The 61007-nt window shown below is 42.4% G+C and overlaps 1 protein-coding gene and 1 long non-coding RNA gene across 7 annotated transcripts; one reads left to right on the top strand and one right to left on the bottom strand.

Moving 5' to 3' along the window:
• Positions 1-661: 661 nt before the first annotated feature.
• PFKP (phosphofructokinase, platelet) lies at positions 662-59056 on the bottom strand. Of its 6 annotated transcripts, XM_083466733.1 has the most exons (24): positions 58888-59045; positions 53569-54000; positions 42477-42550; positions 35993-36070; positions 33382-33571; positions 31664-31829; positions 30375-30419; positions 30178-30286; positions 28883-28978; positions 26255-26347; positions 25199-25324; positions 24330-24394; positions 23176-23245; positions 19905-20051; positions 17681-17751; positions 16955-17042; positions 15875-16027; positions 10460-10612; positions 7256-7420; positions 6857-6918; positions 5199-5310; positions 3755-3854; positions 2068-2173; positions 662-1240 (listed from the first exon to the last, which is right to left on the bottom strand). In XM_083466733.1, exons 1-24 carry the CDS (start codon positions 58895-58897, stop codon positions 1102-1104), a joined length of 2850 nt encoding a protein of 949 aa, XP_083322859.1. In that variant the 5' UTR covers positions 58898-59045; the 3' UTR covers positions 662-1101. The 6 variants fall into 6 exon arrangements, 4 of the variants coding, with proteins under 4 accessions (XP_083322859.1, XP_083322856.1, XP_083322857.1 ...); XR_014517426.1 differs by lacking the exon at positions 10460-10612 and having other exon boundaries at positions 2068-2510; positions 58888-59056; XR_014517427.1 differs by lacking the exon at positions 15875-16027 and having other exon boundaries at positions 2068-2510.
• LOC310689594 lies at positions 7427-9248 on the top strand. Its single transcript, XR_014517539.1, has 2 exons — positions 7427-7991; positions 8428-9248. It is a non-coding gene; the product is annotated as an uncharacterized lncRNA (long non-coding RNA).
• Positions 59057-61007: the final 1951 nt, after the last annotated feature.

The raw sequence follows: 61007 nt of genomic DNA, 5'->3' as shown, positions 1-61007 counted from the left end.
TTAAATACAGGGTTGCTCCTACCATCTTAATATATATGCAACTCAAGCAGGTGGTGATTTTACGCATGAGGATGCATTCCAGCTGTCTTATTACTTGGCCCCAGCCTACTTGGGTACCATGTGGCTGCTCTGCTAACTCCACCCCTGGTTGAGGGCTCTAAGCATGGGGAGAAGTCACTTGTCTTCCAGAGCAGATCTAACAAGCTTTCTTTACATCTGCTTTGGAATTCAAGCCACTGCAGGGGTTGTGGGAAACATTAGTTTCGAAGCTGGGGTCTCTTTGCAATTACAGCAGAGAAAAAGCATAATCTTGTATTTGCTACTTTTACTCTTGCTCCTTAGATACACAAGCAGCTGGACTGAAGTTGGTTGCACTACATAAAAAAACTTGCTACACAAGCAAGAAATTGCCTTGTATTTGTAGGCCTTGAAATCCAATGCTATTTTCCTTTTAAGAGCACGTTCAGCTAGTGCAGGTTAGCCAACGTGGCACTTTCCAGATGTTGTCACACTACAGCTCCTATCACCTCTGACCATTGGTCACATTAGCTAGGACTGGTAAAGTTGTACCAATAACATGGGCTAGCCCTGAGATGCTCTAGCCAGTGGGTAGGATGAAGCAAGCTCGTCCCAGGTTGTACAGAACAAATGACTCCAGAGCTTACTTTTAATATAGTATTTTATTCTGTTGGGGGACATATATAAGTTTCCTTTTTAGTTTGACACAAAACTAAGCCTCTGTAACATACTCTTTAAGTGTAAACACTATCTGGTAAAAGTGCAAGAGATGAATAGCATCACACGGAGTGCATAGAACCGTTTTTGCACAGGTTATTGGTAAGGAACACATTGGTAAGTTGGGGTTTTTTTGTTCTTAAGTTAGGCTCTAGGGTGTTTTGTGTGGTGTCTTTTTAAGAAGCCTAGGACAATACCAGGTAGAGAGTGTCTGTGATGGCGGCTTTTTGTTTTTCCACATAAAGTGCTGGTACAATAACTTAGATGTTACAAAACGAAGCTGCAACAAGTATTCTAAAGCATCGTTGACACACAATGGAGAGCTATTGCAACCTTTTAACAGTAGGACACCTTGGACCCGTCGGCTCACGCTTCTGCCTGTTTTGGTCTGAGCACATGCTCCAACTGGCCCGAATCTGACACATCGTAGCTGGTCTTGTATTTGGCCAGAATTTTCATCAGAGGCCGTAACTTCAGCCACCACTGTTCGCGGGGAATTCGGTGCCTGTTTAGCAAGAAAGAGGGGAAATGCTTTTAGAACTCATTTAAGCTTATAGGCAGGCTTTAAGAACACCAACTGAGGATGCTGATCAACTTGAATCAAGACACAGGAACTTTGCAATAGGGTCTTGTCACTCTGCTCATATAAATAGATGGTTTATATGGAGAGTTAGTGCTAGTGACATGCTGTCATGTCAACTTGTGCCCAGCAGATAAAGTAGCTGCCTAGTTGCACAAGCGATGCAATAGGACAGCCATTAGATCATGGAAACACACTCCCCTTCCTCCATTAAAACAAGGATTCTAATTTGCTGGTTTTAAACGGCTCAGGCTGAGGTCTTTGCAGATGCCACTAAATAATACCGCAGAAGCAAAATGTTACATGCAAAGTTTATGCTCTTCCGCTGGGGCATGTTGCTTCTCTTAAAATCCAAGCTTCAGACTTGGCACCTAGCTTGGCTGGGCAAAAGGCCCAGTAGAGATGATGCAGGGATTAAGAGAATTTTGAAAAATTCAGCAGCTGCCATGCTACCCAATAGCTGGGCACCACCCACAACAGCAACAGTACATTGGAAGCATTTGCTATTAAAAGATTAAAAAGGGGGTGAAAGAAGATTGTGTCTGGTTCAGCACTGCCAGGTCCTTGTAAAAGAGAAATTCTCCTTTCAATAATCCCAGGAGGTTTTTTTGTTTGTTTGTTTGTTTTGGGGGGGAGGCACTTCAAGTCTGAAGTTGAACTAGAGTCTACCGTTTGTCCCCAAAGAGATACCAATTCTTAATGCTAATCTTCGTGTGGACACCGCTGTTTTCCCCCGCACTGTCTTTACTTACACAAAGTCTGTTTCATCCTTCAGTTGAACCACAGGCTGGAAAATAAGGTTCCTCCGGCGCATTCCCAGGAGGCAAACACTGTCCTCAGTGTTGGCAAATACCCTTCCTTTGAAAAAAAAGCCATACATTTTCTTGTTTTAGCTATACAAAGAGTAACATACGGAAATAGTGTAGGGGGGGGGAATGAAATGTTAAAGAATTCCACATAGGGTTTTTAATTGAATTTGGTTAACTGAAATATTACAGTGAAGAACAACAAATAGGGACTGAAACTGTTAGAGGGCATGGTTTTCAAATCGGTAATTAGAGTGAAAGAGAATGGATGAATAACTGGTGTTGTCACTGGCCATGGTTAATTTTTGTTAGAAATTGTTCATCATTACAGTAGGAACTGTTCCTCAAACCTGATAAAATTGCAAAAGAATGAAGTGTGTTACCTTCATCTGTGATCCGTGCAGCAACCAAGAAAACAAAACAAGAAAGGAAGAATATATGTAACTCACGCGGTGCATTCCTATGTTTTTACAAATTATTGTCAGGAACTTTTAAGTCTTGGGGGGTTGGGGTTGGAATTCTGATATTACTCACACATATTAGCACAGTTTGAGGAGTCGGTCATAATCAAAAAAAGTAGAGCTGGGATAGCCAACATGGTGCCTTTCAGATGTTTTGAATTATAATGCCCATCAGTTTAAGCAGCCAGAAATGATGTAAGCTGTAGTCTAAAACACTGGACGGCACCAAGGTGACTACCCTGAAGTAAAATATCAATCAACATGACCAAATCATGGCAAGATTTGGTAATTTGCCTAATATTCTAAGAAATCTGAAGCCTTATCCTACGCAGGTTTACTCAAACAATGTACCATTAGAATTTGGTGGATCTTACCCCCTGAGTAAGCTTGTCTAGACTTAGTTTTGCTCAGAAAATTAGAAGTCAGTTAAGTGAAAGGATTCCTTAGTAACTGACGGGTTTTTACTTAGTTCTGTTGCAACCACTTGAACGTGGCTTGATATATAGAATACCATGAGGTGTACCTAACATGCATGGATACTTTAGCCCCTGTAAATAAAGAATTGTGGATTAAGTTTTCTGAATTATCAGCCTCAAATATTCTTGAGAATGCAAACAACCTTGTTCCTAAACATGCCTTTTCAAAAGAAGAAAGGGAGCTGGCCTACTTGGTTAAGAAATATTAACAGCCGCTTGTAAATGTTTGCTATATTACATTTTAATATATTTATACTGTCTTTCTACCCTGCAGTGGGCCTGCAAAGCAGTTTACAAGCAGTATAAACTATGAAATCTTTTTGAAGTCAAGAAAAAAATGTAAGCAAGCAGGATTAGATACTTTCCCCTGTAAAACTACATCAAAACACAGCCTGCTTTTGAAAGGCCAACAGTGATTCAAGACTCTAGTCTTCAAACTGGAAGAGCACTGTACAAATGAGGTGCCATTACTGGAAATAGACAATTCACTGGTCCCTGGCTTCAATATTTCCAGCAAGCTAAGGAAAAATAAAACAGGGCAGCTAAGCCTTTTTTCATAGATGTGATAAAATACGAGAGAAGAAACAGCTGTGCCTCACAGACTCAGTATCACATGTTTGGCACCTATTGATGTTAGCAGCTGACACATTAAACTAATTAATTTTTATTTTTTTAATGTCATCAGCATTTCCTTACCTCTTCGATAGCATTCTTTGAGTTTCTTGGAGAGCCAAAGTACAGCTTTCGCTGAAATTTTTGTCCCAAAGTTTCTGTCAAATGGTGAAGGAGCGCCACCCTGTGAAATTCAACACGTATGTTAACAGTGAGTTGAAGTTTTAGGACTCTGTTCAGAGTTACAAAACAATTAGGAGACTTCCTGCCTCACACTTAGGTGGAAATTGAGACATGGCCCATAGTCATGGACAGCAACTAGGGATCCAGGTTGCAAGATTACCTGCGCCTGCAGTGAACTTGGTCTCCACTGAACAAAGGCAGCATTATAAACAAATGACTGCTTCTACATACAGTTCTTTCTGCAGCATCAGATAGTTATAATTTAAGTCGTACTGACATACAGAGCTGCGAGACCTCAATTCAATGGCTGTGGTCCCAGTGCTAATATCTTCATGCCTCGGTGTTACCAATGAATTAGTATTAAAACTGGTTAAATGCTATTAAACTTAGAAGTAGAGAATTGTAGAGTTGGAAGGGACCACAAAGGTCAATTCAGTCCAACCCCCTTGCAAGGCAGGCAACTTGCACCCACCATGGGGCTCGAACCAACGACTGAGATTAAGAGTCTCCTGCTCTGTCAATGGAGCTATTTGCCAATCAGCATCTTAAAAAGCAGAGACATCACCTTGCCAACAAAGGTCCGTATAGTTAAAGCTATGGTTTTCCCAGTAGTGATGTATGGAAGTGAGAGCTGGACCATAAAGAAGGCTGATCACCAAAGAATTGATGCTTTTGAATTATGGTGCTGGAGGAGACTCTTGAGAGTCCCATGGACTGCAAGAAGATCAAACCTCTCCATTCTGAAGGAAATCAGCCCTGAGTGCTCACTGGATGGACAGATCCTGAAGCTGAGGCTCCAGTACTTTGGCCACCTCATGGGAAGAGAAGACTCCCTGGAAAAGACCCTGATGTTGGGAAAGATGGAGGGCACAAGGAGAAGAGGGCGACAGAGGATGAGATGGTTGGACAGTGTTCTTGAAGCTACCAGCATGAGTTTGACCAAACTGCGGGAGGCAGTGGAAGACAGGAGTGCCTGGCATGCTCTGGTCCATGGGGTCACAAAGAGTCGGACATGACTAAACGACAAAACAACAACAACAACTCTGCCAATGGAGCTATTTGTTATATAATACTACCTGCAACACTGAAGTAGGCAAAAAGGCCCCTTTCAAGCTATGTAGATATATGTGCATCTATGGCATCTATTTGCATCTATGGCAGATTTTGTCCCAGGTGATGGATGCAGAAATTAAGCACTGGAAGCCATGTGCCCTGCAGCATTTGTCCTGGGAGGTTTCCAGTCCAGGAGGAAACATGAAACCAGCTCCTGCACTCACAACTGCAGCACTAGAAGAACATTGTAAGCCTCCTGCTTCATCCTGGAGAATCTGTAAGGTATGCCTACCTGCTGCATGTGACCCAGTACGTTCTTTCTGCAGTCAAAGACTCCTTTCCCTTCTTCAGAATAGAGCTGGTAAATGAAGTCAGTTGTGTAATTCTCGCTACTATTTTCATTCCTGTACAACACAAGCATAAGTGTGGTTGGCTTATATTTATTGAGTTACACGTATATCCTACCTTTCTTTCATTATGGAACCCAAGTCTTCCACCCAGGCACGGACCAGACCCAAATATCTTGAGCTTTTTTTAAAAGAACAAAACCAAGCAAAACAAAATCCAGAGGGAATTTCATGCCCCTAAACTTGACTCTCAAACAAGTAACAATAATAGTGGTGCAAATACGACTGAAGGGAATTGTCAGTACAAATCCCTACAGCTTATCGCCTTCAAAATTAAAAAAATTAAAAAAAGCTGTCCAGCTGCAATGTGGGGACAGGGAGAGAGACAATGACTGAGCATATGTAACTGTCCTTTAATGAGGCGTATTACAGTGTTGGCGTATGGCACTGACACCTGAGCTGGCTTGGTTCTAATTGTAGTCCCAGACTGGCCTTTTCTTAGTTTGTGTGGCTGCTGGAAGCTGCCTGCCATTCCAGAAGTTTCTTGTTATGTCCTGGAGTGAAATCTCAAATGGCAAGGACTTTGCCACTGCCCATGGTGAGCTATTGCACTGCCACTGCCAACCACCACAAGCTCACCAGGGTATGGGGGGGGTGAACTGACTTGGTAGCCAACATAACTTTTCAAAGGTGCCTCTTTTGGAAGTGAAGCTGGCTCTGTCTATACTAGGCTAAACTCTCTCTCTCTCTCTCTCTCTCTCTCTCTCTCTCTCTCTCTCTCTATAGATTTTTTTTGTTTGCAAAAGTATGTGCAATGTCTCTTTTTTCAAGCTACATTTTCTACAGGTCAGTATCATTTGTTGAGACATTACTGTTACATTGGGAAGAAAAGGGGGGAAGAGGTAGAGGGGCCATGGTGGGTAGGGGTGGGGTCGGGTGGTAATGTTTCTGTTTTACTTAAAGTATGTGTGGGGTTTTGTGTCAGCGTCGTTTGTGCAGGTTCTCTTTGCTATTTGCTTGTGTTCCTTTGGTGGTGAGAGAAATTGGGGTTGGCCTAGTGTGTGGTTGCTTGTTTGTGATTGGCTGTGGTGATCTTTGTTTACATGTGTGAGGAGGCGGGTAGGTGTTTTTAAATCAGGTTAGCCATATTGATTCGTATGCTGTTGGTATGCTGATTCTTGTTGTTGTCTTGTTGGGCTGTGTATGTGATAAAAGGGAGCCATACCGGTGTGAAGGCGTCTTCTTCCATTTGTCCCCATGTCAGTTTTAGTTTATTGGTTAATTTTTCTAGTAAGGCTGTTTCCCATACTATTTGGTACCATTGGTCCATGCTTACTCCTATACTAGGCTAGACTATTGGTCCAACTATCCCAGTCTGGTCTCCTATAACTGGCAAGAGCTCTCCCAAGAGTTCAGGCAGAGGTCTCTGCTGTTCCTTTCATCTGAGATCCTGCACTCTGGGGTTGAACCTGCACTCTGTCAGTGAACTACAGCACTTTCCAGTGGTGACATTTGCCATTCTTCTCCTCTCCCCATCCGAAGTACCACCCCAACAACAAATTAACTTCCTTTTACAGTGCACTTTAGTGAGCAGTCAGCTTACCTCAGCACCAAACCACGTTGAATGCTGGTTTTCATCTTTTCAGTCAAATGTTCCACGTTGGCCTAAAAAGAATGCATCATTTATGACTGTGAGTCAAGTGATGTAAATTTGCTTTGTGCACAAAGGTTTGCTTTGCTAACCTTTGCTTTGTGCACATCCTTAAAGTGGCCTGCCAGACAGAAATCCCATTACTTTATATCACTCCTAATGCAACTCTAGTCAAGAGAGAAGAGTTCTCATATGCAGCATTGAGCCATCAGCCAGTGATAAATCTGTTGATATACCTGCTCCACAGACATTGAATTTACATATTATTACTTATTGAGTTCAGTCCACATTCTGCCCTTCCTCCCAATGGAGCCCGAGGTAGCCAATAGGTAAAATATAGGATCTGCATACCTGGAGCTCTCGAATATCAAATTTCTCTTCAAAGATGTATGCAGCATCAGCTCCTGCAGCAAGAGCACCCATATTTGCCAAGTAGCCGCAATAGCCGCCCATAGTTTCAATGATGAACACACGTCGCTTTGTCCCACTTGCCGACAGTTTGATTCGGTCGCATGTCTAGCAAAGAATGGTCTATTAGTGACTTTCAAACCAAAGCGCTCACCATCCTTTAAGGATGATATTTTAGTATCATTCGGAGCACAACTGCTTTGTTTTTATGATGCACCATGAGAACTAAAAATAATTAGTTCAAAAACATTTCTCTGAGATTTCTACAAGTCATCTGCAATGCTTCACCCAATATTAGGTGAAACTTGGCATAAAAAAACCAGTAGTTTTTTTCAGAAAATCTTACAAATGCCGTTTTTCTGGAGCAAAAAATCCATGACTCCTCTTGATTCTTAGCTTTCAACATAAGCTATGACTGAGATCAAGTCTTTTCCCTCTAATGACAAGGGCTTGAGCTGCAATCCTAACCCCACATTCTTGGAAGTAAGTTCCACTGACTTTAACAGGACTTACTTCTGAGTAAGCATGGCTAACATTGTGCTTCCAGATCCAAAGTTGCTCTTCAGTACATATAAGAGAGACGACAATTTCCAACTGCTCTCCCCTTCATCTGCAGCCCCCTCCCCAAAATACAATATTTCCCCCAACCTTCCAGATCCGATTTTGGGGGTAAATGTAGGCAGTGGCGTAGCGTGGGGGGTGCCAGGGGTGCCAGCCGCACCGGGCGCAACATCTGGGAGGGGCGCGCTCGCTGCCTCCGGAGTCGCCGAACAGCCTCGGGCGCAGGCTGTAGCGGAGCCGCATGTCTCGCGGAACCGCCGAGCTGTGCGCGCGTCCGGGCTGAAGGCGCCCGGCAGGCAGCGGCTCTCAGCCCTCGCCGCGGAGGACGCGCCAGGCAGCCCCTCTTCACAGCCCCGCCTCCGCCGGTGCTGCTGCAGCTGCTGGGCAGTTGCATTTTCCTCGCCTCTCTGCCCCCCTCCTCCTCCGGGCAAGCGGCGTCGTTTGGGCGGCAGCGGGGGGGGGGCGCAAATTACTTGCCTTGCCCCGGGTTAGGGGGCGCAAATTACTTGCGTTGCCCCGGGTGCTGACAACTCACGCTACGCCGCTGAATGTAGGAAAGGAAAGCAGGAAAGGTCCATTCTAGAAACACTGTTCCATTCATGGAAATAAAGTGTATATAACTTGCAAGGAAACAGACGTTATATACTTTATAATATATGGATCCAGATAGAACTGTTACTTACACTTTACTACCTTCTAAAGCAATCAGTTGGGTAACTTAATAGCCTGACATGTGATATATATTGTCATAATATTAACTAACAGTTTCTTCAACTGCCTGTTTCATAGGACCATGTGTCTTGGGCAGGGAAGGGAGAGAATTGAAGGTGGTACATCTAGCATACCCAGTGCTCTGAAAGATACTTGCAGCAAGGTGGAAATGCTCTTGGGCACCTCCATACTTCTTATGTTTCAAGAACAAAACATTTCCCTCCAAGTAAATAAAAGAGACTGAGCTATACCAGCTTCAGGGCTGGCTTGAAAGAGTTGGAGGAGTGGCAAAGTGTTGGGTCCTTCAGATCGAACCGCCCTGAGACTTCTGGGCATGGGGCAGTACAGTGATACCTTGGTTTACAACCACAATCTGTTCTGGAGGTCCAGCTGTAAAACAAAACAGGTTGTAACACAAGGCGCGCTTTCGCCAATGGGGCCTCCCCCCCAAAATGGGTTGCAATCCCCCAAAAATGGGTTGTAATAATAATAAAAAAGGGACACACACTTCAGGGTTTGATGTGGTTGCAATCCAAAATGGTTGCAAACCAAGGTACCACTGTATATAAATTCAATAAATCATCATCATCATCCAGCCTTCACTTGGTCAACCTCAGCACACATATCCTTCTCACCCCTATCACCATCTGGAGCTGTGACACTGCAGGCAATGGGAATCCAACATCAGAACTGCCCTCTATGAAGTCAGTGTTTTCTCTTCCACCTGGAGAAGATCTCATGGTTTTGATTGTTCCTAGAATGCAACCGCCCCCCCCCCAACTTGGCAGCACAGGGCCCATTTATTTAGAACATCAAAAGCACCTGTCTTTGTGCTGGCTCATCTTTACTCTTCCATAAGGAGGGAGTTTGATGCACATCTGGCAGCCCTAGCCTCTAGGATCAGTGCTCTTCAACCTTGTTAACTCACCCACATCTGGAAACCCAACTCCCATCATCTTTGGCCTGTGGATGATGGGAGTCGTGATCCACCAAAGGTTAAAGAACACTGCTTTCAGCTGTAGGAGACTGTGCCTTTCTAACATCTCTGTTTTGATCTTACAACACTCTTCTGAATTCCTGCAGGATAGCAACCACAAAGGAAGTATCTTTAATAACAACAACAGTAGCTTTTTCCAGGGGTACTCAAGCACCTGCCCTGTGGAATGTCCTCCCATCAGATGTCAAAAAAATAAACAACTATCTGATGTTTAGAAGACACCTGAAGGGGAAGTTTTTAATGACTGATGTTTTAATGTATTTTTACTCTTTTGTTGGAAGCTGCCCAGCGTGGCTGGGGAAACCCAGCCAAATAGGTGGGGTAAAAATAATAATGTAATAATTATTATTTATTATATGCAGTACCTGCACCTTTTTTCTCTCCAAATGTTACAAGTGTGGCACTTATTGTAACAACTTCATGGTGAGTACCAGCACCTCCCCCCCCCAAAAAAAATCACTGATGATGATGCTATTATTATTATTATTATTATTATTATTATTATTATTATTTGTTGCAATTAAATGCTCGTGCCACCTTTCTGCTCCAAAAATGCAGAGTTAAAGCAACTAAAATTTAGGGAGCTAAAATGATTGATGGTTGGGAGCATAACTTGGCATTTTGACTTCCTCCTGTGCAATCTTATAGCACATCCTACTTGTTCCTGTCCACCAGCACCTGCATTTTATGGGCTGATCTTGTTGAAGAGATCTGGTGCATGAGATCCTGGCTAAATTTCAGGAGTTTTGATGCAGTGACCTTCAGAATTTGAAACCACAATTTTGATTCAGCCCCAATAACCTAGTGGCATAAAAACAAAGGGAAACGTTTCTTCTCTTCTGTCTTGCAGACATGGGTTTAAGTATTTTCCATCTTACCTCTACAATGGCGTTCAGGGAAGTGTCAGCACCGATACTGAGGTCAGTGCCGGGCACATTGTTGCTAATAGTAGCAGGCACAATGCAGATAGGAATGCAAAACTCCTCAAAACGGGGCCGTGCTTCAAATAACTGCAGGCAGCCATCGAAGGCCTGAAGTGGTGGTAGGGTACAAGGAATGATAAGCAACACGCTTGGTGCCCTGGCTTTGCATAGTTACTGATTAGGCATTATGCTAGTGGCTCTTTGTGCGTGGCAATGGAAGGTCTGACTTTCCGAGGGTGCAAAGGCTTCCCAAGCTGGTGATTTTAAGAAGGGCTTGGCTCGTGTAGACCCACCAAAGGTTGCTGGATTTGCATTGGTGCAGAAGAAAGATCGGCAGAAGTTAGAAAGGTGAAACAAGCAGAACATGGAAAGCACAGAGAGACTGAAGTTGTTTAGTAGTAAAGGAAATTAGCAACAGTTTTGTTTTCTGAAAGGTTGAGGAAAATAACCATTGAGGTTATTTATACCCTGCTTGTCAAACTCAGCTTTCAAAATGGATTAGGAGCACGGAAGAAGCTAGGCACAGCTTAGTAGCCGGCCATCATTTGTGGGCGCTACTAATCTTCCTCTCCAGTTTTCTGTAGATGCCAGAGAGGCTAGGGACAGTCACACTGGGCTGTGGAGCAGGCCAAGGCTTGCCAAAGCAAAGCACGACATGAGACAACAACTCTTCTATCTCCAAAGTCAAGGGGACAGGGTGTTTCTCATGTAATGCTGAACTCAGGCCATGTGAGAGGGCCAAAGCAAAAGGTAAGCAGATTGGTGAACGCCTGTCAAGAGCAGCACTATTGCAAGATGCATTTATCCCTGACAAAATGCATTTAAATTCTTACTTCTGAATGATGCAACCACTAACTTAACAGAACTGAACCTCTTATATAACAGTGTTCTATCAAGCGATGAAAATCTTCAGTTGTTGGCTGTGTAGTTCTATTTTATTCATTCATTCCTCTCAAAGAAGTTTCTCCCGGGAGTATAGGCACTAAATCTCCCACTGCAGCTGGTGCAGAACTAGGTCACTGGCTCTGACATGCCATTCACACCGTATAACATCTGCTGAGGGAACTGTACTGGGTGCCAATAGGCAACCCTACCGCAAGTCAAGGATTTACTTTTAGCATTAAAAGCCCTAAACAACTTGGGACAAAGTGACCTAAAGGATTGCCTTCCCCAAATAACAGTGCCTGTCAGCTACACTCCTGCATTGTACTGTATTCACTAGAAAGCAGGCTTTTAATGTTGCAGCTCCAACCCTCTGGAATGAGTTACTAACTGGAATCAGACATGCCCTGAGTATTTTGACATTTGGGCAGCTAATCAAGATATTTGTGTTTAAGACGGATTTCTATGAAGTCTGACTCAGTCCTTTTATTTTACTAATTGTGTGATTTTAGAAATGCTTTCATTGTCTTTGGTTTACAGAGTGTGTAGCCTTTTCCATTTTATCTTATTTTATCCTGTTTGTTAACTTTTGGTTGTGAAGCTATTTATAAATCTGCAAATTAAATGTAAAAAACTCATTCAAATTTATAGTCTATCTTTTGCACTTAATGCATTTAGACTGTTATGTGCCACACTGATATTGCTGCTTCCTGCTCTGTCATGGGAGAGTAGCAGTGTGTGTGACTGAGAAACATCAAGTGTAGTGAAGAGGCATACTTAATATTTGAAAAACCCTTCCTATAAAGAATCCCTTTTTAACAAACTGGACTACACATGTTATGCAGAATGTGGTGATAGGTTTCTATGGATAGGATCATAACTTTTTAATTCCCCTGAATCAGAAAAAGGAGGAAGAAGAACTTGTAGAAAACTTATACATCAAACAGAAAGTGTTAGAATAACAATCACCTTGATGTGCAGGTAGGATTTTGTTTTTGTTTTTGAAAGACCACATTGAAGAATATAGCTATCCCAAGTACCATAATCTATAATTTCCACAACTCCTTCTGCATAACGTGGAGACCAGCTCCTACATTTAGTGAACTAACAAACCAAGAATTTGACAATCAGTTTGAAGGAGATTTATTGTATTACATCTTTAAGCTTTCAAACAATCCTCTCTCCCAAGGATCACAGGCTAGCATACGTGAAGTATTGATTGAGGATCCAGTTTATCCACACAATACTGTAAGGTATGTCAGCTTGTAACTGTCAATGAGCCTGATGGTTGAATAGGGAATTGAGCCCTGCCTCCCTAGTCAAGGTCCAACACTAACACATATCACTATACTGATACCTAGTTTGATGCAGAGCCAGTAAGAAGCATGCACTGGGTACAAGTGTTCAACCAGTTGTGAATCTGCTTAACAGTAGTTTTGTTCAGCCAACAAAATGAAATCAAGATATACTATGTCCATGGCATTCCCATGATCTACTAATGTAGTCATTCTCTCAGTAAAGGAGAGACGGTTGTCTGGCAGGACTCATTCTTGATAAACCTGTGAAAGCTCCTAGTAATCAGTGCATTCATTTTTAGATGCTCACAGATGGACTGCTTAATAATATGTTCTAGACTAGAGTTTTGCCCGGTATCAGCATCAAGCCAACTGGTCTGTGGTTTTCTAGATCCACCTCCCCCCCCCCTTTTGAAAATAGGTACGTTTGTCTCTGTCCAGGCTCTCAAACATTCTCCAAGAATTCTCAAAGATTACAGAGAGCAGTTCTGAAATAAACCCTGCAAGCCCCTTCAGCACTTTCAGATGTACTTCATCTGACCCTGGAGAAGTCAACTTATTTAAAGTTCTTATGTGTTCTCTTCTCCAGCTATTTCCTTACCTATCCTGGACTGCAAATCCATCCATATATCATTTGTCTAACTTTTCCTGAAATGGGAGTTGAGTAGTTCTACCTTCTCTTCATCCTCTGTTAACACTTCAACACCTTTCCTAAACAGGCAATTTGCTTGTTTCTTGACCTTCTTGGTCTGAACACAGAATCCATTTTTGTTGTGTTCAGAAACACCTGGAAGCCTTTGTTCATTCTGAGATTTAGCCTTCCTGACACAGTTCTAATGGGTTCAAGCCACTCTACTGTATTTGTGCTTAGTTAAATGTTTTTCCTTCCATCTCCATACCCCTGCGCAGCCACAATGAATTATTTAGATGTCTCCCATTTTCTCTCCTCCTTGGAAATGCTTGCAACTATGACTTCAGTATTTCACTTTCTACAATCTCTCATCCCTCTTGAACATTTTTCTCCTTCAAAATTTCAGGCCATGGGATTGTACTCAATTTTAATCTGAGCTATTCCTAATGTTCAGGGTACACCTCCAAATACACATAATTTTCACATTGCTTACTATTACAAATTCCAACATGACGTGGTAACTTTATTCCCAAGGTTACAAGCCATTTCACTTGGGCAGTAAGACTTGCTCAACTGGTGATCAGTTGTGGCCTGGAGTGGCCTTCAACAGAGCGGCCACCACAGTGAAGGAGGCAGATGAGCAGAAAGAGGTGGCTGTAAACTAGAGTTGTCTTTTTAAAAAGCACTCCTGAGCCCAAGATGGCTGCAGGGAGTGAGAAAAGGAGACAGAGATGGAAGCAGAAAGGAAACAAGATGGAGGACAGAGAAACTGAGGGGAAAAGAATGGTGAGAGAAAAAAAATGGACAAAAGGACAGACAGGTTAAGATCTCACAAAATCAAATGTAACAGCGAGGACTGGGAGAGAACAATCTCAGATGAAGACATGAAAGGACAGGTGAGAACAGGTAACGACATTGCAATTCTCAACTATGTTGCACTTCCTGACCTCGGACAACAGGTGGCAGCCTGATGGGCAGATGCCCAAGGCAAAAATAAAAGATTGAAAGCTAAACCTCCATCTGGAAGCAATATATATGCCAGTGTTTTTAGAACTTCCTTTCTTCATCAACATCTTCCAGGTTGCAGAGGATTCTGAGTTATCTTTAGGGGACATGGTCAGTTCCTGTGTGGAGCAAGCTGTACCTGTTGGAAACGGAGTATGCATTCCATAATCCTCAGTGGCTGAACGTGGTAGCAGAAGATCACAGTGGTGAGAAATCTCTCTTCCTTACCACCACCGGAATACCATTTGAGAACTACTGGCCGAAGAAAATAAATGCTAAACCAGCCACAATGCTTCCCTCGTATAGAAGCCACAGCGATTCTAAGATGGTTCAGCTTCTACTGAAAGAAATGTAGAAACTACCATCTACCTACAGTCTAGTCCAACTTGGTGACATCTGCATTTTGAGTATAATGCAAAAGAAGGAAAAACCATTTCTTTCAGAAAAGTAATCTACAGGTCCCAAGAAAATCCATGAAGCAGAGAGGATAACAAGAAACATGCAGGAGACCATTACTCACCTTAGTTTGCCTATAAAACTAGAGGTGGAGAATGTTATGTACCAGAACTGGAAAGACGTTAAGTGTCTTGTGAGGAAAGAAACTTTAATTGCCAAGAATGACATCAGCAGGAAAAAGCAGAACTGCTTTGAGCTCTTGGTGTCTCTCTTTTTTTGCATCTAATAAAGCAGGCTGTTACAATCAAACATGTAAATTTTACAGGGTTCTTTAAAGATTTATATAGCTCACTGCATGTTGCTCAGGGATGCTCTGCCTTTCAACACATGTAAAAGCAGGTTTATGACAAATCATAAAATGTTTTGGAGACACCAGAAAGAGCAGTTTGCCAAACAGAATGGAGAAAAGAGGCTGCTTGAGGAAAATTTACACCAAGTGCCCTTGGAGATGGAGAAGCAGCAGTGCATTTATTTTCCAGTGATGTGACAGCAGTCTGCTTTGCAATAATCTAGAAAATTCTATTTAAAAAGGTACATCCTTCATCGGAAATCCTGAGCATGCTAGCCATGAATTTAAGTCACACAGATGTGCACAAGCACATTGGAGGTGTGATGGAAATAAACAGATTTCTTTCTATCCTCAGAGAATAAATAGCCAAAGAGTGATGATTAACTAAAACCATTCACCCCAATTCATAATTTCAATCTTTTAGATGCCAAATTAACTCTGAGCTTTTAATGGTTATCTGTCTTCGCTGCTATTTTCTGACTGGATCCATTATTATATGTTTTTACATTGTTTTAAGTATTTGTAAAAACCCTTGAAGACCAAATTTTTGGAAAGGTGCAATATAATTTTTGTATGAATGAATAAAGTAAAAATGTAGTTTTCAAACTTTCTGAAATCGATGGGCTAATCAAAAAAAATTTCTTTCTCTCTCTCTCTGTGTGTGCGTGCACGCACATGTATTTACACCTCGTTTCTGCCACAATCATGTTTTGGGGGTGTTCTGGTTCACAAAGGTCTCCAGCTCCAGCCGTGGTCAGCAGCACCTGGGATAACTATGTTAGTGAGCATGCACCAAGAGAAGAGAAACTTACATCAGTGATAGTGTTCAGAGCAGTGTCTGCACCAATGCTGAAATCAGAACCCGGTACATTGTTGGATACGGTTGCAGGAACCATAACCATGGGAATACAGAACTCGTCAAATTTCTCCCGGGCAGCGGACAGTTCCAAAAGTCCCAAGTAGGCCTGATGGGCACATGTGGTAACGAATGCAGAATTAGAGGGGACAACAAGAGGACAACGCTTGCAACATGGATGGGGTTTGGGCAGAAGGGTTTGATTACTGTATCACAAACACACACATGCTGGAAATAGTGGTTTGTTTGGTTTTTTTCCAGAGAGTCAAAAGTGATTTGAAAGAGGGAATCACTGCTCATGACACATTTGGTAAACAGGCTTTCGCAATGTTTCAAAATTCTGTTTCACTGCAGATGTTAGTAGAACAGAAACAAGTGTGTACTAGATGGGAAGTGAAGCCTCTCTCTCAATGCACTTGAAAACGACTATCTATTGCCAGCCACAGAGACACACTAGGAAAGGCCAAAACAGAATATATAAGACAACAGACAAGCATAATACTGTAAATACATCTAAGCATTCCTCCAAGTTTTGTATAACACAGAGAATAAAATCTTACAAATTTAAGGTCCCCCCTCCCAAAAAATAAAAATAAAAAATCCTACATGGATGGCATCAGTATTTCAATAATGTTGATTAAGTAACAGGTTTATGAAAGCCATGTTTAGGAAAATTGGACTCCTGAACAGGAGTTTGGCTTTCAGAATTGGCACCATGCTGTGGGAAGATTCATTAAATGCAATTCATTAAAAAAATACCCACTGCATAATTCTAAGCATAATAAGAAACATGAAAATAGAAACCCCGCATGGAGTTCCAACTCCAACTACATAACTGCAACATAACTTAGTTAATATCTAGAGATTTAACATATTGGAACCTTGTGGAATGATTGGTTAGGTTTAAATTAAATTAAATAATCTTTCTGGTCTTACTGAAATCTAAATTCTAGCATTAATCCTTGACTACAATATTTCAGCTGTTACATGCTCATTTAACAAGAAGTTACAAGGGAAACAAAACAAAGTGACATACCTCAAATCCACCAATTACCAAGAGGGCATTGATGTTATGAGTTCGCATTTGTTCTGCAATCTTCTCCAAATACTTTCCAGGGAGTGCACTAAAATATATACACATCTCTGTTAAAAAGGCTTTTTGCAGGGCACTTAAGGCTATATGATTAAAAGAGACTATAATTTTTTACACTAAGTGTTTTTCCACATCTTACTTTTGAAGGTAATCTCTAAACTATTATGTTATAGCACTTTGTGAAAAACCTTTGCTTCCTGTGATGACTGGTTGACATTGTCTGACCTACACACACTTTATGCCTCATAAAAAATGTAACTGCAAATTAATTATGTTCCTTAAAAAAATTCTATTTTCCCCTTTACATTCCCCTATAATACATGCTGAGGTAAAAACATTTAAATTTCAGGATCAAGTTATAGAAGGTCCTTCTATCACACCATTAAGCAAGTCTTCTCTCCCTTTTTATAATAAGCATTAATTAAAACTATGAAGCAGAATCCAATGTTGCATGAGCAGGTCTGCTCAAGAAATGGGACTTCACAGTCCTCTTCTCTTGCTCTGCAGCCCCTGTGATCTTCCAAAGTCTGCATTAGCAATGTTCACAAAAATTTCCCCTTTATTGACTGCTGCATCAAGTCTGTATATAAATCTTCACACTAAATTACACACACACACACAAGTGAAAGTTAATTTTCTCAAAGATATCAGTATGAAAGATCCCATTACCGTTTTGTGCCAAGAATTGATCCGCCTTGGCCAGTCCAACCTCCAACATCTCCCCAGCTGATTTCTTTGATCTATCATTCAAAACAAAAAAGACATAGTTTTTGAATTACTATGCCCTAGTTTAGATACACATTGTAGGTAATTTCTGTAATGGATACAAAGTTAACTTCATTCAGCACTACACTGTACAGCGTGTCCAAACCAGTGTTTCTTACAGTTCAGTTTTCGACTTCCACTTTTCCAGAAAGGATAATAGACAAGGGTACCATCTAATGAAATAGGGAGGCCTACATGACTTCTGTCCTGAACAATTGCACAAAAGCATTGCACTCCTTTAATATGAGAAGAAAAACAAAAACAGTGGCAGGTCACAGAATGTGGTGCGGGGCTCTGACACTCCTTCAGATGTTTTTCGTGTGCCTCTCAATGTTCTCCACCCTGTGAGCAGAGAAACTGGGGAAATCAACACATTTTTCCAGGGGGAAGATAAAGACATCGACAGCTTTCCCGAGATGTGGACTGGTATTAGCAATGGCAACAACACAGTTTCTTTCTCTCCACTCTCACAATGGTGTATGTGTGTGTTTTGCTGTTGTTGCAAGTGCTAACTGTGCTGGTAGTCTGGCCACCATTTTGTGTCCTCCACAAAGCCCCAGATCTAGTGACATTCAACGACATGGAGGGACAGAGAATGGTGGCTCCAACAAAAATATGGCACAGAACATTTGGAGTGGCTTTCTCTTTTTTCCGGAGTAGAGGGGGTTCAGAAAAAGAAAAATCTCAGAAAAATGTCTTCTGATCAATTTTGGCTCAGCTCTAACTTTATCTAATGGGTTAAACAAAATGGAAGTCCAAATGCATTCTTATAAGAGACCTCCAGGTATAGGGTGGTCTATTAAATTCAATAAATAAAAATAATAATAAAAGCTACAGATAAATTTATATTTTTAGTACTTTTGAGCAATGGTCTCTCCTTATGGTGGAAAGCAGACTGAGCCTAAACTCGTCAATGGTTTGGGAATGAAATTTTGCAGGTGGTATTAATTTATGTTTTATTCAGAGAAGACACACTGAAACGATAGGTCCATTAATTTCAATAGATCTACTCTGAGTAAAACTTAAGTTGACTACCACTCTGCAGTCCTAACAAGTGTCACAATGTGATGCAGTTGAGGGATGCTCTGAAATGTTCAAGCCAATTTCTACCTGTTTAATGAAGAGGCAATATGGATTTCTTTTGAACAATTTATATTAACATATATAATATATTATAGACTCATAAGCATGCTGCATCAGGAGTCCCAGGACTGGGCACACTATAAATGTAGCACTCAACAAACACCACCACAATTGAGAAACAAGAATCAAACACAACAGATTTTGTGATATAATTTCAGAAATAGTTATCTAGCGTGTATTCTTATCTCCATAGATTTCATACTCCCACGGCTATTCCAGGATAGGCAAACTGCCAAATATGGCCTCTTGCCAAGGTCACTTCAAAGCTACCCTTGAGACCAAATATATTGAATCTGATATGGAAGATTTCTCAGGAGTATCAAAGAAGCAAACGCTTCATGTAAACATAGTTAATCATTTCTTCTTCAAGAAGGTTTTAAGGGTATTTTTTTAGACGTATGGGGGTAGAATTAGCTGCAAAAATAGATCAAACCGTTATGCTTTTACTATATTTGAAACTGCCTCTATGAGGAGAGCTCCTGTGGGAGATGTGCAATATCCATCTGTCATAACAAGACTCCTGCTCTGTGTTGTTTGGTGGTGTTGGTCACTTGTGTTTAGTGTTCTAAAAATACCTCACAAACACCCCTCCTGCAACAAATTTCACTAAATTTATCTCTGCAGTCGACATATGTTCTCTCCAAGGAGGACCCTCTCTTCTCCATTCCCATTGCATTGTAACTGTCACTGGAAAAACCTAGCTCTGGTTTCTTTGAATTGCAATCTTTGTATGAAAGTGCATTTTGAAAGCAGGAAAATTATGTTTTGGGGGCCTGCCAGAGGGCAAGTTAAAACAAAATTAAGAATAAGAAAATAAGAAGGGCCTGCTGGATGAGGCCAATGGCCTATCCAGTCCAGAATCCTGTTCTCACAGTAGCCGCCTGTGGGAAACCTTCAGGCAAGACCCTGAGCACAATAACTCTTTTCCCTCCTGTGATTTCCAGCAACTGGAACACTTCCCATACAATTTTTGGTATATACGAACCAGCCCTCTAGAAAAGCCTTCAAATCCATCAGTGACAGCAAACATTTTGTGTCCCTCAGTTATACCGATCCTCACGGCAGAGCGAACGGCAGCATTCATGCCAGCTGCTGGAGCACCAACATTTAAAACAGCTACATTGAAGTTAGTCTGCAGCAGAAAAGAGAGAAAATATAGTCAGGAACATAAACCCCATGGCAGGCAAAAGGAATCATCAAGCGGTAAATCGGAACATCCAGTTTACCTTTTAGCCTGCTGCTACCGTATATTTCCAGTGACAAATATATAAAAGTGCATCAAAAGAAAGCAAGACACACACCTTACCTTCTGAACCCCATCACATTATATAAAACTTAATTTTAAAACTAATCTTAGATTGTGGGGTCAACCCTTCATAGCACTCAGGGAGCCTTCAGTTATTTGCAATCAGCAGCAGGTCCAAATTAAAATGTGAGGCATTGAACTATCCAGTCCAGATTCTGGCATAACAATAACCCAGCATAGAGAAACAAGCACATGCATTGCATACAGAAACAAATTTATACAGAATAGGAATTGTAACCCAAATAACCATATGCATGCATACATGGCTTTTGTGCAATGTTGTTCCTTGGCCCATTGCAACCAAAGTATGTGATGCCACATGCCGTATTGTGTTGAGCTATGGCACAAGCGATTGATTCATTATTGCCAGCACCTAACAATGTTTTAACGTATCTGAGAACCCTATCAGTTTGGCATTTGACAACCACTCTTTTCAGCGTTATAAAACTATTGCCATACCATCTGCCTTTAGGTTGCTCAAGTGTGGGATATAACATTATTCTAGCACCTTTTAAGCACCTTTGATGTGTACATAAGGTAGAACATGAATTTTATTTTTATTTATTAAATTTGTATACCATCTTCATCCGAAGATCGCAGGGCAATTCACAACGTAAAAATACAAACTTCAAACTACACAATTGCCACAAGCAATTCTCTTGAGGAGAATACAGTCTGTCACAATGGGTTATATGCTGTATTACAAGATTTTGATTTTCAGATTGATGTTTAATTTCTTCATCTACTGCCCTCAAGGAAGCACCACATTCTCGTGGAAACAAATTTAATGAAGTAATTATTGGTTGTAGTTCTGTAACCTAAGTACTCAAAATGCTGATCAACAGAACCCCACTATCATTTCTTTTGCTTTCAGATAAACTGTCATGAGAGGATGCGGGTGGTGCTGTGGGTTAAATCACAGAGCCTAGGACTTGCTGATCCCACAGAGCCTAGGACTTGCCGATCAGAAGGTCAGCAGTTTGAATCCCCGTGAGGGGGTGAGCTCCCATTGCTCGGTCCCTGCTGCTGCCAACCTAGCAGTTTGGAATGTGAGCATGTCTTTAAGGAGCGTGTCTTTAAGGAGGCTAGTCTACTCTTATCTAGACAACTGACTAAATTGGCAATTACCAGCACCCTTGAGAGAAAATTTGGCCTCTTGGAAAGCACAGACCTATATTTCACCCCTCTGACTGAGGCCTTATTCCCACCTCTGCACAGCATTTCAGCAAAGAGCATGTTTCTGAAGAATCTTTCTCCTGTAGTTTCTAAGAAAGAAGCTGATGTTGGGAGTGCCTCCCTGGAAAGCTGGTTCCCTTATAATCCCTCCTTCCCTATGGCTCTCATGGTCTCTGGTAATTAATTCATGCTTGCCAATGTTGCAAGAATGGCTGGAATTCTCCTAAGCCTGTCAGCTTCTGTGGCATAAATGAAAAATGAGAGCCACTTCATGGCCGTTTTAATGTGTGATCTGCCTCTTATGAGTCTCAGAAAGCAGCAAATAAAGCACAACCTGCTCATGCTCATTCTACCTTCTTAGTCACAAAAATGACAGCCCTACTGGAGAGTCTGGTAGTATGCCGGGCCTCACGTGGAGCCATTTATGTCACCTTTTGTATGGAAAATGAGGAGGCCTCACAACAAGGGGTATTTTCAGAGGACCATGTCTGCCTATGCTAAGTCATATAAAAATAGCGGAACTGAAAATGAGGAGTATAAAAGTCATGCGGTATTTCAAGCGATTCTTGAATTACATGGCATTTTTCTGCCTTTTCACCATGACAATAAATGGGGACCTTTCGCATTTTCTGGAGAATTCTTTCAACTTCACAAGAAGCACGTCTTATGTGCTCTATTAAAGCTTCTGCAAAGGCACACTTGGTGTAAATCAAAGTTGTGGCAAAACTGAAGAGCATACTGGTTGTCCAGCTTTAAGCAAAGAAGTGCACAGTCGAAAAACAAAAATAACTATATATCAAATCCCATTGCCATGCAAAAATAATAGAGCCTGCCAACCTAGCAAGCAAAAGACCTTGCTAAGGTTAGTCACTTTATTCGTTTATTTTTTACATACGCTACATGAGATATCACCCTGTTAAAGAAAACAGAAAGATTTAAAAGTAAAACTGTAGCTGCAGATATTTCCCACTTACTGAGCCATTTTGCAAAACCAGTATGTACATTTCTCCCGACATACATTAGCACTGGGCAAAAAACCTTGTTTTGAAATACTGTTCAGCTGACCAGCTGGTAGACCACTGTAACACAGCTTGCTGTATATAGATGCATTCAGTACCTCTTGTTAGGGACACCTTTGAATTTCATAACTAGACATGGAATTGGTTATCTGAGAGAGGCCTAGACCTTTCAGGAAAAAATGTATTTTGGTAGTTTAAACAAGGAAATAGACATGGCAATGTTTACAAAATTTAGACTGTTTACAAAATGCTGTATTTACAAAATTTAGATCACTGCCTGCCAGGCTCCAACTCAATATACAAGTCCATAGTCCATAGATGTTTCCATGGAGACCGTTTTCAAAATTCTGAACAACCTGCTGTGTGTGTTTAGATGCTTTCTCAACAAAACACGTAGCGTCTTCTACTATACAGAGGACAGTCCTCTATTTGAAAGCAGTTGAAAAGCAGGAAAAGTATAAAGAACCGTAAGGAGGAAGAGGAAGGGCCAATCTACAGATTGGCGTGTTTGCTGTAAGCCATCCATTTATTAGCTCCTGGGACAGCAAACTGAGTAAGGAGAAAGGTCTTCCCCACAATGGCAGGATGGTGTTTCTATTTAAACTGTAGCAACTATTTTTAAATTCATATACATCAGCATTTTCAATTTTTATGCAAATTGGCATGCCCTTTCTTGGTGATGCACTTAATTGGCCACCCTAAGGACACAGGAATGAGGAATTAACCAGACAACTTGACAACTATCTAAGAAGTACCTTGGGAAGGTCAGCAGCCGTCCTTTTGGTAGACAGCAGCTTGTAAGTATTCAAGTTGTTCTCAAAACTCCTGCAACAGAAAATGATATTTTCACGCTGTTGTCTGAATAATAAAGCTATTTCACAATGCTAGAGAATACGGAGAGGTAGTTTTCTAACCTAAAGTGTCACTCAGAGCATTTAGTAACTATATATCTTTACTTGTTACTTGGTAGATTGTATTTGAGACATAGGTTGTAGCCATTGGTGTCGCTCTGCTGACAGAGTCACCAATTCTGCTTCTAGTTGGCTTGGGAACCAATGGAACAATGTGAGATGTGGTTTAGGGGACTGAAGGTGGAAGGGGGAACTGGTGAAAAATTCCCCGCTTCCCAGCTAGGCTGGTAGACTCCTCCATTTCCACCAGTGCTTTCCATCATCAGCCCTTCAACTTCATTGGATTCAAATCATGGAATGTGAATGATTTTCCCTCGTACAACTTGTTTTATTTTGGAGAGGACTGAATGGGAAATATCTTCACTCTGCTTTCAACGGTTTGATTTCCCCTCCAGAGGCGCACTCCCATGTCTCTTGAGATAGACAGATGCCAACAACAACAAATGTCTCATATACATTTAAGACAGGCAAATGACCACTTATGATTTGCCATTTGAGGGAATCTTTCAGAAATTACATTTGCTCCTCCCTGTGCAACTCCACAACGGATACCCACTTAGCATTCAATATTATGTGCTCTATGAACTGTGAAAAGCAATGCAAGCACCATTTCTGATGAAATGGCATTTTAAATTCTGCAGAGATAATACTGGTAGAATTCCTTTTCTGGTATAGAATTGGCCTAGAATAGTCATATAACTTTGGAGGGTTAAAATGTGTACACTAGAAACTAGAGTAAAAGAATCTATTCCCCCCTGTTCCTTAGCCATGAAAAATAATCCCTTAACACAGGCATAGGCAAACTTGGCCCTCCGGATGTTTTGGGACTACAACTCCCATCATCCCTGACCACTGGTCCTGCTAGCTAGGGATGATGGGAGTTGTAGTCCCAAAACACCTGGAGGGCTGAGTTTGCCTATGCCTGCCTTAACACAATTAGCTATGATTTATTGGAAAAGTTATTGCTGCCAGCAGAGAAATAAACAACAGAGGAGTACCTTCCACGAAGTTGCACAGCGTCACTGAATCTTTTTCCGTCCATGGCTTTCTGTACATCTTGGGTCTTTTTGAAATAAAGAAGAAAAAATGCCATCATTTATTAGAAAATGATATTATCTATCACAATGCTAGAAGGCTATGAAGTAGATCCGAATGGTGACAATTGCTATAGCCTTGCTCAGGTTAGTAAATCCAAATTATTTCAGTGGGATTTATAATGCAATCTGTCTACTTAGAAATAAGCCCCATTGAGTTCAATGGGACTGGTGTCTCAGTAGACATGTATATAATTGGACTCTTAACCAGCCCAGCACTTCAGCCAATGTTACTTCAATGCCTGGGAAAGCTAAAGCATAAATTTTAAAATCAGAAATAAACAGGAAAGGACTATATTTTATTAGGTTCATGGTCTCAAATCATGCATTATAAGACTGCAACATACAGAATGCCTCAACTGAACATTATTGCGAAGGTTTTGGGAAACCAGAATAATCTCAGCATGCAGCTCATTGGTATGTATGTGTATTATGGTATGTGGGTGTTACTGTGTAGTCACTAAACTAAACTAGCCACAAGAAATGAGAGTTTAAATAGCAAGAGACTCATTGCGAATATAAATGTGCAGCTACTATGTTAAAGGCATCTGCATTACAAAAGGTAAGCAGTGCTGTTTGCTGTCAAGATTCATGGGGCAGTAACGAATAGCCCAGTTACTGTCACTGAAGGAATGACTGGAGTTCATTGTGCCCAACGTGGATAAGAGTTCTGCTCACATCTTTCCAGGCTCCAAGTAACAACCAACTATTGATGGCTAACCAACAAGAGAGTGTCAATGAACAAACACAACTGCTTCTTTTCAGCAACTCACCATCTGCACACACTCCATTAAAGGCAGGCGGACAGCTTGGTTTCCAGACAGGGAAACCACACAAGCAGGAGTTTCAGGTGTGCCCTCTAGAAGGGCAAGGACAGCTTCCACACCCATGCGACTTGCCTGAAAAAGAAAAGAAAAAAAGAAATCCATAAGAAACCTTTAACCATATGTGAACATTTTGCATGGAGGCTATGCCGACTTTGATACGTGCCAGCAAGCATCTACAGAATGTTCTTTGTAAAGAACAGTTTCACAGAATTAGAAATAGGGAGGGATAATTACCACAATACTATAAGAACAAATGACCACAGGTTGCTTTAAAATCTATTGCGGAACAGATGAGAAGGCAAAGAGCTCCTAAATCATGTACATAATTCCATAGCCAATCAAGAGTCTACTTCTTTATCTATATGGTCTCTACTTCCATTTTGCTAAGCACCTATATATGTCCTTGGAAATCTCAATGCTATTCCCTGATCAGCAACTCATTGGGCTGGGAAGTCAAATCTTGCAGGAAATAGGGCAAAAAGAAGTCCAATCCCCACTGCCACAAATATTGCTTATCCACTCTCCCCTTTTTCCTATGGAGAAGACAATGAGCAGTGGTCAAATAGCACCCTTCAGAAGGCTAGCTCTGTGCTAAGGGCTGCCAGGAGCAGACTGCTTCATTTACTCTGGACCAGCCATTTTGATGGAATGTCACAACAGGAAATTATGAGACAGACAGAAAACTGATTTCAGTGCTAGATGCTGTATGTGTGTTACAGAATTACCTAGTTCTCCTTGTCCAGGGTGACATACATGGTTCTACCTTGTTTTATCCTAAAGGTTGGCTGAGAGACACTTATTGTCCAAAATCCAGAGAACATAATGGCGGAGTACAAATTTTAATCCATGACTTGCTCATTTATATATGACCTTCTCCTCACTACGCCACACTCTAGAGAGCTGGTGGCATTTGTGACTGTTCTACAATCTGAATGAGGACAAGGAACCATGTAACGCCCTAAACAGCGGCACTGAACACACAGGCTGCCTGCAGCTACTTACCAAAATCCTATCAAATGCAGAGGGAGTGCCACCCCTTTGCACATGGCCAAGGATAGTCACGCGAGTGTCATACCCTAGTCGCTGCACCACAAGCTGCAAAAAAGACAAAGTGTCAAGTTAAAGACGAGAATAGGATTATGAGCTGTAACAGCTGCAGAAACACACTGGGGTACTATTGTGCCTGAACAGTAGGTGGAAATCCTAGTTTAAAACTTTAAGAATGCATGCAATACAAAGATTATGAAGAGTTAGGATTCTTTAATAGTGATGGAGCAATGCTCTCAAATCCCTTTAACCTTAAGGCAAGCAAAATTGATCCCTATGTAAGCAAGTATTTTAAAAAAGTGAAGGTGGCAAGGTTTCAGAGCCAGTTTGACTAGAAGCAACAGCAGGATAATAATAAAAAGGGTGTACAGCACTGGCAATGATGTCACCACTGCTCCCACTTCGAGTCTTTGAAAAACTATTGTTTATCTTCATCTTGAAAGACTATTCCCTATAATAATTAAAGCAGAACATTTTGAAATTACTTAACTCTAGTGCACAAATATTACACAAACAAAAGAATAATTTTTGATGTTTCTTACAAGGCTGAGGTAAAAATATCTACCATTGTATACAGAGGAGTAATAGCAAGGAAAAAACCAGTCATGTCCTATTCCTTGTTACAATCAAGTCTGTACTCTCCTAACTCCAGATCTGTGAAAACTTTTCTTTCTGAACAAACAGACCAGAATACAGTGGTACCTCAGGTTAACTACTTAATTCGTTTCGGAGGTCCGTTCTTAACCTGAAACTGTTCTTAACCTGAAGCACCACTTTAGTTAATGGGGCCTCCTGCTGCCACCACGCCACCACCACACGATTTCTGTTCTCATCCTGAAGCAAAGTTCTTAACCCAAGGTTCTATTTCTGGGTTAGCGGAGTCTGTAACCTGAAGTGTCTGTAACCCAAGGTACCACTGTAAGGTGGGGTAAGATTCCTGGAGAATCTGGCCTCTTTCCAATCAAGCTTAAGAATTACAACCTGACAATGGGTGACCCTGTAATCCCAGACTTTGACTGGACATCTTAGTGGGACTGTTTGGCTATTAATCCTTCACCTACCTCCATGTATGGTAACTTTATGACAAGGCCTTGAGGTACAGGAGAGAAAGCCTGAATGCAAGATCTCTCTTAACCCAGGATACAGAAAGTGATACAGAAAGGGGTTTTGGTATATGGGGTTAGAGATGTCAGTATCTCAGCTCACAGTCAGAGGTAACTGGCCTCCCCCGGGGCAAACTGAATGAGATACTTGTTGACCTTCCCGTCTGCGTCTCCCGGCAGGCTAGGTCGTAAATTGGCGATTCTCCTCGTCAGACGTGAGAAGAACACACCCTCTGCTTCTCTCTCCCTGCTTCCCCCCCCCCCAGGGAGGGGAAATGAGACAGACAGGAGTCTATTTACATGTCTTTTATTCCTGTCATTTCAGCAGTACATAGAAACGTGACTGCACCTTCCAGACTCCAGCAGAAGAGTCACTACTCCGCCCCTGTACTTCCAGCACAGGTCAGATGACACTCTGAGCTAACATCCGGTGCTCAGTACAAAGAATAGACTCCCCCTTTTTCCCAACAGTACAGTTCGAGACAACAACATCCTGTTTTGCTTTCCAGCCACCTGCAGCTGGCTTTTGCATTGCTGCTTTTCCCTGACAAGGGAGAGATCTTTTATCTGAACTATTATGGGATCTCCCTGTTTGGCATTCCCTTTTGTACATTGTGAGGAAGTGGAGAAGGGGTAAGGAACCACACAAAGCACTCGAAAGTTTGCAGTGTGCTGAGGTGACAAAGTAAAGTCGAACAGTCCAGGCTCTACATCTGAGTCAGAGGTGGTTTCAAAGAATTTTTACAAGTTTAAATGTGTTGGCGGCAGAAGCAAAGGTAAAGCGTATGCAGCAGGGAATGGCCACACAATTTTGAAAGGCTGTGTGTTCAAGCTCACCCCACCCCCACTTGCAAACACTGAAGAAACCCATACTATGTCAAGGTAAGTTATGGCCTCCTTGTGGTTTGTGCAGCAGCATCTTACTCATCTTGGAACTATTTTCCAATCCACATTAAAGTGAAGATTTTTCTTCCCTTTTATAGCACTTCTGGGTCATTGTCTGGCTGAACAGTGAAACAGTTTGTTCTGAGAAGTCTTGATGATAGAGCAGGCTCAAATTGCCGGGATTGTAGCCAAGTTGATATGTGCCAAACTTAGTTCATATAATGGATATAATTTGATAACAAAAATCAGTTCAGCACTGAGAACTGAAGGCATCCTCCTTGTTTTGAATGTTTTGACCAGGTCCTACAAAATACCCAAATAACACAGTATACTCATTTGTATTTGTATGTTTGTTTTATGCCTTTTAAAAGGCAGCAACTAGGTTATAATCATAATTACTGAGATTACATTACTGCTAAAGGACACAGATATAATATTTATTGTATTGCCTGAAATGATTAAAATGCAATCAACCATATAAAGAAAGGCTAATTATGTTCATAGAGAAATGATACACGCTTTACGCTATGTGGAAGAGAAGCATTCAGTTACATATATCCTTGGTAGAAGATTTGATTGGCAGCTTGATACTTACATCCTTAACTTGCTCTGAAGTTATAGGCTGATTGTGGCAATCAATGGCACCTTCTGCTACAATTATGATATTCAGCCTTTTCTTTCGTGCACGGTTCTAGGGTAAAAAAATGCAGAAAAGTCATTAAATCTGCCTCATGGTCTGAGACCACAGCAAATAGCTGAAGTTCAAAGCTGAGCTGTACCTTGAAAGCTTCTCAGACTATTGCAACTACTTATTGTGTTGCTGCCGTTTTGAAAATGAACATTAATCACCCCACAGACCTTGCTAAACCAGGATAAAAATAATGCTTTCTAACACATTTTTACCACCTCATTATTGCTGGCAACCCCATCCAGCTGTGGATTGCCTTGTTGGCAAATTACCCTTCCTCCTTGCAACAGTAACATCATCATATAGCCCATGGGCAGGCAAACTAAGGCCCAGGGGCCGGATCTGGCCCAATCGCCTTCTAAATCTGGCCCGCAGATGGTCTGGGAATCAGCGTGTTTTTACATGAGTAGAATGTGTCCTTTTATTTAAAATGGATCTCTGGGTTATTTGTGGGGCATAGGAATTTGTTCATATTTCCCCCCCAAAAAATATAGTCTGGCCCCCCAACATGGTCTGAGGGAAAGTGGACTGGCCCCCTGCTGAAAGAGTTTGCCGATCCCTGATATAGCCGATCAGGTCTAAATCCTCAACACTAGCGATATCTTCCATTCTGGACATTAGCACCAAAGATTAGAGTCAGGTGGACGACAAAGCAGTTCACAAGGGAGTGCTGTCATTGGTCACCTAAATGCCAGGTGCCTGCTGGCAAGGGGGTGCCTGCTACCTGAACATGTTCCACAGACAGGGCCGGCCCACCCATGAGGCAAGGTGACTGCTTCGGGTGGCAGGATTCACAGGGGCAGCAAATTCCAATGTGGATCTTTATTCCCCCCCTTGTTCCTGATGTAGTTTTTCACCCACCCCTTCTTCCCTGGCAGGGAGGAGGGCATCATTTTGTTGTTCACCTCAGGTGCCAAAATGTTTTGAGTCTGCCTGGATGTGCCTTCCCTCTATGATGCCCTATGGGTGGGTGGGTGGTCTTTACTAGGTGGAAATGGAAAGATGATGAAAAGGGAGGACAATTTCGCAGTAGGAAAACAATGCTGTGGAACACTTCTTCCATTTTGGCTCTACCTAGGACACTGCGGGGTTGAAAGCTTTCCGGCCATCCCTGATCTTTTCTTTGAGGAACCTAGTAAGCTTTCAAAGAAGCCTAAGAGATCCCAGGACAGAGTTTGAAAGCCACTGCAGAAAATAATTACCTCAGAAAGCCTAGAACACATATGATCTTCCCATCCTTCCTCAGGTGGATATTCAGGAATAAAGACATAATCTGCACCACAGGCTAAGGCACTAACAAGAGCTAGGTACCTAGAGCAAAATCAGAAAATCCAAATGAGAACGTGAACTATATATTTCGGCAATTTTAACTAAATGTGGTGTTGGCAGACATACGTACCCACAGTGTCTCCCCATCACCTCCAGGACAAAGGTCCTCTGATGGCTGTAACAATTACAATAAATATTAATAGCGTCACAACAGCATCAAAGTATGAAGTGATATGTACAAATGCACAGAAAGAAGACAGGCGATTGTTTGGCACTATAGAAACTATATTTGCGCTTATGTTTTCTGTCTCCAGGCACTTCTTAACTTTCTGGTTTGCAGCGTACTATCATGTGCTATTATTCTTTGCATTCTTATTTCCCTCCCAAACTAAGATTGCAGACCACTGTGTCACACTAAATTTAATGAAGTCATGCCATTTAAGAGAGAGTGTACAGGTTATTCCTCAAATCTTAATTGCCTTTCAGTGATGGCTACTATTTGAAAAACTGCAAAACTAGGCCAGTCCTCACAATCAAATCTCAATCCCCCCCATTTGTTCACAGAACTAAACTACATACAAAAAACCAATATTAAAGCAAAGCCTAACTTAAAAGCCCCTGACCTATGCAAGATGGGCTTTCCCCCTCTTTTGACCTCCGCATGCAGTTTTCATACCACTGCATGTGTCTGATGATGTGATAAATACCAGCCCAAGTGGTGACAGGACTCAGCTGCCATTCCCAGGAATCCAGAAATGCCTTCCAGAGCTCCATTTTCCTCTGGCTACACAATGCAGAAGGCTGCAAGCCTCCACAGAAGCTGCTTAAATGCCATTGATTTCAATAGTATTTAAGCAGACTACGGTCAAAAGTTGGAATGCAATGCCAATCTGTGTTTTAGCATTGTGTGAATGAGTAACTGTAAGCCTTGACCTCTCTTGCTCCCTGCTCCTCCTCTGGAACTGCTGTGAGGAGATTGGAGGTATGTGCTTCCTAGTTTAAACTAAGCAGTTCCTCAATCCATCAGAACTGGGAGCTCCAGTTAGTTTAAACTGAGAGTGATAAGCCCTTTTTGTCCTGAGGGCAGCATTCTGCGCATGCCAGTGGTGGCAGGGTAAAAAATAATAGTGGATGCAGTCAAAGACTGCCAGATCTTTCCACAAATACACATTACAGGAAAGAAAGATAGGGATGCCATTTTTGACATCCTTGTATGGATTCTCATCTAGCTCCTCTCTTTGTCATAAAATGCAACGCAGGGGCGTTTGCCGTGTGCACATAACCACCCTTCCGTCTTTGGCAAAAGGATGAAATTAATACAACTTCAGTGCACTTTAATACTGCTAAATAAAAGAACCATGGCTCTTAGCCATTGCCCAAGTGGCCATCTTAAAATTTCACATCCTGAGTTCAAAGTACCTTTGGGCAGTGGTCATAATGGCATCCACAACTTCAATGATTCTGTGCAAGGCAGAGTCAGTGCCAATGGTCATATCGGTACCACAGAAGTCATTGTCGATGGAGCCAACCATTCCCACAATGTTGAGGTAAGCGTACTTCTTGATAGCCCCTTTTTCAATCTCACCTGGCAAAAAAGCAAGAGAAAAATAGATCCAGAAATGTCTGACAAACACCACACCCCTCCCGTGAATTTAAACCAATGTAGCTTTATCATTTATTACAGTTTTGGCATGTGTAAGAGGCAAGAAAATGCTCTTCGTGAAGAAAGGATTAAGTGAATTAATGCTGCATGAAACTTCACCAGTGAATGGGAGTTTTATTTCTGCCATCAGTTATTGGGAAAGAATGGGGAGTGGGCTGGGAAACCAGAGGTGTCCTCACTTTATTGGGGTCATGGAACTGAAGTTTTGATAAGACTGTGATTGTATGAATAGACAAAAACAACAACTATTAACCTTTAAATGGAATTAGTTGTGCTCAGTACAACACAAGGTGGTCCAACTGGTGGCCTCAGAGCCACTCCCCCCCCCCAAGTAATGTTTAGAAGGGTAGAATGCTTGTTCGGAGTTTCACTCCAAAGAAAAAGCAATTGTTTTCACAGAGGAGAGCTCACATTGAATTTTTTAGGTTTAAAACTCTTTATCCCTTTAGGTTTTGTGGTGTGAAAATATGATTGCCAGACGTCACTAACTGTGCTTCAGAGTTTGACCAAACTGAGTACTGCTTGAAAGGCAAAATACACTTCTGTTCCCCAGGGCACTTGCTGGACAAGACAGGATCCATTGCAGAATACAGTAGCTGGCCAACCTGAAATAGTGACTGAGATTCTCATTTGTCATCCATGTATTACAAATGCTGGCCATTTTCAAAGCAGCCATATGCTCTTTATTTGTTATTAAGAGTTTCACAAAACCAGTTAATTGTATCAAGGGCCATTATAACTCCTCTACTGGCAAATAAGATGTTACCACAGTGCTGTGCACTCTCAACCAGGGTAAAAACTACATGGCAGTGGCTATCAGTACTGGCTTTTAAGGGCAAAAGCTAGGATTAAGAGCCTAATTCTGTGACAGAGGCAAGTGGGAGAACAGAACCGTCTAGGTACAGTTTGTCTCTCAGATGCCTTCTTGGAATCAGTAAGGAAATAAGTGACAAACTGCATCGTTGTGTAACACTAGTACCTCAGTCCAAGCACCTTCAACTCTGTATCCACTTGCAATCCTAGTGTAAATGCTCCCCAGGTATGGAATACTCTCCCCTCCAAGCTTTGACCAGCACAAACCTTGGTTATATTTTAACAACAGCTGAAGACTCTCCCATTCCACAAAGGGTTTTTGAATGGGCTGTCATGTGTCCAAGTGATATTTGTCAGTGCATGTCTAATCTGACAGATATATTTAACAGAAGGGAGAAGGTTGCACTTTAAAGTATATTCTACTTGGTTTTTATTTAATTGCAAAATGCTCTGAGATCATGGTGATGTAGGGAGGGATATAAATCTTATGCAATAAACTAACAACGTTAAGCGCTTGTACAGCACAACAAATACGTTTTCTGTGCACTTATGCGGCACTTTTCTGCTGATGTACCAAAGGTGGTTTGCAATTTAAAAATACTAAAATAAATGACACAGAACGTGAGGAGCTTAATGTCCCACAAGCTTAACCACGACTTACCATTTTGTGCCAGTTCCTCTAAAAGGCCATTCCACTCCTCACGGAAAAGATTAGCCCCTGTTAAGCTGCCGTCTCCACCAATCACACAAAGGTTGGTGATGCCACACTTCACCAGATTGCAGGCTGCCTTCAAGCGGCCCTCCCGGGTCCGAAAAGCTTTGCAGCGGGCACTGCCAATGACCGTTCCTCCCTTCAAGATAAAAGAGAAGAATCTGGTTGAGAAAACAAGCTCTCCAGATTTTACTTCCATTGCTATAAACACTAATGCAGAAGCTGGTGTTGGCAGGAGTATGATGGAGTATATAGTCCATGGGTAGGCAAACTAAGGCCCGGGGGCCGGATCCGGCCCAATCGCCTTCTAAATCCGGCCCGCCGATGGTCCAGGAATCAGCGTGTTTTTACATGAGTAGAATGTGTCCTTTCATTTAAAATGCATCTCTGGGTTATCTGTGGGGCATAGGAATTTGTTCATTTCCCCCCAAAAAAATATAGTCTGACCCCCCACAAGGTCTGAGGGACAGTGGACTGGTCCCCTGCTGAAAAAGTTTGCTGACCCCGATATAGTCTGTGTACATTTCCTACCTTTGTTGTCAGCTGTAAACGCTACTTGGTTAAAGAAATATGCAACACATATACATTTCCTTGTCCTTGGGGGATTGAAAATGATTTTAAGCCATTGCACATATTTTGTAGCTCACTGGTTTCAAACTATTCCTTTTATTCTAGGGTCTAAATTCATTATTAGCGGTCAACCAACAGCACCAATGATGAGACAAAAGGTAACCTTCACAACTCGTGAGGGCTCTGACACATGGTTGATACTTGCCATAACAATGCCTTTATTAGCAGGGAACTGAGAACTGAGGAAGGCAGAGAGGGAAAGCAAGGTGGCAGGGAGAGTTGACTCAATTGCCGTAACGAGAGAGACACTTCCTCTCTGGCCAGGAAGCCTGGAGGTGGGTAGCTAAGAGTGGGTTTCCTGTCAAACCTGTTCATAAGTCAGCTAGGCACCAGACAAGAAGGATCAGTCCTGGAAGCCTCAGCTGGTAAAATGTTGAGGGCAGTAGAGAGCGTGGGGAGAGAGGAGGTCAGCAGTTGCTGTTTCCCTCTCGTGCCTGAGATCCAGGCTAAAATAAAAACAGAGAACATTGATATGGAAAGGTTCCCTATACCATGTGCAGTGCTTGTCCGACAAAGAACTGCAACAGTATGTTGATTTTCCGCAGAGGTCATTTCATTTCAGATCAGTTGGATATTTGGGGGAGGGAGCAAGAAACAAGAAAGGAGAGACTAGGGTCAATGTTGTGAGTATAAAATGGGATAAGCCCATGCGTGCTACACTGAACTCCGCGGAGAAAGGGCAAGATGCAGGTGTGAAAGTACAACATTGACCAGAAGATCCAATATTTTACATTTAACGGACTTTAATCCTCTTTACTTGGCTTACGCACAAAGCACAGCATTTATGGTCATCTGGTACAGATGGTGACTAAAAATGATGGCTGGTTGTCAGTTATATATAAACTTGAATTATAGATAACAGATGTGATAATAAAGTGATTGCTACTGGGGAATAAACTACATTAATGACACGTTCCTTAATAAGTAACACACACATTACTGTTACTCATGACTATAGGACAAAGTTGCATTTCAGCCAGGTTCTTTTTCGCCTTTCTGCTGTCATTGCACAACAGTTTCCTTTATTTCTTTATCTATTTTTCAATCTGGACTTGGCATTCTGTTCCTCCACACCTTCAGAACTGCTGCTGTGCAAGATTTAAAAGTCAGGAAGAATCAGTGTTTCAGCTGAATCTTATGAAACAGATAATCTGTTCCGTTAGTTTTATAGTATATGGTTCAAAAGCATAAATCCCTTCGGTCAAGGTTTAAATCACATTTATTATCCTTGACTGAAGTTCTGCCACTGGTCAGAAGTATTTTTTGCATACTAGAAGAGTGTCAATATAAGAGAAAAGTGTTATGTAATTTCCTTTGCTGAAAACATGCTAGTTGCTGATTACGCAATATTAATTCCTCTTTTTTGATGCAGGAAAAAGAATTAAAGCTATGTCCATATTTTGCTCTCAGAATGGTGTCAGTTTACTGTGGCACAGGGCTCATCTACGCTGAAAACATTTCTTGGCACTACCATACCCATACGTGATGCAAGTCACGGCAGGCAGGGAATTTTCCTGCAAGAGGAGCCAAGCTCAAGCCAACACAAAACAGTTATTAAATCCTGAAGGCAACATAGGAACATTTTTTATACTGACTCATACTGGGAGGGGGAAATAAAAAGCAGAGAGACACCGAGCTCTGCTGGCATCCTTCTGCTTGGATGCTGCTCCATTTCTCTTCTCTGAGAGTAAAAAAAAAGAGAGAACAAGGCTGCCCAGATATTTGTGCACTGAAAATGTTGGATAGTGACAGAAGCAAAAATTCTAAGTAAGTGTATCTAAGACTTACTTTCAAATAAACAGGCTTGGGACCGAAACACAAAGCTGTTTAGTGCAAAGCATTTTGCTTAATTGCGAAAACATTTTATTCATTAGATCTTTTTAGAAAAGTAACACACTTGCATGAAAATGAGTCTTAATTCAGGACCTACCACTTGGAGGATGCTTGAAACACTTTCCCATGTGACTTCAACAATGTTGTCACCTCCATCAACCATGCCCTGGTAACCCTGTGACAAGAGAGAAACATTATAGAAACCTGACATATAAAAAAGAGCACTCATTTAAGAGGGGATTAAATACAGTTGTAACATAAAAGGGTTTTTATGATAAAACTTATGCTAAGTTTATGATCAAGTAAGATGGATAGGAAAGAACGAGAATGGTGTCACCATTGCTAAGTTACAGGGAACCAGGCAAGGGGCCTTCTTGGTAGTGGCGCCCTCCCTCTGGAACGCCCTCCCACCAGATGTCAAAGAGAACAACAACTACCAGACTTTTAGAAGACATCTGAAGGCAGCCCTTTTTAGGGAAGCTTTTAATGTTTGATGTATTACAGTATTTTTTTTTTTTTTTTTTTGGAAGCCACCCAGAGTGCCTGGGGAAGCCCAGCCAGATGGGCGGGGTATTAACAACAACAACAACAACAACAACAACAAGCAAGAAGATTTGAAATGAAAGGCTAAAACAGTTTATAATATCAGCAACCACAGGAGCCAACTCTTAGGGGCAGTTATATGCAGTCACGGCAAATTCAAAGAGGTCCCATTGCTGCAGGAGAAGGAAAAAAGGCAGAACCACACACAAGTAGTCTTTGGGGGAAGCTATGAGAGCATAAACATGTTAAGAACTATACATTTGTAGTGTAGAGAAACCTTTTGGGTAAAAAGGCTGGTTTATGTATACGGTGTTAGGGCACTGTGATTATCTGCAAAACTCCTAAGTGCTACCTGTCCCTTTCTCTGAATACACATTTCAGAACAAATCTCTTATCTATAATTTTCTCTAAAACATTGTTGCTTTTTCTTTTAAAAGAGCTGATTGCTTGTTGGAAGCCTTAATGTTTACTGTGTATCCATTCCCTACATAATTTGACTGTACTTCCAGCTGAGGTAATGTAAATCAAACCAAGTTTGCAGCTGATAAACCTGAGAATGTTGCAGTGCTCAAAGAAACAGAGTAAGCATAGAGACAAAGGCGTTCACACACAAACACAGAAAATTCGACACTAATTACAAGTACAAGCATGTTACAGCAACCATGGCTACTCTCCACTGCAGACAGAGGGCAAATCACCAGAACAACAATGTCCATTGAAGCTGCTGTGCTCATGATGGTTTCTGAAGTGGAGCGGAGGAAATCTCTGTCCTTTCAACATATCCTTTGGAATTTCCCAGCCTACGTGCCATGGCACCGGATTTGCCCGATTATATTCTGGTACCTGCAACAAATACCTCTTTGTGGCAGACCCATGCATTCAAGAGATGTTGGCTATGCTTCATTCTTCAGCTAATGAAGCATTCAAAAAAACAAAACTGCATCTCATCATATGCTCCAGTTCTCCCAGGGTAGTCCTGAATTTCTGATCCCTATTCCTAAAAAAGAGCGGGTCAATTTTCTCACTCTTTTGATTTTTGAGGTTTGGGATGAGGAGTACCTTAATTTTAATGTTTAAGTTGGTACAATATGCACTAGAGTTGCTACATTTTCCATTTGTTACATTTCAGCACCATCCCGAAATGTAACAACATCCCGTCTCTAGAAGCAGATGCACGCCACTTCTTAAGCAAAGATTATTTCACAGACTGTAGCTGGTAAGGTTATAATGCTAGAAGGCATTTGTGGTTTTCTAGTTACCAGAATCTCATATCACACACTTCTTAAAAGAAAAACCAATGGCCAGACTTTTGTGGGTGGTGGGGTGGGGGACAGAATTGCAAATAAACTTCTCCCTCTATTCCCCCAACACCCTTCTATCCAGATAATAGATGGTGCTGAATGTGTTTGAATTAAATCTATTCTATAGTAAATCCTGATCCATTGTGAGGTTAAGCAGTGTACTAAACTTCTCATTTAGGACATGCTAACTGCTGCAGTCTAAATATATTCAGCATCCTTTTCTTCTTGAATATATCACAACACACACACTTGCTGAGCTAAAGTGGCCCACTTTTTCTTATCTAATGTTGCTTTCTCATATACTTGAAAAATATTATGCTTAATAAAGGCATAATCTGACAAATTCCCAGATATCTAATTTCTCTTGATTTATACCTAGAGACTATTAGCCACTCAATAACCTGCTCATCCATATTAATGAGCAATAATTGTAATTTCTCCTCATAAACATTGTATCTCGAAACCTTACCACAGGGTGGGGAATCTGGGGTGGGGGTAAATGCAATACTGTATGTAGCCCTCTAGATTCTTCCAAGGGTATACCCCTTACTAATCCTGCTCTGAGCTCTACAGAAGTGCTTTCGCCTGAATGTGGCTGTGTGAGTGGAAACCTCTGGCTTTCATGTGGCTGGAGCATTGCTAGTTGAGCCTCTTGGGCTTGCCGATTGGAAGGTTGGTGGTTCGGATTCCCGTGACGGGGTGAGCTCCTGTTGCTCTGTCCCAGCTCCTGCCAACCTAGCAGTTCAAAAGCATACCAGTGCAAGTAGATAAATAGGTACCACTCCGGCGGGAAGGTAAATGGCATTTCCATGCGCTCTGACTTCCATCACGGTCCTCAGTGCGCCAGAAGCAGTTTAGTCATGCTGGCCACATGACCCAGAAAGCTGTCTGTGGACAAACGCCGGCCTGAAAGCTAGACTAGTGCTGCAACCCCATAGTCGCCTTTGACTGGACTTAACCATCCAGGGGTCCTTTATCTTTTTTTACCTTTACCTACAAAGATCACATCTATGACTCCATTCCTCTGGATCCTCACCACTGCTGGCTGGCATGTAGCCACCAGAAGGTTAAAACAAAAATAAATTAAAGTTGTTTTGTCTTATACTTTTAATACTTTCTGGGGGTTTGGGGGTAAGATTTGTAAGATTCACCAGAAAAGTGGTATCAAAATAAATAGTTCAAGGTGTTTTTACTAGATTATTTTATGCCGAGATGTGATTCCAGTCTATTCATCACCACTAATACAAAAGGTTTACACATCAAACACTTCCGTCATTCCAGGGGACACTTAGAGAAAAGTTAGTTTTCTGATAGGCACTTGTGTGTTTAAACAGAAAGGAATATTGAAGACAAACCACCCCACAACTTGTCCGCAGCCAGTTTGCATTTCTGCCTTTGCTAAGTTACAGTCAGCACAACTTCCAGGTTATCGCAGCTTGGAATGCACAGCTGACACAAAACGGCGGCAGTGCTGACATGGGGGCTACTTTTCCCCACAACCTCAATGCATAATTACTTCGCTGAACAAACAAAACTCTCGCTGGGAGGAAATGGGATAAAAAAAGAAGCAGAATAAAGATGCTAGGAACTACAACTCTGTAGCACATCAATGGAAGACCAGAAACTCCACGACTTGGCTCTCTAATCAGGGTACAATTATCCTAAACACAAATAGGCTGCAATTCTATGCAGCAGGGAGTAAGACCTACTGAAATCAGTGAGACTTACTTTGGAGTAAGCTGTGCTATTAGTCAAATTAAACTTTAAAAAAGGTATCAAACATTTGCCAACCTTCCCACCTTCAAAGGTCAAAACACTGGAAGCAAGCAGGAGTTAGCTATTACCTCCCAAGTTTTTCCTTTGACCTTTGGAACTAAAGAGGAAATACTCCCTGAGAATAGTTGGGTTAATTACAAATATGAAGCTATTATGCTGCCTTATCCAAGTCAGCTAATGGTACATCTATACAGTACAGGCTACATGGAGTGGCAGCATCTAGTTGTCTGACTAGCTTTACCTAGAGATGTCAGAAACTGAACCTGGGAACTCCTCCCTGCAAAATGGGTGCTCTACCATGAAGTTTATCTTTTCATAACTTTAAGAAATTATCTTTTAATTACTAAGATGTTTTAAGAGTCTTTTTGAAGTATTTGCTTTAAAGAATGTTAATGGTCTGAAATAATTTCCACTACAGAGTAAGTTTTCTGCATGAACAAAAAAAAGGCAGAACTCCAAATGCATTGCATACAGAAAATGGAAGATTGCATCCAGAACGCCAATGAAATCATGCCAGGGATAAATCATTAGTGACTCAATCTGCCCACCTGCATAGTCTCCATATTCCTGTTACAGTAAATGTATCAGTTGCTTTTTGCCATTTGAGCGAAGAGACAGGCTGTTTAACACCCTCCTCCAGAGTGAACAGCTAGAGAGACTTTCTTTAGTATATATCTCATGCTAAATGTAATGTGGGTCATCAGAGGGGCCTGTGGGGCTTAAGAGGCCCTTTGCCTGAACCTCAGCTCAGAGATTCTGTGGAGAGCCAGTGCTCAGTTCAGAATGCGACCCCTCACCCCCAAGTCAGCCGGCACTATAAGAGGACAGATTTGAGATAACTTTTTGCAGAGATAAGGGAAAGAAAAATCTTTCCAACCATAAAAGCACCCAGCTTCTTTCAAGCAAGGTGGCAAAATACTTTTCAGTAAAACAGTAAAACAGGAACTTCCAGCGCTGGCATGACACACAAATACTTGGTTAGTTGCTGTGGCAATACTACAAAGGATTGTGGTGCACCGACTTCCGCTTGCCTGCATATTCATATGTTTTACAGTTCCTCGACTCACAAGTTACGGAAGTAGACAGGCATGGGCCAGCAAAGACAAAGAGCCAGGCGGGGGAAAATACTCTTCTGTATAAAAACACTTCCTAATGCACTTTGAATCTCTACAATCACATCAATTCAGATGCAACTTTATCAAGAGCTGAATGCTTTATTAGCTTATAAACTTAAGGACAATAGGCTCTTTGTATGGCTTTGGAAGAAGTCCAGTGAACATTCAGAATGCATAGATTCAAATATATATTATGTCCTACAATAAGGATACCACCCACTATAAAAACAACTTGGATGGATATGCAGAATGAAGTCTTAGGGCCAGCAATCGAGCTTCATGAACTTGGGCAGAGGGGAATTTTCCAATGTACCCTTAAGTTCCTATAGACACCGTCACCAAAGTTAGTTTACAAAATAAAACAAAGTCTACCTTCCACATCACAAGAGATTTTTCCCTTGAAGTTGAAAGGACTGTGGGGTGCACAGGTGTCAGTAATCCACATTGCATGGCTTTCGATTGAATGCACACCTAAATGCACATGTCCATAGGGATGCACACTCAAGTGCAAATCTGTTCTTGCTGGCAGCAGGTTACATGGCACATCGGAGTGGTAAATAATGTCATCTGCCCTCCTTGCTGCCTCATAAACCACTAGCCTTGTGTTGGTTGAGCTGCCTGAATGTCAGCTGCATAGGCAGCAGTAATGTTTGAGCCAGAAAACCTGTGGCCAAGTTTCTCACTGGTGGAGAGCCCTTATTACTTTAAATTAAGCCATGTTATAGTGCACTTGTGGGTCACCTCAGAGGGGCAACACCAATACTTCCGATGGTTATGGAAGTGCCATCCCCTTGCTACTGGTGTTCTTTACCTGTGAGGTTTGCTCATTGTTGTTACTTTTGCTGTGGGCTCAATATATGTTGCCTGACGTAGCAGAGGATGTACAAGTCTTGTCACAAAGGAGAAAGAAAGTGGTGTGCATCCCACAGGGTGAGAACATACTAGAAGAAAACCTTCATAGGCTGAGAGCTGCAGTGGGGAGTAGGGAGCAGAACCATTATTTGTGTGGTTGTCATTATATCCCAAGTGAGAAACATGGGCTGGGAGGCCAAATATTATTAAACAGCTACTAAAAGGTGTTCCTGGCCACTGAAACTACCTCAGCCTCCAGTAACAGAGCTGGATCCAGAAAGAGGACCACATGCCCCAGAGGTGTTTTGTTTGTACTCGAAATTGGGCTTTTAGTGTTGCAGGTCCTCAGTTACCAGTTCAAGTTAGACAGGTGCTGTGTGTCATGATATTTAGCTTCCTACAGGAGATACCTTTTCATTAAAAAAGGCTTCCACTGAGCTGTGACCCAGTCATTAATGGAATAATAAATGTACACCTTATTTCATTGCGTTTAGAACTTGTATTTTTGTACTTTATCTCATTTTTATCTCACTGTAAACCACTTTGGTGGCTTCAGGCAGTGAAGCAGTTCATAAGATTATGAAAAAGAGTAATAAATAAATTTGTGCAGTATGGACAGGCAGCACCAACATGCACATCCAGTTTAGACTCCTGGTTTCAGATTGAGCAAGTGTCACACTTCCATGTGTGGACCTCCTTAGTTGGAGCAAGGAAAAAAGCAAAGGTGTGGAGCAGAGGAGGAGAATAAAATTAGGGGGGAAATCCTTACTTTCCCTCTCTGTGTCGCCGTATTTTTCTGATCCCTACACTTTTTTGTTTCCTATACTTTCAGTCAAGCATGTAGTGCTGAGAGACAATGGCTGCATTTCCCAATTTGTCCCTGCTTTTCTCCTTGTCATTCCACACTTTCCAAAGGAGTGTTCTCTCTCTCTCTCTCTGCATAGACCAAAAGATGGACCGCGGGGGCATATATATAAGAAATGTGAACACCAACCTCATAGATAAAATATACTTTTGCTTCAACATAAATTCCCATACGCACTACTGCACGGACGGCTGCATTCATACCTGGAAAGGAGAAAGCAAAGAGAGGCAAGGTTAACATTGTTACCAAACAAGCAGTAACTTGAAGTGTTTTTAACGATAAACAAACTGTCATTTTTAGCATGAAAGGCATATTACAAAATTAATTCTCATTGTGTCTGGAGAAAGGACACTGTGTATTATAATTATACGCTTTGTTGCCATATATAGAGAGATTAATGAATGCTTGAAGCAATGTTCTGCAGTTGACCGGCACAGGAAGCCCATGTAGAAATGTGCAGTCTCCCCATGAAATTCACACAGCATCAAGGAATGGTTGAACATTTGTTGATGCAAAATTCCAGGATGTCCCAAAAACCCATCACAACGAACAGGAAGCCATCACACTGACGGGCCTGCACAGTGCCAGCACGGACAGAGATAGAAGAGAGACAATTCCCTACTCGACCATGAAGCTCATTGAAAGAGCCTGAGCCAATTACTACCTCTCACCTGAACTATTTCAACCAATAGTTGAATTCTTCATGTACATCATTCACCCTGAGCTCCATGGAGGAAGGCAAGATACAAACAAAATAGCTAGATCTCCTGCAGCATTGCCCCATTTTCTTCAGTAAACTGCAAAATGTTCTGCGTGTGGTGTGACAAGTCACCATGTGTTTGCTGAATAACTCCAGAGCACAACTGTGAACCACAGAGCTCTGCAGAATTTGGGTTTGAGTAGTCCTGACAGCAAATTTCCAAGAACAGCAATTTCCTTTAAGGATAAATTGAAGGATAAGTGTAAGGCAGTATAAAGCTATTGCAACATGTCACAATGAAGAATTTCCAATATCTGTGATGTGCTTTAATTTGCCCTGTATAGCACACAGTAATCTCTAAGTGGTCGAGTGCAGAATTACCCTACTGGGTATGAGGGATACATATCAAGGAATTTGTAAATGGAACACAAAGGGATCTAAATCGGGAAGTGGAACGATGTAGGTGACGGAGCTAGTGGCAATGGTCATACTGTAAAATCTACACCAAAATCCCCCACCCCCACCCCAGTTATCTTAAGAAAAAGTATTCCTGTCTGGCAATATTCCAGAACACCACTCCAAACTCCATCCTTACTGTGTGGATGGTATAGACCAAGTTAGGTTCAGAAGAGCTTTCTTTGTTTGCAAGTTTCACTGATTAGTAACAAAAGGCTGTGCAAGCTACCATAAATTACTTGCTTATATCCTTGTTCCACAAACTAGGGTTCAATACTTTAAAAGCTTCTTGTTTTACAAAGCATAAGACAAACATAGGCTAGTGGCTCCCAAGCTTTTTTACAAAGGGGTCTGTAAAGAGAATTGTAACCCCCTGCCCCAAATGAAAAATTTTTCCTGTCCTCTTCCCTGGATCAACATCCTTTTCCAACAACTTGATGACCCACTCACAAGGCTCCATAGATGCACCAATGGCATCATTGGAACCGGTTGCGCAAACCAGTGAACAAGATGACCCAAATACCTAATCCCATCACCGATGATGAACATTAATATGGCCTGACTGCCTGTATGACAGCAACATGCTATCCATTCACCTTCCTGAACATTCAACTGTGGTTTTAATTGCCTGAAGGGTTCTTATGCACTGAAGATCATTTATGGTTTGGGAGCACAGGCCCACAACAGTGGGAAATAGATTTTCAAGAATCCAATACCAGCTTGTGAAGGACAAATGCCCCCTTGTGCCCTGGCAAGGCAGCATGTTCAGAAGCACACAGTGCCCATCACACAAGTTCAGAGAGAATGTGGGGTAGAGTCACACTAAAAACTGATGCAGACAGAAGTATGATATGAGTCAGTTGCCTCCCTTCCCTGAGTCATTTGGTACATGTAGAAAACCCTAAAATTATGACTATTTAAATGCTATGATCAACTGGACATGTGTGAGCAGATCTAAACTTCAGCATGTGCCATGGCAAGACTATTCTTGCAACAATTCTCTCACATAATCTGGGGAGCACAATGTTCTGTGCCTTCAGCACAAGTGCACAGCTAGTACACATTCAATTATTCTAAAATCCACTGAGAATCAGTGAGTTGACCAGGGAGGAGTAACCACATGTGGCCTGAAACAGAGATATCGGGGAGCAGCCAGCATATGCCTCCTTTGGTAGGATTACAGTTCAGCTGTAAAGTTTGTGTCTCACATGGAAGCCCCAGGCATCTCTAGTCAGCAAGATTTGGAAATGCCTGACTCCTTATAAGGTAGCTTTGTGTTTGTATTTGTTAACGGCCCCCTTGCACTCTCAGCGCTAAATGAAGAGGGGAAATTGTCTGACTATTGTTCTGCTTCAAAAGCCTCATCAAAATTCCAGAGAAACTTGCCAGAAAATACTCACTTTGCCAAAGACTACAGTCAGAACCAAGGTTACTTATTCATGAGTTGCATACGCCTCAGGAGTTTCTGGATCTTGATCGTCATCAGAGCTTAGGAGGGTCATCTCCCAAGCCACTATTGACATCTGCATTTCAAAATCACAACCTAGTAAAAATTTCCAGAGGGGAAGCCTTACAGTCACCCCCCTCAAGAAACCCACAAAATAAGATTGGGGTACCTTAAGAACTAGCTAAATTTTATGGCATATGCCAGGTTTAGCCAATGTGCTATTCACAAGGCACTGCTGTACCAACAACACCTGAAAGGCAAAATCCTAACTACCCCTAGCATAAGCTTTCATGAACTTAAGTCTACTTTGTCAATGTTCTGCTTTGTATACCTAAGTTTTCGCTTCATGCATTTCACCTTTCGCTTTCACCTTGCAATGAGATGGATTGAAGTCAGTGTTAATTAGAATTTAAGTGTATGTTAAATAAACACACCTTTAACCTTTTACAGAAGCAGATTGGTGATAATGCAATCAACCTCAGCATTGCTGAGTGAATTAACACCTGCAGTTGGGCATGGAGCTAATCACAAGCTACAGTTATAGATAGCACAGATGTCCAGGCATTGGTAATATTAACACATGTAGTGTGTTAAAAATCCTTTGTCTGTATTTAACCCACAAGTGATGGCACTGAACTTCTTGATAAATTGTGTTTCAGCTGTTTCATGCTGTATTCTTCCATGTGGATTCCTTCATTGCAGAATAGCCGCCTGAATTCTGCCACTGGGTTATAGATACTGTCATTTCTGAAATCGATGTCCATTCATTGTTTTGCATAGAGACTGACCTATCTGGCCCAGTGTTAGAAACTGAGATGTGAAAGCAGGAGCTAAATAGCACCTTAATCCTAGGTTATAGGCGCCACAACAGAATGTCTAGGCACGCTTTTTATAACAAGAATGCAAAGCTGAAAATGAATGAACTGCAGCTAAAATATTATGTTCATTTTTCACATGGTCTAGTCCTTCCCCTGCCCACCCCCATAATATTCTTAGGAGGGTTTCAGAGAGTAGCTGGAAGTGGGGACATTGCAGTTTTCATCTGAAATCTTAGGTGCCATACTGCACCCAGAGTTCAGAAACTGCTCACGCTAATGAAATTCCCTGTCACAAAATGTGTCTAGAAAAAAGGGAGTTTCAAACACTGGTCTGGCCTATGCAGAATGAAGCAGGGCAGTGTGGGCAGATTATAGGTAAAGGTAAAGGGACCCCTGACCATTACGTCCAGTCGTGACCAACTCTGGTGTTGCAGCGCTCATCTCGCTTTATTGGCCGAGGGAGCCGGCGTACAGCTTCCGGGTCATGTGGCCAGCATGACTAAGCCGCTTCTGGCGAACCAGAGCAGCACATGGAAACGCCGTTTACCTTCCCACTGGAGCTGTACCTATTTATCTACTTGCACTCTGATGTGCTTTCGAACTGCTAGGTTGGCAGGAGCAGGGACCAAGCAACAGGAGCTCACCCCGTCAAGGGTGGGGATTCGAACCGCCGACCTTCTGATCGGCAAGTCCTAGGCTCTGTGGTTTAACCCACAGCACCACCCGCATCCCTTGTGAGCAGATGATAGCATAGCACAAATCACCCTGGAAAATGAACAAGTGAAAGAATCCCTGATGTTGTAGATGACATTATTAAGTCTTAGGATAATTTTGCCACAGTAGCTAATTGGGCCTCAGTCTACGAAAGCTCATGAAATAACAACAAATGTCTTGAAGACAACACAGGGTTCTTTGTTGTCTTTGGCCTAGTGTGAATGCATTCTTCCCTAGTCCTCTTCCTGAACCCACAATTACAGTAATTTGATTCTGATCTGATTGTTATCCAGACAGCTTGGATTATGCAGTTTCATGTTGCCTCCAACCCCAGGGAAGTCAAGTGCAGCCTTTATTCTGAGTGCTCACTGTGTTGGTGTAGGAGAAAATACAGTGCTGAATTCAGCGGTATCACCCTATTCGCAAGAATCCAGATCAATTCTCTCCAAACCAAATTTAAAACCTGCTGATATCTAGCCCTTCTGATGCAAACCATTTCAGACAAAACGGTTTCAGCCTCTATCCTGATCGATGGTGACGACTCAAATTTCAGCAGCTCAAAATAATCAATTGCTCATTGATGCTCATTATCTATCAATAATCAGCCCACACCAAAGTCAAAAGAAAGGATTGCCCATATTGCATAATGCAAGAGTGTGACACACCATAGTACAGTGGTATCTCAGGTTAAGTACTTAATTCGTTCTGGAGGTCTGTACTTAACCTGAAACTGTTCTTAACCTGAAGCACCACTTGAGCTAATGGGGCCTCCTGCTGCCACCGCGCCACCGGAGCACAATTTCTGTTCTCATCCTGAAGCAAAGTTCTTAACCTGAAGCACTATTTCTGGGTTAGCGGAGTCTATAACCTGAAGCGTATGTAACCTGAAGCATATGTAACCTGAGGTACCACTGTACTGGATTATATCCACTTGCAGGATCTCACTTGTACAACAGACTTCCACTAGCATGTATGGGCCTTTCCCTTCCTCTCCTCCGCCCCAATGACACAGTTCCTACCCCACCCCCCAAAATCTGCTCCAGCAGGTTGAAGAATTTTCCAGAGAAGACTGAGAACGTGAAGGCTGCAAAAGGAGGAGAGAAGGAAAAGCCCAGCCATGCCTGCTGATGTGATGATGGATCTCTCGGACAATACCTGCAGGTCTCCAATAAAATGACACAACACTTATTGTTTCATTTTGAACCGAACTAATAAGGTGCTTTAATCAAAGCCATGCTGTATTTCAATAAAAATAGTATCAGATATCCTACAGCCATGATAATCTCATAAACCACGATTAAAGCTGCATAATTTATATTTCCCAAAGGGAACCCAAAATCTGCCTTTCTTAGTAAGTAGTGTCCTCACTTTAATGAATTTGTCTGGTAATCCTTTTCTATAATAAGCTTTCTCCCAAATTAGAAAAGTAAAACGGAATAGGTAGGTTAATGGGGTCCCCCCCTCCCTTGCATGCTTTCTATATTAATGAAGCTCAGCTGCTGATTGCTCTTGTTAGGTAACATGTCATTTTCAACTAAAACGAAGGTGTCCGGACAGATCTTTGAGTTGTTTCCTCGCAACTTGATTTCCCCTCCCCTATTATTTCCGAGGTATAGTTTAGTTACCAGGCCCTATCCTCTATTCCACTGCTCAGCCATGGAGGACCTGCAGCAGAAAACCAAGGTGTCATTTCTGAGTGACTGCAGCTGACTCCTATGTGTATGAATCTAGGGACAAGATTTCTAGGCCATGGGATCTGGCTTAAGCCCTAACACCTTCCTGCTTAGAAATAAAGCACCGTTGTGTTGGATCACCCAGCTGGAACACAAGAGGTGCTAAATTCAGGACCATTTAAATGTGCTACGTGTTGGGTCAGACCAAAGGTCCATCAGGAGCTAACCACAGGCCTCCAGAAGTTCACAACCAGGAAACAAAGGTAATGGTCCTATAGTTTGTCATCAGCATAGCTCAGCTGGTTAGAGCATGGTGCTGATAACGCCAAGGTTGCAGGATCGTTCCCTATACAGCAGTACCTCAGGTTAAGTACTTAATTTGTTAAGTACTTAATGCTTTGGGACTACAATTCCCATCATCCCTAGCTAACAGGACCAGTGGTCAGGGATGATGGGAACTGTAGTCCCAAAACATCTGGAGGGCCGAGTTGGGGGGTGCCTGCTTTAAGTGTTTCCCTATTTTAAAAAGGCTCAATATTTGCACATTTACTTTCTATTTCTGTATATATCACATGGAAATGTTTCTTTATTTTCAGATTGCTCTGACCTTTAGCTGCAAGAAACACAGTTTGTATTTTATTGTTAGGCAAAAATAATGTTTAAGTGGTTGTTTCTACAGGCTCCTTTTACCAAATATATTCTCAAAACCATTTGGGTTGGATCTAGTCTTTGTTCCCACTGGAATTAAGAGGGTTAGGTATGACTAACATCAGGCTGGTTTCAATGGAACCAAAATTCAATTAACTCCAATCCAATGTCAGCTCTCAACACTTTTAAATGTCTTGTTACTTCTCAGAGAACCCAAGACTTTTGTCACCGTTCGCATTTTCAATTTAATCTTGAAACTTCTAATCAGGCAACGAGAATATGCAGAGACACAGAGGAATGGTATTTTAGTTAGAGGGCTAATGAGAGGCCATGGAAAGCAAGGCTTTATTTTATTACCCTTGGTTTCTTTGCTGCCGTAATAGAAATTCAATTATATCTACAATAATGTAATTATCTTCTCATATACAGAAAACTATCCTCAAGCATTAACTGTGCTCAGTCATTGCTGCACAACCACAGACATCAGATTTTAGCAGCAGCTTATGAGTATGCTGAGCCTTTTATTTTGGCTGTGAAGGAGTTTATAGATGGATACTGTTTGTTTGTTTGTTTGTTTGTTTGTTTGTTTGATGAATAGATAGATCTACTAGACGCGTGACATGATAATGCAAAATAACTTACAATTCAGTACTATCAATTTTTACAACAACCTGTCCCCTTTAATTCAGCAGCACAAATACAGGAGTAAATACAGTGGATTTTACAGAAATAGTGGCATTTTAGTATAGGTAGGTTTTAGTGGTTGGTGAATTACAAAGAAATTTCATCCTCAACCACAGTATTTATGTCAACTGTCATAAATATTGCCCTATTCCCAATATGAGCTACCTAGCAATAATAAACTGTTTGCAAATGGACCTCTCTCATCTCTGATCAATTGATGGGCACTGAGACATCTCTTGAAGGGATTTTGTGTAAGAATTTGTACCAAAACAGCAAATGGACTTCAAATGCTAGACCCTTTCCATTTGTCGCCTGACATCATAATGATGATACTGATTTCTACCAGCTGTGAATATATCCCAGAGCATACCATAAGGAGCTGGTACAATTCCGGAATCTGCCCTGAGATACTTTTTTTGCAGTGCCTGAAAAGGCAGCCTTGGAATGTTTCACACATCATGAGCATACTGTCTTCACTTTCAGACAAGACATTGGCGAGTATTTTACTGAAAAGGAGCTATAGCAGTGTGCAGCTTAGAAAATATGCAGCCCAAATCATATGCATCCGTAATTGAGAGTCCTGGCAAAGTCAGTGAGACTCACTCCTAAGTAATTGTGTTCATGACAACATTCTTAATCCTCGCTTTAAAATATAAAGTATTAATATCCGTATGTATTCTCCAGTCTAGTTTGACACACATACAAAACTAAAATTCTAGAATTGTATGAATATACAGCAGCAAATAAGGAGAAACTTGATATAACAGAAATGTGCACATTGACGCTTAAATTGGTGGTTGACTTTCAGAGCAAGAATGTGCATTCAGTTTCAAATTTCCAGCTCCGATTAATGATGTGTACAAATGACATATCTCTGACTATAAAGCCTGTTGAAAGAAAAAGTTTGGGCACTGAAGGACCAGCAAACGAGGAAAAACTAGTGGATCTAAAGAGCTGCTTTGCATAAGCTTTCCTCTGTAACCTTCAACGTTGCAACTTTTAGTCAGAAGTTGCACTTGCTCCACCTTGTCTCAATGACCTTGAAAGATTATGACTCAAAGGCAACCAGTGCATGCTTACTCTCTCCTTCCCGGATGTGGATACAGAACTGTGTTTCTGTTTCCCTGGCAGGTTAATAAAACAGAAACACACACACCTACTTTTCCCAGAGGGGTCCCTTTAATCTCCCTCCAGAAAAAATAATCATTCCAAGTCTTTAGGCTGGATTCAGCCCGTGCTCTTCCCCTCCTGGAAGAAAACAAAAGGGTTTGGCTGATGTCCACCGCGTTTGCAATGCAAACTTTTCTTCTTCCCTTTTGGCTGTTCACATGCTACAGTTGTCAAGGGGCCATTTAGGTAACCAAATCGAGAGACAATTTCAAGAGAAGGTTTAAATGTAGCAATGGACTACCTTGTGGCAAAAATGTATTTTTCCTCTCCGTCTCTCTCACCCCCGCCCCGCCGCTGTTGCCTTTCTTATATAAGCCCCAGTCACGCTGGAATGTGTGCCAGGGCTCGCCCTCCGAATGATGCAGTTTATTTCCTGGGAAAAAACTAGGATTTGCCCTCCTCCTACTTCACAGAGGCAACACTTGAGTGTGGATTACTCGGGTTGCTACCTAGTCACGTTCTTTCGCCGGCATGACATGATGAAAGCTTAAGCAAGCAGAGAGAGAACGCGTGGAGGAGTGGGGAGGGGGGTAATAAAATTATTTGACTCCAGGTAGTTCAGTGAAATTGCTTCTGTGCAACTTAACAATACCACTTAAGAACCTTCCGCTTGGAAAGCTAGCTTCACAGCACTGGCGAGGCGACTGCCCTCTGCACACTCTCAGGAGAACGGTTTTCCTTCGCGTGCACTCAAGGAGAACCCGCAGGCTTTAGCTCCCGGTCTCAAAGCAAGCCCTGGTCCAGCCACTAGCTGATGGATGGGCAACCTTCCCGGTGGAGCAAGGCAGACGGGGAGAAGATGTGCCGCCGATGCTTCCAACATGCGAGCGTGACGTACCGAGGCACAATCCGCAGCGACTCGCAAAGGATCACGTACACACTGGAGGCGGAGCCTGCGCCGGCCAGAAGAGCCCTGCCTCCGAGGATACCGGGAAGAAGGGCACGCGGGGGCCGCGAGCTGCAAGCGGAGTCATAGAATAATCGAATCACAGAATCGTGGACTTGGAAGGGACCCCAAAGGCCCATCCAGTCTAACCCCGTTGCAAGGCACGAATTACATGCCTGACAGATGCCTATCCAAGCACCGGTTAGAAACCTCCAATCAAGTCGGTGGGCTTTACTTCTGAGTAGACCCGCTGCACAGGGCAGTCTCATCTAGTCCAACTCCCTACAATGCAGAAATCTCAACGGAAACAACCGACTCAGTTAGTCGCAGGGGAGTGATCTTAAACCGGGTCAGCCCTTAACGGAAATTGTGGCTCTTGATCGTGTTGCAAATTCCAGAGGTGTTAATCCTCCACTGCCTCCCGAGACAGACGGATGCCAACAGGAGCAGGCGAGGATCAAACCCCAGTTGGCTGCCGCCCAAGGAGGAGCCAGGCGTCTTGCAACGCGATTCTACCACCCCCTGGAAATCCCATGCAGCCCTATTAGTCACCAGTTGCAACTGTTGGGGGAAGTTATGAATGAGACGCAGGGTGCTATCCTGGCTCTCGTTAGACACGTGCGTGATTCCCATGCACGTTTACCACCGCGCCATCGCCATTTCTTCCTCTTAGGGCACATGGTCAAGTTCACTTAACCGCCACTGTCTTGGACCTCTGAAGGCTCAGTGCATGATTCAAATTGTATGAATGCAGAAGGAAGTGAATCCAGAATTAACTGTCCAGAATTAACGCGTTCGTTGCTGGAAACCGCAGGAAGGGAGGGGTCTCAGGTGCTGCTTGCTGGTATTCCACAAGCATCTGTGAGAACAGGATGCTGGACTAAATGGGCCTCATCCAGCAGCCTGTTAAATTCTTAAGAATTAAAAATCGATTTCCTCTTTGGCCAAACACACAAGTCACACTACTATTTCCAGTAAGTGGCTTGTTGTTTTTAGTCATGTAAGGCTGTCTTGGAGAGCCCTTTGTCTATTCCGGATCAATTATGTGTTATATAAAGTGAAGGGAAAGCCTGACGATATCAGGTCTGGCAGAACCAAATACCACAGAAGGTGGTATTTGACTAAGCAGACCCAGTGAAACCAGTGAACATGACTAAGTTAGGTCCCTTAGTTTCAACAGCTCTGAAATGAGTAAGTTAGTTGAATACCACCCAGTGGGTTTCCTCTTCACTCTTGTAGCAGGCAGCCCCATCACTTCCAAAACCAGCCCAAATAACAAAGGCCCCCCTCGGCCTTTCCCCCTCCTCTGGTCTTCCTTCTCCTGCCAGAGAGGGGAAAGGCATCCTCATCTGAATGATAACCGAGTTCCCAGAGAGTCTGGCGGTGCTTGGTCCTTTAAGAGGAAGGTCACACGTTTGGGAATGTGATGGGAGAGGGAGGAGGAATGTCAGAAGCAATTTTTTCCCCGAGTCTGTTTCACTCTCACTCCAAGAACATTTTAAATTCAACCTTTGCAAAAAGGTTTGGGTTTTTCTCCTGTTAAACTGGAGCTCAGTTCTTAGCTACTTTACCACCAGCAGAAAAATATAAAAAATAATAATCTTAGCTACGCAGCGCGTACCCTCTTTTACTTTATCCCTCCACCACCTATGCTTATTCCTGCAATCTTCACCTGTCAGCACCCCCCACCAACCCTCCCCCCCCCTGCTCCTGCATATATGAATCCCCACTGCTTTCTGGCCCAGCCGTCTCACGTCCACTACCCTATGCCTTCTTAGGGACCCCTCCCTTTCCACCTGTAACGCTTCCAGTTTCTTTCCCGGAGCCATGCGTGCGCAGCTGAACCCTCCCTGCACGGAAACCACGTCCAGTCCCCTTTCAGGTCGTTCCCTGCTCCTCAAACCACCCCCCTAGAGGCATCTGGCAATGAGCTCCCCCCTTCGGTGGGGTTGGGGAGTGCGCATAGCATTACCCAATCCCCCCCAACAACAAAAATAAAATCCTGAGTACCGGTAACTGTCTTACCTTGCGCATCGCCTCCGCTGGTCAACACCCCGATGGCTTTCCCTTTTCCGGAGAGATTCTCGAAGAACTTCTTGTCCGGCATGCTGTTGGTGGAAGGGGTGAAGACTTTCGGGGCGGGATCTCGGGCGGCTTTGTCCCTGTCGCCGGGGGAAAGGAGCTGTTGCAGCGCAGGCGCCGAGCCCTGCTTTACTGGCGCACCTTCCTTGGGTCTGGCTCCTTCGTTGGGGGAACGAGACTCCCTGGGCGAAGCGGCTTCCTTGGGTCTCGCTCCTTCCTTGGGCGAAGCGACGGCTGCTTCCTTCGGCGAGGCGGAGCGCGGCGCCTCGGAGTGCTGCTGCTGCTGCTGGACGGCACCCTCGGCCGGAGGAGGGCTGTGCACGGACTCCACGCGCAAAGTTTGGATTTTGAACGAATAATAGACCTGGCTGCTTCCTAGATCACCGGGAGAAGGGAGGGGGGGAAGAGAAAGAGAAACGATGAAACCCGGCAGAGAGAGATGCTGTGCGTGCAAACCGGGCGGCGCAAAGCAGGAGTCCCCCCCTCCTGCAGTGGCGACACGATATAGACTCTTCCTTCCCCTCTCTCCCTCCTGTGACAGCTCTACGCCAAGCAGCAACAGCCCCGCCTCCTCCCCGGAGAAAGCCGCTTGTCGGCACTTTGACGGGCAGGAAGAAAGAGCCAATGGCGACGCGCAGGCAGGGGCGGGAGGTAGATCTTGCGTCGGGTTGCGAGTGACGTTGGGCTCGGAGGTGTAAAGATGCTTAGGTGGAGTGGAAGGGAGGATAACGCGTGGAGAGCAGAGAGGAGGGAAGAAGAGGGGTGGGGGGGAGTCTAGTGTGCCAGATTTACGTATAAGCTAAACAAGCTATAGCTTAGGGTCCCACTCTCTTGGGGAACCCCGAAAAAATTAAAGGGGAAAAACTGGATGTACATTTCCAAAATATAAGATAAAAAACAAATGAAATAAAACCTACATACAGCAACAGTGTTTTGTGTTGTGTAGGCTCCTATGATGTAAATAATGGGCCCCGCCTGCTAGCCTGCTCCTTAAAATATCACTGGTTTGCTCATTTCTATATACAGGGTGCCTACATTCTGCATGGACTGGTTGCATGGCAAGATGTGCAAATGGCTTTTGATTCCTATTAGGTCTGTAAATTACCATATAGCATATATTCAACACCAAAAAACAGACAATTTGTTGTTGACAAAGGACAGTTGGACATATAAAGGGCCCCATTACAGTGGTGCCTCTGGCTGCGAACGGGATCCATTCCGGAGGCCCGTTCACAACATGAGCAGAACGCAACCCACGCCTGCGCGTGCATGGGTCGCGACTTGCCGCTTCTGTGCATGTGCGAGCGGCAAAACCCAAAAGTAACCCTCTCCAGTACTTCTGGGTCGCTGCGGGACGCAACCTGAAAAAGCTCAACCTGAAACAAACGTAACATGAGGTATGACTGTACCTTCAGTAGCTTAGGGCCTCATCAAACCTAAATCCGCCCCTGATCTAGTCCCAGCATCCTGGTCTCACAGTGGCCAGCTAGATGCCTATGGGAAACCAGCGAGGAGAATCCCAAGCCCAAGAGCACTCTCCCTTCCTGGGGTTTGTAGCAATTGTTATTATTATTTATTATTTATACCCCACCCATCAGGCTGTGTTTCCCCAGCCACTCTGGGCGGCTTCCAGCAGAGTACTGAAATACAATGATTCATCCAGCATTAAAAGCTTCCCTAAACTGGGCTGTCTTCAGATGTCTTCTAAAAGTCCGATAGTTGTTTATTTCTTTGACATCTGATGGGAAGGTGTTTCACAGGGTGGGCACCACTACCGAGAAGACCCTCTGCCTGGTTCCCTGTAACCTCACTTCTCGCAGTCAGGGAACCGACAGAAGGCCCTCAGTGCTGGATCTCGGCAACTGGCATTCGGAAGCATTACTGCCTCCCACTGTGGACTAACAAAGGTTTTGTGGCATAGGCTTCCTTCATGAACTTTGGTTCTGTTCCATATGCCAGATTTGAATGTGATTTTTATTGCAAACATCTTTTGTATGCCCTTTCTGAGAGCTTCTTGGGTCTGTAAAATGGAAAAGAAGTATTCCAAATAAATAAATAGTTTGAAAAGGGCTGGGGGAAAATGTTGCCAAGGGAAGGCAAAGGTAGACATGATCACTTGTAAAGTTCAGTTTAAATGCCCCCATAAGCAACCTTTTTTGTATCTATAGTCAGCAACAGCAGAGCAAGTTAACAAGATGGTCAGCAGGTGTCACCTGCAAAAAGGCCCAAGGAAGCACTCTGAAGTGAAACAGCAACAACCCAAAGCTTTGAAAATGAAAACCAATCTGGTTTTCTGGGTCTCTTTGGGGAGGAAGTTCCATTACCCAAAATGCCCTGCTTTCTTGTTATCATTAGTCTTGCCTCCAAGAAAGGTAACACAGAGAGCAGTTTCCCACAGTACAGGACATTCTGGACCAATACAGTGCCATTTACAGTGTCAAAGGTTACAATCAGTTCTTTGAATTCTGCTCGGAAACAAATTGGGAACCATTGCACAGCTCTTACTAGCAAGTCATTCCCACTAAAACAGAGGCTAATGCATTTGGAAGTATCTGAAGTTTCAGAGCAATCTTCAGTGACAATTCCCCACATATTACAGTAGTGCAGCCCAGAGATTGCCAGGAAGTGCGTCATATAGTTAGGCCACCCTTTTCTTGGATTGGTTACAGCTGGCAAACCTGACTGCTACCTGAGTTTCCAGAACAAATGAAGGGTCTACCATGTCCCCAAGATTGTGGACCTCAGCCTTCAGAAGGAATCCTATGTAACCCAGATCCACCAGCTCCAGGGTTAACTGTACCTCACACCATCCACATAGGTTAAAGGAACAGTTAAAGCAGGTTGCTGAAACCATTACAACCCTACATTTATTGCCAACCTGAACCGTCTGACTGTGGCAGAGGCTCTAAGAGCAGCTTTTATATGGTTGGTGCATAATAGGATTTTCGTTAGCTAATCTAGTTAAATCCTACCTGGATCATGCACACAAAAAAGTGTGAAATCCAGCTATCTGTGCAACCCACTCACATGCAGTAACCAAGTTTGAGAAAGATTTTGTTCCCTATAATGCATTTATGTTGTTACTGTTTTATGATGTTTTGTTTAACAATCCCAATGTATCTTTTTAATGTCTTTTGTATTGATGATCTGTAAAGAGAGTATGCCTACCACTTTAAAGAAAAGCATTTATGTTGCTTTTTGTTTACACCAAAGTTTTCTCTGAAAAAGCGAGAAGGATTTAATTATATTAATTAAATCAAATTATCAGTCCAAGCAGAAAAACACACTCATAGCTCTGTCCTATGCATGTTTATTTAGAAATAAGCCACAATGTATTTAACAGGAATTACTTTCAAATATGTGGCTATGAGACACACATAAACCAAGTTATTTCAATGAGTTTAGGACAGGCAGAGAAAACTGAGCTGAAGCTTTCTGTGGGTATATGCCACTGAACTCTATGGGGCTTACTTCAGAGTAAATATGTTGCAGCTTGGGCTTATATGTTTTACTTGAGCCTTCAAACCTTGTCTCCACTCCCTGCCTTGCATGATAGCCCAATTAAGTATTAGAGATTCGTCCAGACTAACTAGATTGGAGTCTATGATCTGTATCATCCCTTTACCAGGTAACAGCCCCTGTTTTCTGGTACCTATGTTGATAAATCATTGTTCCTGCTTGGTCCATATTTTATGTTTTGGATAAATTTGAGGGTGCCTTTCTTCCAAAAATATTTCTTCATGTGAGTTGCTAGAGTTGTGATTCTTCAGATTTCAGCCCCCTGCCAAAAAGTCTCTAGAATAAGTTAGTAGGGGTAGGATGGACATTGACCCCAGGGAGCATGAAGGGAAATGCATGCAATGTCCTTCACCCCTTCCCTTCCATGCCTCTCCCCTATCATGATAGCAAATGTACTTGTATGTTTTTGAGTTTCAGTTATACTGTCGTATAATCAGATCTATCATCAAATTAAATCTTCTTTCACTAAAGTAAATGATTATGGTCACTTTGCTATTATATCCTTTCTTCGGAAGTTAGCAAAGGAAAAACTCATGAATTAAGACAGCGATCTTAACCCTACTTACCTGAGAGCAAGCCTCAATGAATTCAGGAGAATTTGCATGGTTATGATTGGGCTGACAGCAGAGAAAAGTCTGCAGTTCAAGTCCCAATATATGACAACTGGCATTTTTAGGATTGCCATATTTCAAAAAGTAAAAACGAGGACACCCCGAAACTTGTTGAGTAGAAGTGGAAACACAATTTTAAATCCCTTACAGCTGGGCCAAAAATTAGGCATCTCCTTTTCAGGTGTACATAGATAGGAAAAAGAGCTGCTATACTGAACAGCTGTGAGTGTTGTCTTGCAGTTACTAAACTGGCAACAGGTCTGCTAACCTACATACAGTTGGCTAGTGTTATAAACTGTTTTTCATATTGTATTTTAAATTACTGTATTTTAAATTACATGGGGCCTTATGGTAAAAGGCAGGAAATAAACTGAAATTATTTACCATTGTTATTATTTTGATTCTGGGTGTAGTTTTGACAATCTGCTCTCAAATATCACTTTGATCTGTTTTAGAAATCTCCGGGAGGGCCCCAGAAATATCTTATTGGACTATTATTAGCAGCCAGTAACTGAACTTAAACTAAACCCGTTTTGGTTTTGGTCTTCTTCGTTCCCGCTGGGTTTGCCTTAATATCCTGCTATTTTTCTCCAAGTTGCTCAAAGTGGCATTTGTGGTTCTCCCTCTCCTCAATTAATCCCTGCAACAACCCTGTAAAGGTAGGTTAGGCGGACACGCAGCAAACTGGCCCAAAGCCACCCCAGTGAGCTTCATGGCTGACTACGGATTTGAACCGGAGTTTCCAAGGGCCTGGTCTCACCCTCTCACCACTATACAACACTGCCTTTATATGTTGGAGTGGAGTTGTATACAAACCCCTTTTTATTTTTTGCACACACATATACAAGTTCATACTTCGTATAATACCTAATTGTTCCACGACTGCCTTCATTTCCCCCCTCACGAATTTTCTGTTCTCCCACTTGCATCCATACCTTTCCTTTACCTGAATTTCTGGTTTCTTTTCTAACGCTGAGCAATTGCTGCTCCCCAAACGCGGGCGCCTTATCTATGGCTTTGCCCCGTTTTCTTCCTCTGTGCTCCAATGTCACCCACCTTCCTTCTAATACTGTGCTCCATCACTCATTCCCTTCCATTTACATCATTTAAAAACCTTTCCTTATGGACTTACTTTCCGACATCTTGCTGCTGCTGCTGCTGCTGCTGCTGTATATACCTTTCCTTGCTCCAAAACCCTACAAGACCTATGAGCTCTGCTGGGATTTCACCCCCCAGACCAACTGCCATCAACTGCCATCAACTGCCATCTCCCTGCTCTCTCTCCCCCTCCCTCCATTTCATCCCTGTCAGATCACTGGGTGAACCTTGGGCCAATCACTGTCTTCCAGCCTGACCTACCTACCATGTTGTGAGCATAAACCAGGCCTTTAAAAGAATAAAAAATACACTGTTTCCCATGTTCTGCTCGTGTGGAGCTTTGCTCATGTGTAGCCCTCCTCGGGAGGGGTGTATGTGTGTGTGTGGTAGCGATAGAGTTATTATTTGCATTTTTTTTAAAAAAAAGACAGTGTTTTTCTGCCTATCTAGGGAGTCTGCTGACCCGGCAAAAGCCACTTGTCTTGCAGTGGCTGGGTGGTTGGTGGGTAAGGTCGCCAATGAGGGGAGATTTTTAAGCATTTTTAATTGACTCCGTTGGATTAATTTTCATTTATATTACAGTGGTACCTCGGCTTAAGTACTTAATTCATTCCGGAGGTCTGTTCTTAACCTGAAACACCACTTTAGCTAATGGGGCCTCCTGCTGCCACCGCGCCCACAGAGCACGATTTCTGTTCTTATCCTGAAGCAAAGTTCTTAACCTGAAGCACTATTTCTGGGTTAGCAGAGTCTGTAACCTGAAGCGTATGTAACCTGAGGTACCACTATATACGTGTGTCTTGTTCATGGTGTGAACAAACACTGAGCACATTGACAGCCAATGGGGTGTAGTGGTTTGGGCGCTGGATGGAGTCACAGGTTCTAATCCTTGTTCAGCCCTGAAGCTGACTGGGTGACCTCCAGCTAGTCATTTGGTCTTCCAGCCGCACCTACCTCCCAGGGTTGTTGTGAGCTTCTTGGGGAAGAAGATGGGGCATAAATGTAATAAATAACAGGATAGCAGGCCTATCCTCACACCAAATTTTCAAAAACCTACAAAACCTGAGCATTCATTGATCAACATTTGGAGACTGTGGTTAGGATTGTTCCGTGTCTCACTTATGAAACCATAACTCTGTAAGGGAAAGCAAATATTTATACAGCATAAACTTCGCTGTCTTGTTTGAAATTCATTTGGTTCACAGACTGCAATATGTTCCACGGAGCCCTTTTGCAAATATGGTTGCCAGATGGGGAAGGAGGACACTTCTCTTGAACTGCAGCTTGATGGTCAGCCAGCAGCCGATTCTGCATGGAAATAAACATTATCCACCTGCTAATTGTCTTAAAAGATATTTATTAAGAGTTTAAGAATTACAGAAAGCAGAAAAAGGAAAAACAATAAAAAATTAACAAAACATACATTACAATACATAAAAAAACATAAAATAAAAACAATACATCAAAGAAGAAAAAACATTAAAACACATCCGATATTCCATATCTTTACCTTTCATTTACTTGTTTCATCGACCTCCTCACTCCTCCCTTTTTGTATTCTAGCTCAATTAACTATTTCAGCAAATTCTTTCCATCTTTCTCAATTTTTGTTCTATAGTTTATCTTAACGGTCTAACCTTAATTTTTTAAATTTTGGCCCATTATCAATCAGCTTTTACTTAGTTCTTTATTACATTTCTGCTAAAACCATATAGCTTCATTCCAACATCCTTCTAACATTCATTAATTTTGCAATGTTTTTGTAAATATACTTAAAATTTTTTCCAATCTTCTTCCACCAACTCTTCTCCCTGGTCTCGGATTCTGCCAGTCATTTCCGCCAGTTCCATGTAGTCCATCAGCTTCATCTGCCATTCTTCCCTGGTGGGTAGATCTTGTGTCTTCCAGTGCTTTGCAATAAGTATTCTTGCTGCTGTTGTAGCATGCATAAAGAAAGTTCCATCCTTCTTTGGCACCTGCTAATTGTCTGCCTCCCAATATGATGTTAGTGTTACAGGCATAGTTACAGGAGGCAGGTTGAGAAGTTGGCCACCCTATTTTGTCATTTGTGCAGCAGGTCGAAAGGGCCTTTTAAAGAGAGGAATCAGCCTTCCTTAGCTTCAATGGGCTATTGCCTTCCATGGGATAGGATCT

The sequence above is a fragment of the Podarcis liolepis genome, assembly GCF_965112155.1.
Source record: "Podarcis liolepis genome assembly, chromosome: 12".
In the NCBI taxonomy this organism is placed as follows: domain Eukaryota; kingdom Metazoa; phylum Chordata; class Lepidosauria; order Squamata; family Lacertidae; genus Podarcis; species Podarcis liolepis.
Note: the sequence above shows the minus strand (reverse complement) of the source record. Positions and strands in the feature narration are given on the sequence as shown.

Excerpts from the sequence above, each read along its gene's own strand:
- PFKP (XM_083466733.1), bottom strand. Across the intron at positions 33,572-35,992 it reads TTTCAAGCATCCTCCAAGTG|GGAGGAACGGTCATTGGCAG; the intron begins GTAGGTCCTGAA and ends TTTATCTTGAAG. Across the intron at positions 17,752-19,904 it reads AAGGCTTTTCTAGAGGGCTG|ATCAAAGAAATCAGCTGGGG; the intron begins GTTCGTATATAC and ends TTTGAATGATAG.